The following is a 70,876-nucleotide window of genomic DNA, read 5'->3' as shown; positions in this document are numbered from 1 at the left end:
CCGTACTGCCATTCATTGGAGACTCGATTACCCAGCAGCCCCAGAAGCGAGCAAGCGTCAGTTGTTTTTATTTTCCGGTTACGTGATCCAAACGTGTGACGTGTCACAAAGTATCGGCGGAAAACCTTGTAAGTCTTAAAAGTTAAAATCGGCCAATAAAACAAATAAAACATAACTCGGGAAACTCGTGGTGGGCAGGGAACGAGGTCTATATCAATAAAGTGGGGTTCATCAGTAGACTGTTAATACCTGGTAGTGTGTTGATGAAATGTGTTTCTCACCATAAGACTGCAGTGCTCAGAAGGGTTTATCAGTAGACTGTTAATACCTGGTAGTGTGTTAATGAAATGTGTTTCTCACCATAAGACTGCAGTGCTCAGAAGGTTTATCAGTAGACTGTTAATACCTGGTAGTGCGTGTGTTAATGAAATGTGTTTCTCACCATAAGACTGCAGTGCTCAGAAGGGTTTATCAGTAGACTGTTAATACCTGGTAGTGTGTTAATGAAATGTGTTTCTCACCATAAGACTGCAGTGCTCAGAAGGGTTTATCAGTAGACTGTTAATACCTGGTAGTGCGTCTGTTAATGAAATGTGTTTCTCACCATAAGAATGCAGTGCTCAGAAGGGTTTATCAGTAGACTGTTAATACCTGGTAGTGTGTTAATGAAATGTGTTTCTCACCATAAGACTGCAGTGCTCAGAAGGGTTTATCAGTAGACTGTTAATACCTGGTAGTGCGTCTGTTAATGAAATGTGTTTCTCACCATAAGAATGCAGTGCTCAGAAGGGTTTATCAGTAGACTCTGTTAATACCTGGTAGTGTGTTGATGAAATGTGTTTCTCACCATAAGACTGCAGTGCTCAGAAGGGTTTATCAGTAGACTGTTAATACCTGGTAGTGTGTTGATATAATGTGTTTCTCACCATAAGACTGCAGTGCTCAGAAGGGTTTATCAGTAGACTGTTAATACCTCGTAGTGTGTTGATGAAATGCGTTTCTCACCATAAGACTGCAGTGCTCAGAAGGGTTTATCAGTAGACTGTTAATATACCTGGTAGTGTGTTGATATAATGTGTTTCTCACCATAAGACTGCAGTGCTCAGAAGGTTTATCAGTAGACTGTTAATACCTGGTAGTGTGTTGATGAAATGTGTTTCTCACCATAAGACTGCAGTGCTCAGAAGGGGCCACAGACTAAAGTGAGTCAGATAATCACACTAGCAGTATGACCAACCTTAAAGTTACATGTGTGGCCGATGATGGGCATGGGGCACCACATCTGACCATAGAAAAACAACAGAGTTGATATCAACTTAAATTTCCTGCGTGGTCGACTTATTTTGGTACAGACAGATGTGCGTAGGTGTGATCTCTTTTCTTTTCCAAGGCCTGCTGCAGTGCTGCATGTACCACTGGTAGTGAGGGTTTGATTGAGATAGCTGGCTATAGAGAACCAGTCAGACAACATCCAAAGTGGACATTTTAAACACTTGCTATGCATCCCATGTCTATAACGCAATATAATGTGAAAAAGGATGCTACGCACACCAATCATTGTATTAGTGCCGGTCCACTGCAGAATAATCGAAAAGTTAGTCTTAAAAAGTGACCGCACACATTTATATAGCCAAAGTGCCAAGAATTTATTATAGGACGCAAAGAATAAATAAACTCTTGGTTTCACTTTTTCTGTGACGCCAACAATATTGCCTGGCATTATTGTCTGGCTAATGATCACCTTTCCAATATTGTTAATAGCCCTAGTCTGTCTGTGATCTTATACATACAGTACATTTCATGTATTCCAAATACACAGCCATAGATCGGTCCTAATCACGCACAGTTAGCAGACTGACCACGTCAGCATGTAAACTTCTAGCACTGCGTGTGTGTACTGTGTACTCACCCAGTAAATAATTCCTAAGACTTGGAATCAGATATTGTCCTCTAGTTTCATATCCATTTGAAAGTTCTGGCAGAAAACGTGCATGTAAAAATATGAAAACTTCCTTTGGGAACAGTCGATGTTTGGGAAGCACAAAGGTATGGGGCACACCATTGACTGGATACATGACCAAAACAAACTTACAGTTAGTTCATTTTAAATGTATTTGTGTGTGCTCGTGCTCCGGACAAATGACTTTTGTGCCCGGATAAGTGAATGGGAAATGTACTAGTTAACTATGATCCTTCCAGTCTGTGAGTGGCCAATTGTCCAACAATTATGAAGTATTAGGATACTTGACCTAATAAGTCATTATAAAATGCTGTATAATGTGTAATGATTATTATCATAGCCCAATATACATTTTGAGTTCTTATAATTATACAGGACTAGAGCGGTGCCTGTGGGGCCTCTACAGCGGTGCCCGTTGGACACTGGCCTACTTGGAACGATGCAAGTTGGAAATGCATGCCCCACCCAGATGTTATGCGCTGGAGCCTCTACAGCAGTCCCCGTTGGGCACTGGCCTACTTGGAACGATGCAAGTTGTAAATGGTTATAAAATCGGCAACAGCTGTATGCCTTATATGGGTACGTACAGCAACTGACTCAAAGTATTTGACTTAAATAAAGGTCTGTGGGCGGGGCGGGACAGAGCCCTCCGATGTAAACTTTCAGTCATTTCCTGAATTGGAAATCCGGCTCAAATAAGATAGCCGGATAGAGAAGCAAAGTGAAAAAACAAACGCTGAATGAGCACCTCCGTCTCAATGTAATAATACATTTAATCGTTTTAATTACAGCAGATAATTATGTAGGGTAATTTTCTTTTTTTCCCCCACTGTAGAGATTCAGATAAAAATGTGATCCTTTGGTCAATTGTGGCGACATCAGTCACCATCATTTCCGTTTCTCTCCCCTTCCGACTACAGCAAGTCTCCAACTCTCCATCTCAACACACAGGACAAGTCGATCTCTGCAGCTCATTATAGCTTTCATCAAAGGACAGCCTCGAGATGGCCTGATAATCTGGCTCCACTTAGTGTGATGGAGGGTGGAGAATGAAATAAAAGGGAAGTTCTCCCACACTCCCGAACAAAGACACCGGAACCAAAGACACTGCATTTTGCCACAATGCTCTGCACTACAGATGAGACGCATTCCACTCGGGTGTATTAATGGGACCCATCCAGGTCAAAAAGGGGTCCCAGTGATCCAGTCCCATGGAGTTCAGGCTGAATCTGGTTCAGCCATATTGCTGCAGCGCTTCCAAGAAGCATCATCTAATCTATTTGAAGTGTCCTACACATGTTGTATAGGAGCTGCACGCTCCGTTAGACCCGTCAGCTCTCATTGGCTGATGTACAACAGAGCCACAGCACAGACAGGAAACCGTTAAACATTAATACAGAAGTAAGTCAGCTTACAGAACATGGTAAACCATCATGTAAGATTTACAGGAAAGCTAGCCTATTTAAGCCTTGTGGAACAGTCAAGGGACTTAGAAGTTCCGACTAAAATCAACCATAGATTTAGTAGACTAAAAACTCATGACATTTTAGTCGACTTAAACTAGACCAACACTAAAACATTCCGGGTGACTAAAATGTGACGAAAACTAAATGAAAACTGTTCAAGAGACTATGACTAAAACTAAAATAGAAATTTGCTGCCAAAAACACTGGTCTTTAGGTCTTTTTTATCGATATAAATGTATTGATATTTTTTTGGTTGGCGTTTCCTTCTTCAGCGTACTCCTTGTGTTTCGCGCGCTGCCGTTCACTTCTTTGTTTACGGCCCAATTAGAACGGCTCATAACCCTAAATCTATGTCTCTCCATGGTGTTGACCAAAAGGGCAATGTTCCGTCTTCAGGAAGCATCTCGTTTGGAATATAAACGCTCTGACAGAATATATATACACCGGTATTCAAAGATTTGCGCCACATTTTCACGATTTATCAAAAATAGCAGATCTACAAGCTCATAGCGTGGCACTCGGCGCGAGCTTGTAGATCTGCTATTTTTCAATAGCTTAAGTATAACATAATGCTTAAAACACCAAAAGGGGGTTCCCACCCAGAAGGCTGTATTTGGCGTGTCTTAAGTACCAGGTCTTATTCCCTAACTTGAGTAAACTAAAGACCTGGAGGCGTGATCAATGCCATTTGGCTATTCTGAGTGGCCAAAGAGCATTGATCACGCCTCCAGGTCTTTAGTTTACTCAAGTTAGGGAATAAGACCTGGTCCTTAAGACACACAAAATACAGCCCAGAATGTGTTAAACAATGAAGCCATGTTATAAAACTAGTTCAATCTGTGAGACCCTGCGTTTCTTATCTGAGGTCTTACAGGCCTGGAGCAGTTTGACAGTCACAAACTGTACGTCTGGCAGCTGACTGGTGTTTAGTGGTGTTTACATGGTGACACAGAACAATAGGGAGGAAGCACCTGTGTGTAGCCCAGCAGATCCTGGAGTGTGCATGGCTCCTCTTGGCGCTCAGCATGCTGCTTCCTCCCAGTCACCTCCCGGCCAATCATACCGTCTCTCATCTTTTTCCAGGCAATATCTTCAACCCCCTGTTGTCTCACAGTTAAACAGCTTCACTTCTCCGAGGGGCAATTATAGGCTCTATGCCTTCATCCTCTCCTTTTTGGGTCCGTTTTATATGAGCTCAGCTGGCCCTAAAATGAAGGTTCGCTTTAGCAATGTGCAGGGGGGGTCAAATGCAGAGGGCTCAGGTCAGTTATGATTTAGCACCGTCTAGACAGCTCAAACCCAGCAGCTATTGGAGACATGATGGGTAAATGAGTTGGAGACATTTACAGGAAAAATAACATTCCCATGAATGAACACATGATTATATTTGTCACTCTAAAATTGTCTTTATCCAAGTCCTGTATAATCGTGTATGGAAGTACAGAAGTCAGAGCACGTACAGAAGAGATGGACTGGACTGTTAACATACATACAGCAAAGCAGTGTTTGGCAGGAGAGACGGGTGCAGCACTATGTTCCGACACATGTTTTGGTCCGACGGTCATTAGACCGACAACCTACCTCTATCCCCAACCTAACCATAACCAACCTACCTCAACCCTAACCTAACCATAACCAACCTACCTCAACCCTAACCTAACAATAACCAACCTACCTCAACCCTAACCTAACCATAACCAACCTACCTCTATCCCTAACCTAACCATAACCATATCCTACCTCAACCCGGTATCTAACCTAACCATAACCCCAAGCACGGGAGCAGTGCATGTTCAAGCGGTAGTCCGACCGTTGTTCCCGCATGTCGGACTAATGCTCCGACGGAATTGCGTCCGGATCGCGGAGAGACAAGTGTTTCTTTCATGGCCACGTGAATGTAATTCATAGTATTGTAGGTGCAGTTGGTTCTGAACTCCTGACACTTCACTTAACCATGTCAACAGCCAAATTAAAAGCAAAAACTGTTCTCAGAACCTCCTTACAGCACATCCTCCCTTTGTTAAAGGTCAACTGCTACAAATGAATTACCAGGAGACTCGAATTGTAACGAGAAGCAACATAAAGAACACAAACAAAACGCACTAAATCTAGGATATCCACTCCACTTCCCATATACTTCAGGAATTATGTTTTTTATTGTCCCAGAGGGAGATTTGTTTTCACAGCCCGTTCAAGAAACAAATGCATTAGCCTACCCAGCAACACGTGACAACAACACATTAAATCACAGTAGATAGATACAGTCATACATATTTAGCACACACCGTCAGCGAGGCAGTTTGTTTAATGGCGAAATGGCAGAGCAGCCACAACTCCTGCTAAAGCAAGCAAATGCACAAATCATCCCACTTCCAATATTCTTACTTCACTGTGGTGAAAAATAGGCCATTACATAAAGTCACGCTACATTATGAAAGGGTTGGGCCTGGAACAGATCAAGGAAAAAAGCTCAAGTCATCTGATATGATATATGCAGAGATAGGCCATGTGTCTGTGGTCTTGTGTAATATGCCATTGTGCCAGGGAGGGCACAGTTTTCCAAAGACAATCCATTCATTCAAGCGAGGCCCTGGGCCTGGGCTGAACCAGCAGAACAAGCTACACAAGCATTTGAGTTGCAAAATGGCCACACTTTTGCACTTCTCATCATAAAAGATATAGTTTCTATCAGCCACCACAAGTGACAGAAACCACAGAATGTTCAGAGAAACATGGAAACCACATGGTTTCAAGAAATACTATAAGCCCCTTTGAAGTTAGTGGTTAGAAAACAATGAGACCTTATATAAAATATAAATTAGCTTCCACCTTCCACAGCTGCCTATAAATAGCCTAATTGACTGGAATTATGGAAGCAGGTTAGGTTGCTGTTGACAAGAAGATAATCCTAACCATTCACCAGTTTCACAGCAAAGTATGTTTCCAACACAGGTGTGGGAGACAAGGAGAGAAAGAAAAGAAAATGTTCCAGTACACAAAGCCTTTGAATAATAACAGCCATTAGGCTTTTTTAAGTATTTAGTTCTGCAAGACAAATCTTGCACAGGTGGGTCTACTTTTGTAAGTCGCTCTGGATAAAATGAATACAGTAAATTGAGTTGTATCTTTAAACCAATGGTTTTATGTGATCTGTAGTAAAATGTCAAGTTGGAAAAATAAAGCTACAACAATACCAGTTGATGATGACAGTTATATTAAGTATTTAGTATTAACATCAGGCTTTAATCAATCAGGGGAGTGAGAACATTAAGCCAGAAGCAGTAAACTGTCTTGAGTGAAGCCTTAAAATAGCTTCCCAGCATATAAGTTATATAGGTACATCATTTTTGCACTTCATGAACAGCACCCATAATGAAGAACTAAAATTGAATTGCCTCAGGTAGAGCAGAAATAAAATGACATAAAACTGTGGTAAAAGTATGTTAGAAATTGCCCATCAATTTGGTTAACTTTAAACAGAAGCCAAACATGACAGATGGAAGTATACAGTCACTTTTTGGACAGCATATTTGATCCTTATTGTTGCCAATTCTAATCACTAAGGACAGCTTTGTGTGTCTGTACTATGAGCACGGAATGAGTGGTGCAACACGTGCTTATGGAGCTATGTGTGGGTGGGTGCGTCTGAGCACTGTTTTTCACCACCTGTGCGCAACCTAACACACACACGACGCACATATTAACTGTATATATGGTGATTTCAGGTGTGCCAGACAGTACAGTGACAGTACAGTACAGTACAGTAGAGGGACCCCCACACAGTAACCGTTTCGGACGCGGCTCGCCGGGAATCGGGCCGGCACCCTGGGTTCTGTGTAACTCCCCCCCCACCACTCACTTCACACAGGGTGTGATTTATTTTTCTTCATACATTATCCCTTTTAGCATTTCCTGGGCAACATGCAACCCCTAACCCCATACCCTGAAGAAGGCAGTTGCATCTGCCGAAACGTTGGTTCCTACTCTGCGTCCTAATAAATAATCGCCACTTTGGCTATCAGTGTGTGCGGCCACTCTTTTGTCTTTTTAAGACTTATCTTTTTTTAGATGTTTCTGCCGTGTGCTGGCACCACTACTAAGACTGGGGTTGCAGTGTTCAACATGCAACCCCTACCAAAGGAAGGTGGAGGATTGTAACGGTTTGTACGGCTGAAGGGCCAAACAATAGAAACAATCAGTAGAGTCGTAAAAAGTAAAATAAAAGAAGCTGCCCCAGCTGCAGTCTTTGATCCTCCCCTCAATCTCTCCACCACTAAATTAAACACCTGCAAACGCAGACAGAAAAGGGCCTCCGCCTCACAGAGCCGGGACATACCACGCATGACCGCACATCCTTCATGTCACGGAGACGGAATGGAACCCTCACTCATTTCTATCGGTTTTAGGGGAACTGGCTCTACTCCCATCGTTTCTAAGTGCGAGCTTAATTTTTCCAATGTGCATTAAATATCCTGTCAGGGGAAATTATGAATATCAAGTCGATCTTTATTACAGTCATCACACGCAGTTAAAGCCTGCCCTTCATCATCTCAAAGTTAATGCATGCCATGATGCTGCGATGAACAAATCCCCATGATAGGCTGGCTGTAGGCCGAACGGCTGTGATTGTTTTATGTGCTTCCTTAATGAGGTGTAGATGTGGTAACGTATGGCCGTGTACCGTATGGGGCAGCAATAGCTATAGCCAGCCAGTGTATCTCATTCGTTTATACAGGGCAGGCTGTGAGTTTAGGAGCTTTTAATAACCGTAACATACAGGTAACTGCAAGCAGCACCGTCTAACCACCACTAACTGGACATACACTACAGTACATCATAAATATCATTATCATCATCATAATTACCACCATTCCTCAAATGATCACCCTCATAGCCAGGTCATAAGAGTCCTTGGCTTAAATTCACGACATCCCACATAATTCAGAAAGGCAGGCAGGCAGTACAGAATGTTTTGCTATACCTTTCCTAGAATTTTGGCCCTGGCACACTGTGTTTGACTATGCAAAGTGGGGGCTGGCCGAGAATGCTCGCGTGCATTGCTTTTTAACAGCCCACACACTTTGTTGTACAAAGTCTGACAATGTTGATGACCATATTATGGTCATCAACATTGTCAGACTTTGTACAACAAAGTGTGTGGCCCAATACCCAAAAACCAAACAAAAAAAAGAAACGGAGGTATTGTACCAGGAATTCTCTCAGCGGTTTAAAGTGACATCTCTTTGCCAACTGGCATTTCCCTACAGTGAGTTTTTAGGTATGGGTTTCAGAGTGGGGTGTCATACAGTGCATCACAAATCCACAAACAGAAAATGAGGTATGCAGACACCACGTCCACCACAGAGGTGTTGAAGGCTGATCTGTGGTTGAAACTCTGCAGTCCAGTGTCAAGTCATTGTGGTTCCCTGTTACCTTCTTAGAAAGAATACTTCAAGATGTATGCTTAAAATGGAGCCAAGTACAACAATGTTAAGCTCAAGGGTTGATGATAATCACTAAATGAATGTCAGTAGGCAAAGTCCATTGCCAAAAACACCACACTAAAACCACTGTGCTCCATCAATTGGACATTATAATACGCCAAATACGGTCTCTACAAAATTGTGAAAGGAAAAAGTTAGGTTTAAAAAAATATATACTCCTTTTTCACCATTGACAGACGTTTGTCTGAACCCATGATAAAACAGCCCCAATTCTGCAGAAGGTGCCTCCACTTTGGAAGACCTCAAACACTATCAAACAAGAAACGCAATCCAGAAGCAAGTACTGAACCATGAGCTGACAATTATCGTTACTCGCGTTATATTACTGGATAAAGACAGAAGCTTCAAATTCCTAATGTAACAGGCCAGGAGACTTCAGCAGAAGACATGCCTATAAAGTGTCCAACAAAAGGTTTGTTCACTCTGCATGTCTGAGAATATATATTGTAGTTTTGACATACCCACGGACGGTTAAAATAAACAACAATCTATTGGATTTTACAGATTTAGAATGGTTAGTTTACTGGAACTGCTTTAGTCAGTTAAATATTAAGCTTTTTTTCTAAGTAAAAAAATAAAAAACAAATTCCCACCCGTGTGCCCGACTTGTTGCAATAGGGCAAACATTACAGCGTTCTCAAGTCAACAAACGGATTCATTTCATCTCATCTCCTCTGAGATCCTGGTTCCCCATGGTCAAGAGTCAAGACCAAAAACATATTTAAAGGATGACAAGGAATGAGATTACTCATTGGTCTGCACTCTGTGATTCAGAACATAAATAACATTTTAGATCATGACCACAATGACCATGCTTTTCTATGAGCTTTCTTCAACCGCTTATCCGTAGTCGGGTCGCGCGGGGGGCAACAACTCCACCAGACTTCCCTCTCCAGAGCAACATTAGTGACTTCTTCCTGGGGGATCCCGAGACGTTCCAAGGCCAGTAAGTTGATGCGTTTCCTCCAACTGCGCCTTGGTCTGCCCCGGGGTCTCCTCCCAGTGGGACGTGCCTCGAGGACCTCCCTTGGGAGACGCCCGAGAGGCCTAAGCTGGCTCCTTTCCAGGCGAAGAAGCAGCGGCTCTACTCCGAGTCTCTCTCGTGTGACTGAACTTCTCACCCTATCTCTAAGGGAGATGCCAGCCACCCCTCGAAGAAAACTCATTTCGTCCGCCGCTTGTGCGACCTTATTCTTTCGGTCATGACCTACACTTCATGACCATAGGTGAGAGTAGGAACGAAGATTGCTCGGCAGACAGAGAGCTTTGCCTTCTGGCTCAACTCTCTTTTCGTCACAATAGTGCGGTACAGCGACTGCAATACCGCCCCTGCTGCTCCAATTCTATGGCTGATCTCCTTCTCCTTCCTCCCCGAGATACTTAAACTCCTCCACCTGGGGTAATGCCTCATTCCCTACCCGGACTGCACAATCCACTAGATTGATTTTTCTACCCAAACTCAAAACTATCAATCAATTGAATGATAAGTGTATTCACAGTTTGTAGAATGGATACATTTCAAACAGAAGCACAAGTCAATGGGGCGTTAATCTAAAAAGAATGGCTACCCTTATTTGTTAGTAGAATCCTCTGCCCCCCACCCCTCCAATCTCTGTAAATGAATGTACCATATGATGTGACTGAGTTTTATTTATTGAGTACAATGGACCACATTTCAAACAAGCCCCCAGGGGCTTTTTGTCATCCTTTCGCCACCAAAGGCAGACCAATGTATATACAATATACATTAGCTACTAGACGTGCCACGGCTCCAAGCAAAGTGATTTTTATCTACAGTAAAACCTACTGTTAATTTAACTCAGAGAAGTGTACAAATTGAACCAAATTTGTACATTCTTGATTAAACTGAGGATTTTACTGTGTACACTGAACAGTAGACTATACACACGAATGCACAAGAAAAATAATGGCTAGCTCAGCTCATTCATTTTAAGATTTCAGTACTTGCAGAATCCCACAACTGACAAATATGAGTTTAAATACTTTCCACAAACAGCAGCAGTTAGTGAACAGTCTGAAGCACTTCGATACCGGGCATTCCTCAAAGATTCCAAACACTGCTGCAAATGCCCCCAGTGCTGTTATGCACCGTTCATGTGAGCAGAAATATTTTGCCATTGCTCAGCAAAGTTAACAGGAGCATTATAGAGAAGGGAAATGAAACAAAGGAAGAACAATATGAAAATGTAAAAGTCTACTCACATGTCCCTTGTTGATGAACCCATGTTTACTGGCAATCCGGTCAGCTTCCTCTGGACCTCCGGAGATGTGGACAGCCCATGTGTTGGTGTAGACCTTCTGCCCCAGTGCTGTACCCAGGCCGGCCAGCAGCAAGACCAAAAGTGGCCCCAGCAGCAAATCTACCAGTCTGAGCCTAGGGCCCAATGAGGGAGATGGAGGGCCTAAAGCCATAGGTTCTCAGTCTCGGTGCACAGCGTCTCTCTGACAGGTTGGGGCTGCCAACAGTACATGCAGGAGCACAGAGAGACACTCGGGGGGCGGGGGGGACCGTCACAGCACACGGATCACCTGAGGAAAACAGTGGAAAAGCAAGGATAAGTGTAAGAAAGATAGATTTAATACACATCTGCAGTAAGAGTTGGAACTGAATGAAAAACACTCTTGGATTCTCACTCTTCCAAGAATCAGCCACACATTGGAACCATAAAAATAAAATAAATAATTAATTATTTTTTGGTAGAACTCAATCTTTGTCTTTAGTCGGAGTCACTGAATGGGGAAACCAATCTCAAAATCCCTTTTAGCATATTAACGTTAACGTTAACACAGTTAACATAGTAGTTTCTGTCTGTCCTTAGTGTCCTAGTTAGCCAATTCTGATGTAACAAGATCAGACGGTCAGATATTTTGGTCAAATGAAAGTGTAGGCATGAAGAGAGACATTTGTCTTGAGCCAGTCAAAATTATGTGGTGCAAAAACTAAGCACGATTAAAATGAGTACATTTGTTTAATTGTGCCATTGTTTCTGTAATTAAGTAATCTCAATAAATCAGTTAAAGTCCCAGCCCTTTCACACACACACACACACACACACACACACACAAACACACACACACACATTTAGTGGATTAAAGATGAAGGAAAGGTCAAATAACGACCTTGATAATAGGGAGAGAGCAGTATAATAGGCACCTATAATTATATACGGGTACCCTTTGAAAGGCAACATAACAGTTGACACTTGTCAACAACTGGAAAAAAACTCAAGTGAATATTACAAGACAAACAAGCTATTGTGTAAATGTGTACAGCGATGACAAGGATGGGAACAACACACCTGTGGATGACTTAACAAATATTTCACTATACAAAAGCCTTTCGGTAAGATGTGGTCAAAGCCATCTTTCAACATTGTGTCGTAACCAGCATTTGTTGTGAAAACGGCCCACAGGTCACATTGCCACAACTATTTCCAGAGCGACGCAGATGTTGGCCACGTACTCTCTTTTAATTGGCTTGTTGCTTTTGTATTAAGGACAAACATTCTAAAATCGTATTGTCTAATTCAACTCTGTAGTGCACCATTTTGGTATAATAATTTATTTATTATTATCTCTCATTAACACTCATGATTTTACAGTGTGTAGACATAATGTAAATATATCGTAACAGCACCAAGCTAGAGAAATGAGAAAGCAGACAGTATAAGTATTTTGGACATGCCATTACTAAGTCTAGTCTAACAGATCTTGACATCGTAGTACCAGCTGCAATGTTCCCTCACCTCCCAATTAGTATTTTGATATTTCATAAATACATTTGCTTAAGTTAGAACGACTAAAGACAACACACCAAGCGCTTAGAGTGCAGTGGAATACATACAAACATATGTTATATATATATATATATATGTTAAACAACTCAAATTGTTTAGCTATAACAGATTCAAACTAGCACATTGTACACAAAGCATCACCTTGTAAATGAATCAAACAAGAATGATTGCCGGTACGCTTAAAAATTTGACTGGCTCAAGACAAGGGTTGGTATCGTAAACTGGCCACTTAATCCAGCATGTATCTGCAAAAATGTGCCAATTAGCCCACACACAGTCACAGACAGTCGTGACAGCCTAAAAACAAAGACCATTTTAGGCTATATTTTTAAACCCCAGCCAGAAGACATCAATTCCCATGGTAGGTTAACCTCACTCACCTTCCTCCTGAGAAGTACTCTTTCACTAAAGGATGCAGTGCAAATGAGAAGGGAGGGCATGTAAAGCACGTAAAACTGCCCCGTAACGTCCAGAGAAAGCATGGCTCAAAGTACAGACTCCGCCTGTGACCTCATCGGGCCACTCAGCTATTCAGCAGGCTTTAACGTCAACATGCAAGTCACATACTATGGAATGACAAAAGGTCTACCCTTTAGCTGCTCCTAAGAAACAATGGCAACTATCTTTGACTTTGAGTGACAGCCAGGGACAGAAAGTCTGGACACTACATTTTAAATTCTGGCATGCATTTTTATACTTTAGTCATTTTATGTTATTTGTAAACCACACGTTTTATTATTGTTTTTATGAATGTAAAAAAAATCGATTACATATCGGTGCTCTTTAGATTTTGGTGCTCCTTCATTTTTAAATTGGTAGCACAGTAAAAAAAGTTAATTTCGAGCCCTGCAGGTCACAACAACTCACCACTAAATGTCAGTAACTTGTTAAGATTAATTATTTTTTTAATATTTTTCCAAGATAGCAATATACTCTATAGTAATACAGATAGTAATATAATATACTAAAGGAAAAAGCATTAGCTCATTTGACTTTTCCGATTAATGATGACACTTTCTCTTCTTGAGATTCCGACTCCCTTTTCAGTGGAATCTCTTGAACTCAGACTTCCTAGTAACTGACTTTGTTGACTCATAATCTTAGGTCACTGGGTCATTTAGTTCACTGCTTCTCAAGTATGGTCCATGGTCCACTAATAATATTTAAAGTGTGAAATAAAGCAACTCTGTATATTTTTCTGGATTCTGTCCTCAAGGATGCCAGGTGCAAATATTAGACACATGACTCCAATGATTAAGCTAAACAAGTCTATATTCAAACATTTTGGAGGAAAGTTACTGCATGGTTGGAAATAGCTAGCTAGGCAAATAAGTCTTTTTTTATTACACCTACTTTAACGACAACTTCGGCAACATAATATATAATGCATCAGTCCTGGAGAATGATTTACAAATACAGTTAGTAGCCTTGAACAAATATGGAATTCCCACCATAAGCTATAAAATCTGTCCGGCGTTCACAAAAGTGCATCTACAGCATCATACAAAATGATGACAAGGCTATCTGAAATTAACCTGACTCTGGACTAAATAATACACAAGAGGCCTAATGATAGCCACAGGACTATCGCTGTCAAAGCTGAAAGAGCGCCTTCAGCACCCAATGCTTTTGACTGGTGCCAAACTTTTCACTTTCAGATTTTTTTAGTTAGTCAACCTTCTGACCTACCTTCCATTACAATTCAGCACAACTGAAAATGTTGTATTTCCCCATCATTAACTCAGATCTGGACTTTGATAGTCAGTTGTATAATGTGATTGTAAAGCTAAAGACTTCACATTCTTCCACCAAAACTTTGTTTTCAAACTGAAACATTAAAGCTCATACTGTACAGGGGTTGCAAAACATAGATGTCTTTATAACATGTTTATACGTGTTATTTACATGTCTTTATAACATGTCTCTTATAACATCTCTCATACTGTATATCACATTACTAATGTAATACTGAAAAATGAATGAATACATCATTGATGTATACATATGCCTAGATAGATAGGAGTTTTATTCATTTAATATAGGCCTACAAACAAATCCTCCTGTATACTGTTTGTTAGTGTTTTTGAGCAACGGCCTATAGGAACAATTCCTTGCGGCTCTTGCTATGAAGCATATACCAATGTCAAGTACATTCATAATCCCTATTCCCCACAGCCCATCAATGCCCCATTTGCATTATAACAAGAAAAGTTTGCTTACACAGACAGCATTTCGCCTTTTAAGAGAGTTCATGGTTCCCTGGCTGTAAGGCAACATAAAATACACCTAAACAAATCCACTGCAGCAGTTGCATTTGTGTGGGTGCTAGCTAATAAACACCCAACATCAATTACATAACGCACATTCAAAGTGACATTCTGGTGAGAACTAGGCCAACAGTAGCATTACGGAGTTCTAGAGCTACGACGAAAATCCACCTAGATTTGGGGATTTAGGAATTGCATACCGGTATGCCCCATTTATCTATAGATCACTAGGATGTTCCGGGTGAAATATACAGTTATTTATCTATATCGCACACATAAAGCATCTTGGCCGCCGGTGTTACTTAACTTACAGCATAATAGCATATAGGCAACAACAAGTCAGTTTAGTTCGGAAACAAGAAAAACTTCACTCTGCAAGTGCAAAATGCAACAAGCGTCAATCAGGTTTGTCTGTATAGGGTAGTGGAGTTACTTTAAAGAACTTGACTGACCTCATGTAAACATCATTTTTGCATCAATATCTTGGCTGGACCTCTAGAGATGTTTGTGAGAAGTCCTTCCCTCTGCTTGCTACAACTGAACTGTATTCATTGTGTTGTTATATGACAGCAACAACAGGATACAACAATGTACTTCACACTCACATGTCCTCCTCACTGCTTCCTCTCACTCACTCAGTTCTGTCATTATCATCATCATCATTCCTCCAGGATCCTACCTCCGAGGATCGAACCCCCCACTTAGTTCATCATAATATTTATTTACTGACTGGCTGGTTGATGACTGACAGACAGATCATCAGGCGGGTATTTCTGCAGCAGACAGACAGACGACGTCACCACCTCACAGCATGCGTGTTGACTGGTCCATAAGGAGCCGATATATACAGTGTAACTGTAACTAAACAACAACAACATTGACTGATCACTGGATCAATACATTGGACAACACGCGCTCCTCTCTCTCGGCCAGTCCCAGCGATACCAGGGCCAGCCAGCCCAAGAAGAAGAACGGAGATCACAACAAGCTGCTAAAAGCTTATTGAGACCTAATCGTAACAGCGGTGCCGCTTGCCGAAAACAACTTAAACCTACAAGGTAAACAATAAAGCCCGTTCTTTTCGGCGAGAGACGGCCGTCGTAGGTAGGCAACTACGGAGGCGTTTACACGGCAAACGACTAGTCGCCACACACACCTTTCAAGAACTACATTACGGGGGAAACTTTAAGTCGCATTATGTTGAAACTTACCCGGGGTTCCGTTTACATGGTGTCCGTCCTCCCGGGGCTAGTTGTGTCTAGTGTCCCCCTCCTCAATGACACGGTAATAAACACAGTGGGAGTGGGACAAGATAACGTCCAATTGAACACTATAAATAGTCATGATAACCACTATACAGCTGAGTGGTCCGCGGTACCACCCCCAGGAAATACGTCACGCACGGCGGCGGCGGCGATGTGCAAACGTAACGTAGGACCGCCCATACGTCCCATAGCGCGGACGGTTGGTTGTCAAGGCAACTACTGATTCTTTGAGCAGCAGTGTGGGCGTGGTTTTCGGGTTCCACTGAAAAATGGGCCATTCATTTAAGTAATTATATATTTTTTTTAAATCACAGAATCAAAGGTTTTATGGTCATGAATCACCACCAGGCTTTATTCTATAGGCTTTATAATTAATTAATTCATATTATTGTGTATATATCTATTTTTTACAGTCTATGCCTGGTATCTTATATACAAGTGAAAAGGTGTACCCATACTCATTCTTCATGCTCTATCTCCGACCGAACCACACTTTCACCACGCATCTCTATATGCAAAATAAATTCGCCACCCTCCCCGAACTGACATAGCCTATTTTTTAGCCGTTCAAGTTTCTTAGTTACTCTGCAAATATTACTTTTATGAAAATCACGATCGAGCCAGCAGATAAACGGGTGCCACAACACGCCGAGAAACAAGGAATTTAACCACGCTACTTGCATACACTGCAACTCGCTTACAATTCGCAAACCTGGCAACACTGCCTGCCTCTTACGTCACCAGCTCTGTTCCTCCTGGCCTCCGTAGTCCGTCGCGCTCACAATCTGTCGCAGCCATCTTGCTTTTCTTTTGGATGGGCGAGTGGACATTTAATGCTAATAAATTAATTATAGGTCCAGCAAGCAAATCATGATGGTCTGATTGTGCTCAATAGGTCACAATAACATTCCGAAATTAGGTGTTGTGTTTTGTATGGCATTTTCCCCAGTAGTAGTTGCATATCTATCTCAGCTTTTGCCTGATAGCACACATGCTAACGTCAGCAGCCATAGCAACATACAGTGTGCGCAGACATAACATGAGTTGTTTACAACACAAACACACGGCCTTTTAACCACGCAATACACACAACAGCTCGGGAGTTATTAAACCGAACGTGGACGCTGTTTCAGTGTTACATTTGCTGCGCATATCGGAATAATTGTAACGGCATGCATGATAAATGTAACAACGCTAAAAAACACCATTAAACATATCGTTTTCAGCTTAAAGCTATTACATTTCATTGAAGCAACTCCTTAGCATTGTTTTCATACCATGGATGTGATAAGATAATGTATCAAACATAAGGGAAATATTAAATAGCATCGGGTGTACCAGTTTGGCCATTTCTTTTTTTTCAATGGGGCAATACATTGATTAAACAAACGTTTGATTGATTGAGTTGTACAACGTTATACAACCCTAAACTAATTTTATAATACACTACACAATACAATACAATTTTAGAACATATTTTGCACGTTCCATTTTTTTACTCAGAGATCCCTTTAGCTACACATGTCATATTTCCAGGCAACGGACCTACACATGTCAGCTACCATAAACCACTTCAAGTTATTAGGACGAAATAACTGACAGGAGTGACGGTGCTGTGCTGTGAGTAAACTAATAGGGGAGAGCCGCCAAGGATGTAACATTTTGCACGTTTCATTCTTTTACTCAGAGATCCGTTTAGCTACACATGTAATATTTTCAGGCAACGGACCTACACATGTCAGCTACCATAAACCACTTCAAGTTATTTTTTTGATAAAACAGGTCGGGAGTTATTCAACCGAACGTGGACGCTGTTTCAGTGTTACATTTGCTGCGCATATCGGATCAATTGTAACGGCATGCATGATAAATGTAACAACGCTAAAAAACACCATTAAACATATCGTTCTCAGCTTAAAGCAATTACATTTCATTGAAGCAACTCCTTAGCATTGTTTTCATACCATGGATGTGATAAGAAAATGTATCAAACATAAGGGAAATATTAAATAGTATCGGGTGTACCAGTACCAGTTTGGCCATTTCTTTTTTTTCAATGGGGCAATACATTGATTAAACAAACGTTTGATTGATTGAGTTGTACAACGTTATACAACCCTAAACTAATTTCAGAATACACTACACGATACAATACCATTTCAGAACATATAATATTGGCCAATATGTCAAATATGTAAATATTACATATAATGGCATTGAATGGAAGCGGACCATTTGTAACACATGTTACAAATGACCCGCTTTTGCAAGTTTTCTTTGCAGTTGCTTACAGACCAGAATGAACGTGAATTCCGTCTAAACACGATGCAAACTAATGAAGAACATAAGCATGAACACATCCATGTGGATTTTTATTCACCAACACCAAAGACAAAAATTGTACCACACATATACTCCAGGTGTAAAATTAGACGCATTTTGAAGGTAAACACTTCAAACTTCAAACTCCTGGCCACGTAGAGTACGTTGCTGTACACATACTGACGCGATGGCGTCATGGTGGCGTTGACCAATCAAGATATAACGTCCATGTTACAACCGTGAAGCGTTACAACCTTGGCGGCTCTCCCCTACATTTGTTACTAACATTAGGTTGTGGCGAAGTAGACACGTGGCCAGCAGATACTGTGTTTTGGACAAACAGGCTAGGTATTGGTGTTGATTTGGGTCAACTGGACAAACAGCGTGGTGTTGTTTTGTGTCTGTGTTTGTGTTGGAGCGCCTCAGTGTGGCCGTACAGGTCATGTGCAACCTCTTCCACAGAGAGATGGAGACACTAAATCTCAGCTGGACAAACATGTTTGCATGCATGCATCGCTGCCTTGCATGCTGTGTGCTACTGTTGAGTCTGTCACTTACTTTGACTGATTTATGGCATTGTCTTTCTGTTAAAATCCAACTATGTTAATTTAAGAACTCTGGGCATATAGGTCATTGTTTATTCACTGTGCACACGTGTAGCCTATTGTATGTCAGACTGTATGTCTGTCCCACAGTCACAATCCTTTAGTACTTAGGCTGTGGAAATATTCAGGACAAAACAATGGTACATTTCCAATAACCCATTCGTTACTACATGTGGAGTCAACTCCCGCCATTTATTTCTTCCCATAGTGCGTGGCAAAGTCGCTCTGGGATGAGTGCGCGCGTAGCGCGCACGAAATTCTAGTATATATATATAGCTAGCATACTACTGTGAATGTTGCTTGCTTTCATCAGCGTTATTTATTGTATTGTGACGATCATCAAATAATTGACATGTCATGTTTATTAAAAACTGCTGTCAATGGACAGTTACCACTCTATGACAGTTACCAGTGACAACAAAAACTAGCGAATCACTGCTCGCGCAACAGTCTACCTGGACTATGGGATCCATAGTCATCCATATTGTCTCCAGTTTTCAGACGTCCTAACAGCGCCATCTATTGTCACAAAATTGCCACGGTCAGATAGCGGATTTTTTACTATAAAAGGATTTTATTATAAAGATTTTCTCATTGACTATACAGTCTGTGGCCGCCTGGCCGGGTTCTTTTATTGCTTCAATAAAGCATTTAACCGGGCCCTGGCATCAGTATTCTTAGGGTGGCTTTTTTGTTAGGATTGTCAATGCATAATAATTTCTTCAGCTTTATAAGACTATCTATATTATGCTACACAAATATGCACAGCAGTTTATATCAATTTAGTTTATTGTTGCTGTGCAAAAATGCGTCAGTTTTAATCTGACGCATTTAAAAAAAATAACAAATGTATTTGGTGAGCAGTGCTGCAGTGCCCAACAAGGAGTGACTCATCACAAAACCATCACACTGACACATACGTTATGTAACACATTTCAAAAATCTTTATTTTAAGTACAAATGTGTGTCCATGCCATTTGGACATCAAAGGACAATAAATACAAATTAGTTTGTGTATTTTAAAATAGTTGCCATAAAATAAGGCACAGAGCCAATGAGCATATAGTGATGCTGTTTGTGTTCAATGCAACTGGAGCAAAGTTCCTCCCTGTGAAAGTAAATGAACAGAACATGAACACATATGGAGAGCGCTAATGGAAAATATGTCCATTCTCTGTGAATATTTTGTGCATGAAAAGTCAGCAAAAATAGCTGATCTAGCTTACAACTCATGATGCAAGCAAGTGCCAATTGTGAGCATGCAGATTTTGCTATTTTGCTCGGGGAAGAAGGGGTAGTTGTCATAAACAACTGGATGCCAGGTTGAAAGTGCCCACCTCTCGACTCGTACAGGATGTCTCCTTCGTATTGAGCTTGGGTAAGAGCGAGTCTCTTTCCCCTGTCCAGCCCTGCCCACTGCTCCTCAGTAACTGCCCAGGCCTGCTCCACACTCAGCCAAGACAACTGAGTTGCGCTGAACACCACCTGGCAAGCACATTACACAAATACTCAATAATACATGAGGCAGACATAACGTACTTTATGTATATTATTGACTCGTGCTAATCATCATGACTAGTAAAAATCAAACACACACACACACACACACACACACACACAAAAACACAGCAAAATCTTGGGGGCATCTGGGTGTTCCCAAAAGTAAAATACCACCTAGAACCAGAGAACCGGATCCAGTGACGAGCAATGGTGCCTCCGGCTTGGCCTGGCGCTCATAGTCCAGTGAACACAGCTGGCTGTGTTCCTGGCTGTGTTCACTGATGGCAAGCCGGTCAGGGATCATTGTCCTTGCTGCTCTAGTGACAGCTGCTAGTTGGTCTGTTGCTGTTCAGCAGGGAAGGGATCTGGAGGAGACCACGTGTGTTTTGCTCTCCTGCAGCTGGCAAATCCATATTGGCACATGGAGGTCCGCCCAGGCAGTGACAGGGACCAATAGTATAGGATTCAGAAACGACTTAATTGGAGAGCCGATGGGGTAGAAATGCAGGAAAAATAGGCCTACACCGCAGAATCCCATCTTTACACTCTCAGGGTTAATACAACAGTATAAGGATGTGGCTAATAATAATATTTTAACTGGGGACCCCCCCACCCTGACCAGCACTTGTAATATAGGAGTTGAGGCATTACATTTTGTTTGACTCGGTTCCACAGATAAATATTGTGAAAGTAGCAGATCAACAACGTCTCACAATTCCGAGTCTGCTGATTTGCAATTTTCAAAAATGTTTGGATTATGACAATTTGGCCAATGTTTGACCAGTGTTTATATTACATTATTCTTCATGCAGTAATGGACTTTTTTCTTTTCTTTCTTTTTTTGAGATAAAATTAAATTGTCATTTCACTGTCCTATACTAGCAATATTCACAAGAAATATGGCGCTGATCGGTCAAGCAGTTTGAAACACACCTCTTCTAGACGGCTACACTAATGCAAATCCACACCATATAAACTCACAGCCATCTTTTCTGGAGGAATCAAGGTAATAGTTCCAGGGGTGATTCCCTCAATTTGCTCTTGTACCAGAGCTGACAGAACCATGTCGTCAAGACCCACTGGAAAGACAGACAATATGATGAGTGTTGATTGCATGATACCCATGAATGTTTCTCACATCAAATCTCAAAAGAATGCACCCAGTTGCTCTAAAATACCTGCCAAGGTACCAATCTCAGTGAATACTTCTGGTCCCCAGGCACTGACTGGACCAAAGGCATCTGGGTTTGACAGACGGCTTGCCAACGCCTCCATCTGCTGTTCTGTACAGGGCAAGGCTATCTCCCGTAGGAATAGAGCTGCCATGCTGTCATTTAAATGATAGGTTCAGGATTTGTAATATTCAATAGCTTTGATCAGGCTACACATTTTGTACAATTTGTATAAATTGGATTTTAATACCACAGTCAGACCTGCCTGAGATTTAAGCAAGAGTTCTGTCTTAATGACATTCAAAAAGTATGAAATTGGCACTAGCCCCTCTTAATATGTGTTAGTATTATGAATGCAGAAGAGTGGAATAATACTGTAGCAATCATGACTTCTGCAGGCTATCAATAAAGTGAGCTATATTTGCAATAATAGTAAAGGTGTGCAATTTTGTGAACAATGCCATATCTTTGATTTGAAGAGCATAATGATCAACTCTCTACACCCAATCTCTTTGGCAAAAATAGCAGATCTACCAGCTCACAATGTGATTTTATGATTGATTGAATACTTTATTAACATGCTTATTACAGTACAGGTAGTACAGTCAAATGTTATGCTAAAAGGATAACAAAAAGGCCCAGGGGCTTGTTTCCATTGTGGTCCTTTGTATTAAATTAATCAGGAATATTATATAATATACAGACAATACAATAAAGAATAGAGAGGTCAGGGGATTCTACCATCAAGGTGTTCATTGAGTTAAACTATGTTCACTTTATATGTGTGAGCTTGTAGATCTGCTATTTTCACCAAATGTTTCCCCCAGAATAGGAATGTTGGGGTTACGTAAAAAAGAACAACAACAGAAAGCATTATGAAGAATTTGACTGACCTCAAATTGTAGGGGTTTAATCTGTTGATCTCGGAGGGATACAAACCACAGATCAGGTGGCCAAGAGTTGCTAGCTCAACTGCAGATAACTGCTCAACTTTCAGCTTTCGCCTCCGCTTCATGCCTACAACTGCTGCTCTCATCTGTAACGACACTTACAGCTTACAAATACCACAGGCAATATCAGCAATCATTTTTAAGTCATACGTTTTTAGACACTCATTGAATTCAAGTTCTATGTCGGGTTAAAAAATAATAATAATCACTTTTTTATGGCTCCATTCTGTCAGTGTCCCCAGTTGTTCCAGTACTCCAAGATCAGTGAGATCAGTGTCTTGCAGTTCCCTCTCCCCCATCTCAGTCACCACACAACCCAGAGACAGCACCTGCTCTGGGCTCAAGTGTCTCACTGGACTGTAGGCCTGGTAAGAATGAACACCCCGATCATACCTCAACCATAGTGTCTTTCTTGTGTTGATGGTTAAACATTACATGGTTTCGTTCATGCAGCTGGTCAGCTGTAATGTAATCTCTCAAGACAGATTCAAAGGAAAACTAATATTTTTTCCTTTTTTGCCGATGGGTCCCCAGATTGACTGATCTGTAACGCCGAGGCATTCATACATAAATTAAGAACAATGTACTGAAAATTAAACACGATTGAAGATCATGCAGAGAAGCGCTGCAGTGATTGATTCCCATAGCTTGTAATAGTATCTTTAGACATTGCAATTTATACAATTTGTACTTCATTGAATGATGCAAGTATGAATGGGATTTAACACCACTGACCTGTCTGATCTTTAACCATAGAGTTCTGCGCTGGTCAGAACTCAGTGAGCCGTCCTGACCGACAACTTCCACACACTGTTTCAGATCTGCCAGTGACATGCGGCTAAGCTGCAGGGACGTCCAAGCTGACGGGAATGTCCCTCGAATGTCCGCACAGCTTGGCACTGGAACTACGCAGAGGAAAAGTGAACTTGGTGCTTTGAAATAGATGGAACAATCAATTGAACAAATTTGTTTAGAAATCCATTTCGTATGCATCGCATCTCTATAGCTAAAGAGTGCTGGGTTGCACCCCGAAAATAGCTGATCTACAAGCTCTCAACGCGTTTCAGTGCGACGCGTTGTGAGCTTGTAGATCTGATATTTTCGCTGGGTTTTTTGTCCAAAAGTGCCCTCTTACGGGATTTTAGCCTCTGTCCCTCTAACACTCTCTGCACGTCCCTGCAATTGAGAAGCATCTCACCATGCTACCATTGGGTGTGACTTCATGAGTGAACAACAAGTGCCAAAACAATCACGCCAGGCTATACTAAAAGTTAATTCATGGTTATTGAATTACAGTAAATCTGGAGTGATAGTAATACTGTAGCAATAGTAATAACAACAGTATGTGTCCAAATAATTGTTTAATATAAAATGCATCAGTGGGGAGAACCTTTAGCTCTTCTGCTGCGTGCTCTGACAATCCCTCGTAGAAAGTTCTGAGTCTTCTCTCTCTGGTTCTGTTGGTCCCAATGGTCCATACACTGGGTTATGCAGACTTTGCCCACATCCGTGTCTTCCCAGTGATTCTTGCCGAACAGGACCTGTTCCACTGTGTCTTTACTCAACACTGACTAATCAGGAAGAAAAAACAAAGATTGTATGCTACAAACCATGCAATAATGTCATATAAATTAAATCTAATTAAAAATGTACTTAAAAAACTTCAACCATGCACTCACCAGTGGAATAGAGTTGATTTGCTTCGGCGAGAGACTAAACACTAGTCTACCCAAATGTTCTACATTCCCAGCATCCCATTTTGATGGCTCCCTGTCAAACATACAAACACAAGTATTAGTCTTCTAACATCAACATGCATGCAACATGCAATGACAAATCAAGCATTTAATTTTAGGGGTGCACGATTATGAAATTATGACCGATATCCGATCTCCGATTATTTGCAGGGTCAAAACTGCCGATACCGATTCTGACCGATTCCGATATTGGACCACAATGGAAACAAGCCTATAGGCTCTAGAGGCTTGGCCCAAAGCCTGTTAATTATTATTCAATCAATCAGTAAATAGCACAATACTTTTCCAAGTGTCTTTGTGTGTGTGTGTGTGTGTGTGTGTGTGTGTGTGTGTGTGTGTGTGTGTGTGTGTGTGTGTGTGTGTGTGTGTGTGTGTGTGTGTGTGTGTTTTCACAACTGAATGAGATGAGTACACAAATTAAATGTTTTTTTCTTCTTTCTGGTGAAAACAGATAAATAATCTGTATTATTATTATTATTTTGAGACCATTCCGATACCGATATGGCCAATTCCGATTATGCTACCGATGAATCGTGCATCCCTATTTAATTTCATAGTGTATAGTGAATATCGTTCCTGCCTAACATTTTCAAAGTTCATGAACAGAATGTGCTGCCTCCGATCTGACACTTTCCTTCTGGGCTTTTTCACTCATTGTTGCATTATTCAGTAACTTACTGCACAGAGGGCAGGCTATAAAACGCAAACATAGACACAAAGCAGTAGCTCGCCTATTCTTTTTGTATAAATTAGTCTCAGATATTCTTGAGCCAGGTGTGATATTACATAAATTATATTCCATAAGCACACAACAGATATATGTTTAATTTACCCCATCAAATCCCTCTTAGTAATAAGGACACCGATATCTTTCAGAGCCTTGTGAGGAAGGCAGTAGCTTCTCATGTCATCAAGGCGCAGTACCAGGGCACTTCTGTCCACCAGGGCCAAAGTATCACGCTCCAAAAAAGGGAGCAAGGGCCCGAGGAGTTCAAGAGTGGCACTGTCTATCTTCCCTTCAGCCACAGCCTGTGAAGGGCCCTATATAAGATGGGAGACACATAAGAATGCTAAACACCACTTCTGTACAAGACTTTCCAACGCGTTTCCCCAGGCTTTCACTTTTGAGACGAATGCGAACGAAAATAAAAGCCTGGGTACCGAGACTGTGTGTGTGTGTGTGTGTGTGTGTGTGTGTGTGTGTGTGTGTGTGTGTGTGTGTGTGTGTGTGTGTGTGTGTGTGTGTGTGTGTGTGTGTGTGTGTGTGTGTGTGTGTGTGTGTGTGTGTGTGTGCGTGCATGCGTACGTGCGTGAGAGAGAGATTAAATACATGCATGAGTCCCATTGTGTGATCAATATGTTAAAATGGCCAATAAAGAACATTTCGTTCCTAATTATCCTCTAAAAACATCAACTGAACTACCGGTATGTTGCAAATGCAATGTCTGTAATATAAAATAACTTGTTTATTTGTTTTACGAGAGCAGTAATGTAACAGTAATATAACATAACATGTTTATTTGTATTACGAGAGCAGTAATGTAACAGTAATATAACATAAGTTGTTTATTTGTATTACCAGAACAGTGATGGTCTTCCCTGCTAAAGTCTCCTGTCTATAACGTGGCAGTTTCAGGAAATCAGCAAAGTGTCCAAGGATGTGATCCAAAACGGCTCTGAGAGATGTATTGGATAGATTCTCTATCATCCTTGCTCTGGAACAAAATAGAAGTATTAATATATGGATTAAAACATTCACAAATAAAATATATATGCGAAAAATACGTGTCTGGTGCTTACGGTAATCTTGTGGCAAACCATGAGCTCAGACTACCAAGGTCTATATCTGGTCTGTTGCTCAGCTCTTGCACAATACATTTTCGCTAGCAACAAAGGCAAAACAAATGTTAAATTCAAACAGATGTTAATTCTCAATAAATCGATAAATTGTCGATGAATCAATTCTCTTTGGAATGACACCAAATTATTAAAACAACTTAACCACTATAAAACCTATGTACCTATTTCGGGTATGTCATTAGGCAACTACAAATTTTGTAATTGTTTTTGAACAGTTTCAAAAACAGTTTAAAGATTTCTCACCAGAGCAGGTCTCACACCTCCAGGCTGTCGACTGATAAACTGAAGCAACCCTGGGAAGTCAGATTCATTGGTCCAGAGCCGCAAATAGTCACAACTCATTCCACCAGCAATATGGCCCAAATTCCTTCAAATATATTAAACATTGTAGTTGTTGCACAGTATGACCACAAAATGAGGACTTAATCACCGGGATCAGTATTTCAACGTACTCAAGAGTTGCTCTGGTAATGTTTCTAAATCCCTGGACCTTCTTGAACAGAAGCTGAGCCTATAGTCAGACAGAAAAAAAAGTATTAGATTGTTGTTCGTTGGGGTTTTATTTTATTTTATTTTTCACTTTCTTTCCCATCCTACGTTCTCATTATTGAAACTACACTAACAATAATAAATGTTAAGCTTTTAATTATAACCTTGAATGGCAGGGGGGGGGGGGGATCTGTCTCATAATATTATTTCAAACTAGCTGGAAGAGTTTTTTCTTTCAGTGTATAGATTAATTTGGCCCAGGACGGGTGATGAAAGCAGTCTAATGCACTGCTGGCTGTGACAAAATCTCTTTAAAGTAGCCATTAATAATTCATTCATACCCCCCTTCTCTAGACTATTGTACTACATCCAAACTAATTAGCTTGATGGCAGTTTGATGCGTATGGAGTTATATCCTGAATGGCTCGTCTGAAGCATATCCAATGAGTTTCAGATTAATGGGAGCCTGCTGGGTCCAAGCTATAGCACCCTGTCTGTTGGAGTCAGATTGGTGTGTCAATCTAGCACTGCAAGTCACACAAGAGCATGTTGGAACAGTGAGTGAACCTGTTGATGAGACCAGTGCATGTTTCTATACATGCTGATGTGTCTGAGGATTGTATTTCCATCCACGTCTTCGGTTAGCTTCCTCAGGGGGACGAAAGGGAGGAGACACTGTAGCTGCAGACGGGTGTCCTTCACGTCTCTGTGAAGAAGCTGTGGATGCAAAACAGAAAGCAAACAAAATATTAATTTATACATAGACATTTCCTGCCTAAAACAGGCATCAGATCAGATGGATCAAACTTAGCATTGGATTCATTTTCAATAGTTAACCATGCCCAGAATGATCGTATCCTCTCTTTACAGGAATTGTTTTATTAATATCAGTAGTAGTAGCAGTTTAGTAAGGTCAAGCAAGGTCTTTAAGTCTTGTAATATGATCTGTATTTGCATGTGAAAGGAGCCTGACGATGTTTAAGTGGTATCCATTGCCAACCAACATCTATACCCCCTCCCCCCTTTGTCCTCCAGTAAAGACGTGGTGACAACGATAAGTGAGAGTCACTGCAAGTTATTAACAGCAGACAGTGAGAGCAGAAAGTGATCTACTGAAAGAAAGACAAGAGCCCCGTTCAACCTCCTGCAGTGCTGTGTAAAGCATCGCTCTTTGGCCAGGCCTTAGTTCAGTCAGTAGGTCCCTCCAGCACTGGCACATGGCCTTTCCACTGGTCTCAGTCCACTGGAGGTTACTCAGCACGGCGGGGGAAAGACCAGGGTGTAGCGGCTTCAGCCTGCACAGTGTTCCTATGGTAAGCTGGCAGGGAGAGAATCACCAAAGAAACACAGCCAGTTAGAAAATATTTGGCGGGGGAAAAAAGGAAAAAGATCTACTAGAGTAGGCTACTTACATTGGTTTCTTGTGAGATCTTGGATAATAATTGAAAAGCCTGGTGAAGAAGAAGAAACTAATAATAATAGAAGTTCTACTAATCTTCAAGTTCATACGAAGACAACACTGTTAATATGATCCTTTATGGCAGTGGTTCCCAAACTTTTACACGTCAAGGACCCCCAAATTGACACTAATTAGCCCAAGGACCCCCATTTGAAAAGATATGCCAGGGACCCCCCATAAGAGAATATTTTAACGGCTCTAGCAGATCCGTTTAATTTCAAGGACCCCCAGTTTGACATTGCATTAGTCTACGGACCCCCCATCTAATGGCATTTCTATCTCTGGGACTCCCAATTTATATTGTAAAATCATTGTTAATTTAACTCTGAGAGTGTACATTTGTACACTCTCTGAGTTACAGACCATAAGGGTCCATTTGGTTCCAAACTATCATTTAGCTGCATGGGGACCCCCTGGAACTCCCTCAAGGACCCCTGGGGGTCCCCGGAACCCACTTCGGGAACCACTGCTTTAGGGCTTATCACTTTATATCAGAGTTCCTGCTGACCTGTGCTGTGGAATACCTAGGCAGTCCTGGCTGTGTGAGGAGGTCCAGAAGCTGCTGTGAGGGAAGTGACAGCAGGAAGGACGCTCCTAGCTGGGGCAGCAGACCACTTAGAGAAGATAATTCTGCAGGGGAGAGGCTGCTGGCATTCAGGGTCTGAACTGCTGGTATCAACCAAGAGGACATCTGAGTACAAAACACAGTTCAAAGGGTTAGACCCTCACTTCTAAAGAAATATGTATCATTTATCATTTAACAAATGTACAACAGAAAAGCATATTTGAGCAAAAATGACATTCACGAAAATTGTACATTACGGTACCATCTAAATGTATTATTACCCTTATTATTATTATTATGTTGTAAGGAGCAAAATGTGTCAGTAAAGGTCCTTCATGCAGACTGATGCGTTTTTCAGCAATTTTGCCCCTGAGAAACGCATCAGTCGATCTGCAAGGACCTTTAGGGTCTGTGGCGCATTGTGGTCGTTACCCTGCCACTGGGACTGATGAGTCCATCAGACATGCACCGAGCCAGTTGCTGCCAGAGAGCAGAGGATACAGGTGATGCCTGGAGAAATGGCCAAAGATCCTCTGCATCGAGGTAACACAGAAGAACTCCCAACCTGCAGATGTAAATGATGTCTATTATATTAGATGAATGGGAATAAGTCTGCATGGAGTAGAGTGTCAAGTTTCAAGGACCTACCTCAGTATGCTATCGCCAGTGAGGTTCTTCTTCTTGCTATTGCTATTGAACAGGGAACGGAGCACATGGCGTCCCCTTGTGCCATCAACACTGATGTTGCCCAACAACTCCACAAGAGGACCAAGCTATGGGAGAGATACAATACAATACCCAGCGTTTGAGTGGCTTTAACAACTTGGGACACATTGTGAGCTTGTAGATTGGCTATTTTTGAAGTTTGAAGACTTCAACTACAATGCCATATCCAAAATAGGGACTCCAGGATGGAAGTGGTTTATCAACTCCTCGTTCCTGAGAAGGCAGACCTTCTGCTGATTATCTTAATGAATTGTGACTTTAACAATAGCAGAGATGCCTCTTACCTGTTGTGGTGTCAGCTGATGAAAATAACTGACTGGTAGGTATGGGAGTAGTGGGAGGATGGAACTGAGAAAGTATGGAGGCCATGTATAGACATCACCAACCATATTTGACTGGAGAAGTCTCTTTAAAAAAGCCTGTTTCTGTGGGGTCTTCATCTCCGAACTATGGTCACGAATGGCCAGCAACCTTCGAGCACAATGTAGAATGTATTAGCAACGGCATCTTCAAATCTGTCAGAAACTAATTGACATTTTAGGCACAGCAACTCACACACTATCATTGACCATGAGGGATGCTGGGAAGCTCATGATGTCAGAGACGGACATGAAGGGGATGAACTGAGATAGATCCACGAAAAGTTCTGGGGTAACACGAGGGAACTTTTGAATGAAGGCTGCTGTCATTGTTTCCATGGCTTGTAACTCTTTTTGAGATGCCTGGGAGAGAGAATAACAGAGAGGACACAAATGGAGCATTCACTACTTAACAAGAACCATATGGAAACATTGGAATACACACTGTACAACTGCACCTGCTATATTATCTAGCTAGTTACTCATTTTGTACTTTGTACTCTGCAAACTCTTAATAAATAAATAAATCAATCAATCAAACTAGTAACAGCCTACAGGTTTGTAGTTTCAACAATATTTAAAGGTTGCTGGTATGGCTGAGAAATTAAAACAATAGATATTCTTTTAATTAAATCGAATAGTCTGATTAACCACTGAAACCTGTATAATACTTTGCTGGTATCAATGGTAGCGTAAAGAAAATTGTGTCGATCGACAAACTTCTGCAACTTTTTTCTTCAATTGATTTATTTTCATTCATCAGAGTCGAGGCAAAGGTTTGAAATAATAGTGATATTGATTGGAAGTCATTTTGCCCAGCCCTAGCTAGTGGCATATGTGAATCATCTTTCAAGCAAACCTGGGTGGTTTCAACATGTAATTGGTCCCAACTTTGATGCACGTGAGATAGAAAGCGCTTCACGGCATCCTTTTCAGCAGACATCACTAGAGTGCGAATGCTCTCTCTTGGCATTTGGAGATACTCCTGTTGGGATAAAAAATAAATAAAAGATTGCTCTAAATCCAAAGGCAGGTGATATCTGTAACACATGGTGTGTGGTCAGTAATGGAGCTTTATGGTGAAATACCTGCATCAGAACTCTGAGGGCAGATGAGTTGTCTTCTTGCTGAATGAGGTCCCACAGAACAGGCTGATGGTGATAGTGGAAAGAAACATTTTATTTGCGTGCGTGCGTGCGTGCGTGCGTGCGTGCGTGCGTGCGTGCGTGCGTGCGTGCGTGCGTGCGCATCATCTGTCTTACACTGAAGCAGCTTAGTAGATCCTCTTTGATAGTGTGGTTCTGCTCCCGGCGCAGAAACATCCCCACGGTGTGAAGCACACTCAGCGGAGCTTCGGGCTGCAGGGTGCTCCAGAAGGAGCTATTGTCAAGGAGACTGGAGAGCAGTATGGCCTGGCTCAGACCTTTGTAAAGACATGGAGAGGAAATAAAATAAAAATAAAATAAAACCTTAACTCACTCTTGTCATTCTGAGTGCGACCCAATGCACTGTTGAAAATGTCAGTGGTGGAAAAAGTACCACTCAAGGTTTTTTACTTAAGTAAAAGTATCAATACTGCAATATAGAAATACTCTGTTACAAGAAAAAGTACAGAATTCAAAGTACAAAAGTGCTGGCATCAAAATGTAGTTGAAGTGCCAAAAGTAGAAAGTACTCAATATGGAGAATGTCACGTATTCAAATGTATAACATTATTTTGGAAAATAGCAGATCTACAAGCTCAAAATGTGACGCATTGTGATCTTGTAAAGCTTGTACCTATTTTCAAACGGCCGAAATGTATACAGTATAGGGCTGAAGTGGGACATAAGTCGGGACTTGATCACCCCGGCTGGGTCACCTGAGTGAGGGGTATAATGTTCACGAGACCCGAAACCCAGATGACCTTGGGATACATCACTGAGGATACGTCCCAGTTGCATCCATGCGATGTATTTTCGTTAGTTCGGAGTAGAAGTAAAAATACTGGAAATTGGAAATACCTCAAAATTGTACTATAAGTAGGCTAAATGTACTTAGTTACTCTACACCACTGGTTCCCAAAGTGGGGTCCGGGGACCCCCAGGGGTCCTTGAGGGAGTTTGTAACCAAATGGACCATTATGAGTCTGTAACTGGTTCCATTTGTACACTCTCAGAGTTACATTAACATTGATTTTACAATATAAATTGGGGGTCCCAGAGATAGAAATGACATTAAATGGGGGTCTGTAGACTAATATGCATGTCAAACTGGGAGGGTCCTTGAAATTAAACTGTTTGAGAATCACTGCTCGCTAGAGCCGTAAAGATCTTCTCTTAAGGAGGTCCCTGGCATATCTTTTCAAATGGGGTTTCCGTGGGCCAATTAGTGTCAATTTGGGGGTCCTTGACAAGAAAAAGCACTGGTAAATAAATGTTATGGCTCGAACCTAGCCTGGCCTCTCCTTCGCCCTCCTCCAGGCCCGCAGAGAGTCCCACCATGAAGTCCAGCACTCGCAGCAGGTAACCCAAGGCCGCTAGCCAGTCGCCGTTCTCAGTGTCGTCGACCTCACACGCACTGAGCCTCTCCACGGCGTCCATCAGCAGCGGGCCGGCCTCCATGCACAGCTGTGACGTGTCAAAGTCATACGGCGCCGGGAGCATGTCAAAGAGTCTCTGCAGGAAGCACTTCCTGCTCTCCAGCTCTGCTTCCAGATAAGCACAGAAGACGTAGAGGTGCGATATGGGTATTAACTGCTGGCGATAGAGTGAGACGTTGTGACAGACGTACTCTCTCAGTCCGGGCGTCTGCCTACAGCGCTCCAGGAGGGTGGCGTTGGTGAAATGCTGAAAATCCCACTTCCTGTAGTGACAGATGTCCTCAGTGGTGTTGCCATGGGAGGCGTTGTGCATCTTGGAGCAGTACTCAGCGGCCCAGCTTGAGCTTCCCTCCGGGACGATGTGGTGAGATCCAGGGGACTCCCCCCCACCGCATAGTGCCAAAATCATGGCCGAGTTGTTGGGCAGGAAGCATCGTCTGAAATCCTGGGCACTGAGGGACCTGCTGCCCAGCTGAGCCAAGCAGTTCTCATCAGGGCCTGGGCTCCCCCCTGCAGGCTCCACTGTCTCCGGTGATAGTTGGACACACAAGTCGTCTATGCTTGATTGGTTTAAATAACGATAGTCCTTCGTCAGTGCAGCCTGCGAAGATTTAAGTTAGCATTTATGGCACTGATAAAGAATCAATTGAATACTGAAAGCCAATATCAACATACAGAATATTGCATGCACTTGCTTTCACATTACATACTGTAAATATACCAATTACCAAACCTTTTAGTGAACCTTATTTGAGGTACTTGTGAATTTAGATGGTTTTGTCATGGTATAGATAGAGGGTATGCGCATGCATAAAGTGAGTGGCAAAGTCTGTTTCACGTCGTTTTAATGCAATCAGACTTTTCCGTTTGGATGTACGGGATGTCAAGGCCAGAACTTTTTTTGCCACTCAGTAGGCGTTCCTGCATACTTCCGGGTATGATGATGATGTCACGCGCATACCCTCAATTGCAAAGATATTTGATTTAAACCAAATCAAATAAATCTCACCTGGTGGGCTCTCTGCAGCCAGAAAGAGGAATTGGCACACACTGTGTTGTTGAACTCGTGGGGTAAGAACTCACTACAGACGTGAACCCACATGAAGTCCTCCTCAGCAGCGGACAGGTACCAGGCAGCATCAGAACAGGAGGCGTGTAGGTCGAGGTCCATCTGACCCAACGAAGGGGGCTCTGACCCTTTATCCACTTCAAACAGGTTACAGTACAGAAACACGGTGAAGTTGGAGACTCCCGTCAAACCTGGAATAGTGGAGTTGCACGCTGCCTCCAGGATCTCTGTCGAGGGAGAGGGTTCCACGTCTTCCAGGTGATCTGTGGTAGCCCCGCCTCCATCCTTTGTCCTTCGCTGCTTGAAACGGGAGCGGCGAGGACTGGGCCGGGGGTCCTTGGAGAATCGGTGGGATGCTGGGGCTGGACGCTGTGGTCTGGACCTCGCTCCATCGCCCCCGGTGGACGTGCAGGACAGCAGGAATGGAGGGGCGGCGGGGAGGCCCTGGGAGGTGAAGCCTAAAGCCTGGGTGTTCCATGTTACATTGTGTTTGATGCCCCTAAGTACAGTGTGGACAAATAAGACAGTAACATGAAAGATCATATGACTTTTTAATTATAATATTATATATATATATTCTGTGTGTGTGTGTGTGTGTGTGTGTGTGTGTGTGTGTGTGTGTGTGTGTGTGTGTGTGTGTGTGTGTGTGTGCGCGCGTGTGAGTGAGTGAGTATATCTTACCATAATATCAGCTGTCTGAGGTTACCTTTAAACAGACAAACGACAGAAAAATATTAACAGAAAATCACGGAGGACGAAAAGTACTGAATTGTGAACGCACCTGGATGCCCTAGCATACAGTTATGGTTGAGGCACTGTAACAGCATACCACATGGCTAACAATGCCCAGGATAGTGTTACTGGCATCAATGAATGGGTAAAGAGATTAACCGAGCCAAGGGATTCAGGATAAGACAGATCCTCTCAATGACCAACACAGACATAATGATTTTAAAGCAGTGTCAGTCACAGTATCTTTATTGTTTGAATGTTTAAGTGACCAGCAATAATCCTGCTATTTAGAATGGTTTAAAATGCTTTAATAATGACAAAATGGAGATTGTGTGATGTGTTTTGTGAAACCCCCATTGTCTTTCTTCAAGAGAGGTCTGGCCAATTAAGACAGGCAGTAACAGTTAATATAGCTTTGAATATAGTAAAAGGTTTCATTCACTCTTATAACAATCTTTAGAATACATTCTAAAGCATTCAAGTGTTGTGTTGTGCACTTGGATTGTTATGAACTCTGTCAAACTTATTGTATTCTTGGCACTTTTCCGTCATACAGTACTTGTTTGAAATGTCTGTTCCACTGTAACACGAGTGTATTAGTGTCTTTCTTAAATAACTTGTTAGATTGTATTCATGATGTAATCGTGAAAATGAATGCATGCACATAATGGCCAACATTGCTACCTTTTTCCATAGAGAAAGAGCATTTCAAGTTGAATTGTTTGTGATGTTATAATTTGAAGCCCAAGTGGACCACATACTCACCCAATGAGCACGTTCCCTGTGGGCTGGGCTGTGGCACGTCCACATAGCTGCTTGCATCATCAAGCAGTGCCATGGTAACCCGTGACACTTTCTTCCTCAGGTTACTGTAGACCGAACTACCCACCCTGTGCAGGAGACCCTTCCTCAGACCATCCAACCTTTGCATGAGTTCAGGATTCTTCTCTGCTATGTGACCCGCCCTCTCCCCGCCTGTGCGTGACAGTGCTTGCAAGAGTAAAGATTGCATGTACCCTAGATCCTCCGCTGTGCCCCATGCGTCTCCCAGAGAAGCATTTTCAGGAGACCCGCCCTCACTCATAGCCTCAGGGGGCAACCTGAAGGGCATTACTCGTCCATACACAGACGAGCCCCTGTTTGAGTCCCCCCCTTCGCCCACTGGGTGCAGACTGACCAGTGGCTTCCAGTTGCGGGTCTCTAAATACAGAAGCAGCTGCTGTAGCCAGCTGACATTGAAAGCACAGTCACTACTGCCCTTCAGTGCACAAATGAAGCCCTGAAGCCCCGCACTGGCTTGGCCATAGGTTCCACTGACCATAGCCTGGAGCATTGCCTCCAGCACAGCACTTACTGTCCTCCAGTTCTGAGATAACAAAGTCAAATAGGGATTTTGAGGCTGGCGCTCGGACAGAGAGATGAGACTCTGCAACAGCCCCAGTAGCCAGTCCCAGTGAGGGCTGCCTCTCAGGGACAAAAACCAGTCTTGGAGTCTGACGCTGGGCCTAGGCGGAATGTGACCATTGGTCCATTGGCTCAATGCAGCGCTCCCTTCAGACTGGATGAATGACTGCAGCACCTTTTCCCATAGCTGCTGATCATCAGATGAGGTCTGTCTCTCCTCTAGTTCCGCACCCATCTCTTGGAGGTACAGGGAGATGTTGTAGAGGAAGCTTGACAGCCGGTGCCTGTCCACAGGCTTGTTCAGGGAGGGCAGGCCCAAGTTCTTGGTCGACATCAAGCCCAGTGTCTCAAGACCCCCCATGATGCTCCTCAACCAAGGGTGGACATATTTGTCTTGGCCTGTATCTGGGCTCGGTGAGTCCTTCAGAGGATTCCACTCACCTCCTTGTTTCCATTTTGAAATCAACTCCTTGAAAGATGCTTCTCTCTGTTTTTTGCCTTCTGAAAATAGCACCATTATATTACAAACGCACACTTGTGTAAAACATATTGCATGTACATTTATTTAGGTTGTGCACTCACCTGTCCTCTCAGGATATGCTTGTTCCAGTAACACAAGCCAAATGATGACGCTTGTGAATCTAAGAGTTGCCATGCCTTGCCTTTTCTCTGCCATCTCTCTCTCTCTCTCTCACACCACTAAGTACAAACAGTAACACACAGTGATGTCACATCTGTATTCAAATGCGAGTTGTTGTAACATCTTCTGCGATGGTTTGGACATGGAGTACGGTGTCTCACTGCAGAGGAGATATTAAACCTTAATGACAGCTAGGCTACATCACGTTACCACTTTCTCTCAAGTGAAGTTGTTTAACCAATGTTAACCATTAAAAAATAACAATAATACAAGTTCTAGTTATATATCCATTTTATCGATATATGAACTCATCAGAATACTTTACTAAAGCTGGGGCTTATGGAAGATTAGCCGTGCCCCAGAAAACCCCTTTTAAATTTAAGACATGCATAGGTATTTCATTGCCAGGTAGATTTAACTAAACAAGTAGGCCTACACCAATTAAGGATACATCTAATGGTGTGGGTATGATTTTATATCAAATTGAAAATAAATACTAATAATAAAATAAATAAAAAATAAAAGAAAATGAAAATAAACCCATAAAACTATAGTAGTGCAATGCAGACAGATAAATATTAACTCACCAACTGTTATTCCCCATTCACTTTGTTAAATATCCTTTATAGGCTTTGTCAACATCTCTGAACTTGCCGATATCACGCGCCAGCAGTCGATCTCTCTTTCACCATCTCTCCTTTCTCCATTTCACTCTCCTTCAGTGCCCCCTCCTACCTGTGTTCTGTAACTCTCTGCGTACCTTTCTCTGTTTTGTGAACTTGCTCTCGTGTCTCTGGGGTTCATTTAGATGCATGGCTTCATATTTCATGAGTAATCTGGCATTCTTCTGGCTGGCCGGCATGTGTTGGATCACCACCTCCTGTAGTAATGCATAGAAAAGGAAAAGATAGGTGTGCAGAAAGCATGAGCTCACACAGCATTTTAACCCATTTTGACCTGAGATCAGATTCTAAAAATGTCTTCTGAAAAAGCTATGTTTCTATGTCGTTCTTCGATTTTTCAGAAATAGCAGACCTACTATTTTTCAATAGCTAAAGCATAACATAATTCTAACACCAAAAGGGGTTCCCGCCCCAAAATGGGTTAAAGGGCATAGATCAGAATATATCCCTAAATTCCTAAACTTTGTCATGCCATGCTACAGTATAAGGATTCTTCTAAAATACTTCTATATTTCTATTCTATGCAGGTCCGAAATGAAGCAATATGAAGGTCACTGCTGTCAGATAACTTGTCAAGCAAGGTGAAAACTGAAAATCTGGATCATATTAATCACTCCCCTATTCTCTACGTGTCCACTGTCTCCCACTGACAAATTCTCCATTGAGTTGTCTCTCAAGCTGGGAGTCAATTTGTGACTGTGGTTCTGCGGGGGTGTAGTCTTACCCACTGAGCTGGGGACAGCAAGACGCTGCAGGCTGTCACTGTTCAGACACATATCCTCTGGGGCACTGCAGCCGTACAATCAGGCTCTTTACAGAGGGCACAGCAGCAGGCTCCCCAGTGTCAGACCGCTGTCTGCAGGCCCTGAAACCCTAGAGGGTTGATTGAAACATGTTCCCCCCACACTCCTTTCCTTCGGCTGTGTATTGCGGTGGCCTTCAGCAGGACAATAACTTCCTCTTGTATTATTAATACTTCAGGGAACAGCAGTCACTCAGTGCAGCAGGGCTCGATTGGCTGCAGGAATATTCAATGAGAAACTGGATCCCCCCTCAGACTGCGCTCCTCTCTCTCTCTCCCTCTCTCTCTCTCTGACACAGGAGATATCAGCTGTAGAAAGCCAACACACAAAGATGCTGTTGAGATTTCAATACTGGTTTGATTGCATGTTTTGGCTCCTGTCCTACGCATATCTGGTACCTTTCATGGAGGTTTGGACGGAACACTATAGGTTAGTTTAGGTCATTATCATGACTCTCATACCCTGAAGAAGACCAATTTTACTGTGTCGAAACATTGGTAAAATATTAACGTTATTGCATCATGGCTACAAGCTGTGCGACATATCCTTTCTTTGAAATAGGTTATGACTCATAACATTTTCCATTTACACCAACAAAATAAATGTATGACTGCAAAGCAGGATATCCTGAAATGGCCCACTTTCCCCCCAGTCTGAGGAGAGAAATGTAGAATTCACAAAAAGACCTTGCCCCACTTGACCTGTAACATCATAATTTGTGCAAAACCCCACATAAATCTCTGTTCATGCAGGTTTGATCAGATAACAAAGTCATAGTCAGTATACAGTACATATTCAAAGGGATGATTTGCTCTTTGTCTGAAGCAAAATGTCCAGGAGTAATGGTTTTTAATCTACTCTGAGGAAGGCTGACTGCCAAAATGCAGTAGCATTCTCGATAAAAATGAGAAATTGCATCTGATCCAGTCTTGCATCTTTTATTTTAGAATGCTGCTTTTTCCACTTTCGTGGTTATGATTTAAGTAATGGTTTGATCCTTGGTCATTTTCACGTATCAAATACTCATAAATTATTAAAGACGGGTCGATAGTTGTAATGCTTTGAGAAAACTTACACATGAACTGTGAAAAAGAGAATAGTTCAATATTAGAGCTGGTAATAGTTTGTACATAACTCTGGTCCATAGCCTTAAGGATTTCTCCTGAAGGCTATGTTACTCTCCACTTCCTGCGCTCGCATGAAATACAAACAGCCTGTCGACTTCTGCAAGTCGAGAGGCTGTGCTGCATTTCAGGACAGGAGATTGAGGGCTGTATTTTGCGTGTCTTAAGTACCAGGTCTTATTACTTAACTTAAGACCTGGAGGCATGGTCAATGCTCTTTGGCCACTCAGAATAGCCAAATGGCATTGATCACGCATCCAGGTCTTAAGTTAAGTAATAAGACCTGGTACTTAAGACACGCAAAATACAGCCCTGAGAGTCCCATAGCCTTAAGGAGAAGTCCTTCAGAACAGTTAGTTTGTACATATACCTCATAGTTCTATAATAGTAAGGTGGTAAACATATTTTTTCATCAAATAAGAGATCAGAAGTGAGGCACCAAATTCAGTTCTATATTATGTTCACAAAACAAGACATCCACACACTGTCACTGTCTATACCAGCGTTGTTTAGGCAGCACATTTTGATTTTAGTTTTAGTCATAGGGCTGTATTTTGCATGTCTTAAGTACCAGGTCTTATTCCCTAACTTGAGTAAACCTGGAGGCGTGATCAATGCCATTTGGCTATTCTGAGTGGCCAAAGAGCATTGATCACGTCTCTTCAATAGTTTTCATTTAGTTTTAGTCATATTTTAGTCATCTGGAATGTTTTAGTGTTTAGTTTTAGTCGACTAAATATAAGATTTTAGTCAACTAAATCTAGTTGATTTTATCGACTATAATGTATTTTGATGGGCCTTGATGCCATCGTAATGACTTGCTGAAAATAGCCGATCTACAAGCTTGTGACACTTGAGCGCAACCAAGTGTAGAATGAGCCCTTTCCTAACATTTTAGTCTTTTATTTGTTGACGAAATTGTCAGTATATTTAGTGTTAGTTTTAGTCATCATAGCTTAGTTTTTATTTAGTTTCAGTGGAAAAAGGTAGTCGACGAAAACTGTGTCATTAGTCGACGAAATCAACATAGGTCTATACTTAGGTTTTTTTCATTTTTATTATAGAATACTTTAACACATTTGTTAACAGTGCATGTAGTACATTCAAAACTTATTCTAAAAGGAGAACACAAAGAGCTCCAGGGGCTTGTAACCAAAATGTTTAAAGTTCAATAATAATTGCTACACAATAGTTTTGTGCACATGGCTCAGGCTCTCCTACACACCCGTCTTCAAGGTGTGGCTAGAACCTAGTTTCATGAACATTTCAAAATGCTTGCATCATGATTCTGCAGTGTGATGTACAATAATTGAGTTACAGGCAGATCTCACCATTTGAGTACAAAAAGATATTGTTACATTAATATAAAAAACAATAATCAAAAATAAATAGTTTTTGACTATACATGTATATTATTACAAAATATTTGAGCTCTTGCTGAAAACTATATGTCCCTAGGTTCAAAGCCCAATAATTTACAACTCCATGAGTCTCTCGCTCCCAACGATGTTCGAACTACATCAAAGACAGTGGCACATCAATCCGGTGCACCATCTGCTTCAAATAACTTTACTGACATTGTCAAACAGTAGGTTGTATTGATATACTCCACCATAGACAGGTTAAAATATGTTATTCATTAAAATAAGTCCAGGATTGTCGCTTTAATCACATCAAACATCACTGACAGTGTTTTCCTTGTCACATAATATGCAGATTCAGATAGAATTATGAAATATGAAATCCCTTTTTTTAATCAACTATTAGTGCCTGTGATTTCCCCTACCATTTGGTCTTGGGAGGGTGTACTGTAGACAACCGCACATCTCCGATACACACATCACCACCACCAACCTTTTTCTCCACCTGTCAGCGAGCAGTCTCACCGGGAGGGATTATTACGTAGGGGAACATGCTATTCCTTCCAGTTCCGCTCCCCGCTAGAATTAGACAGAAAAAGCCTGTATGCAGCAGTGCATGTGACAGAGAAAACTCTTTCGCCGAGCTTCCGACACATGAACAATGCCAACCGTGTTCATTGGAGTGCCAAGCCAGCGGCACCATAAGCCGTTTCGAAGATGATCCATGTGTGCAGTCAAAACAGTGGCACAGTGGCACAATTCTTGTGCACGCTGCAAGTAGGCCAAGGAGGTAAATCACTCAACACTTTTCACATATTGTGAATATATTTCCCATTGTGTGAAGGGCCTCAGATCTTAGATCCACTGTTTAGCAAGAGTGCCATTGTCAACATGACATCATAGATGCACAGGGAAGCCACACTGGTATTAGACCCTGTCTTGTTTAAACTAATTAGCCCTTAATAACTATTTTAATAAAAAAAAGGAAAAAAATAAGAAAAATAGGGCAAGACCGACATTGTCAACATGACATCATAGATCCACAGCCACAAGACCCTGTCTTGTTTAAAAACAAATTAGCCCTTAATAAACAATAAAAATACATAATTTTTGGGGGAAAAAAATAAATGTTCTGCAGGTTTTAGTACCGGTAGTTCTTTTCAGCAAACATGATTCCAAGGTCAAAGGTTGAGGACGGGTATGTCAAAGAGGTCACAGAGACCCTCGGTCTCGTCCAGGTTATAGATGTACTCGTGTTCACCCGCGGGAGGAGAAAGACGCAGGAGTGGAGAGAAAACTGAAGAACAAGAATGGATTCATTAGGTCGAGATCATCGTATTTACACAGATTACACACCATACAAATACAGCTCCTGATATGATCAGATCGACGTGTTCCACCAACTTACCGTCAGAAGCCATAAGCTCCGCTATTAGATCTTCAGTCATAATTTCTACAAAATTAAGAAAAATGTGGTTTGAGTACTCAAGTCGTTCACATGTGAAAAAAGTAAGTAAGTAACGGTGAAAAGTTGAGAACAAAGAATCACACTCGTATGAAGTGAGGGGCGCTCTTATCATCATGCATCACATTCCATGCTCAGCCAATCAAATCACAAATGTAATTCCAGCCAATCACTTTTGGAATCTTCACTTTTCTGCCCTCACTTTTATCCTCAATATGTAACTTTGCTCAGCCAATCAAATCATCGCTATGGGGTGATCAGCCAATCATCAGTTTGTGTTCACACAAACCCTCAAAGCTGGGCATAGGAAAAAAATAATCACAGCCGTGTGAAGTGAGGGGCAATCTTATCATCATACATCATCATACAGTACATCATCTCATGCCGGCCAATCAGAATTTGCGTCCTCACCTTCGTCTTCAATGTTTGTGTTTACACAAACACTCAAAATTCATTGTCAATGGCATTTAATGTTTGTGTTAGGACAAAGTTTATGTTGCACACACACTAAAAGCTGGACATAGGAGGGGCTATAAACACAAAAAACAAGCAGTACCTTTGGTCGGGTCTAAAAAGTCTGCCAGGCCTTTGGATACATCCATCACTGTAAAACAAATAAATCCAAGCATTCAGTATTTGAAAGAAGACAACTGAATAACATGGTGTAAACAGCAGCTAACGCATTTCTGTGACAACACTGCACAATAAAAGCCTGTAATGGTATTAGTAAAGCACTGCAGATTCAGAATAAAGGCCTGTAATGGAATATTTGGATACTGTCTTGGATAGTGGACACTAGTAGTTAGTTACCTGGGTCACGCCACCTTACTGTACTACAGTATAGGTGGCAGGCACAGGAAACATTTGAACCTTTTCCTCCCTTCTCTAATTTCGGTGCAGTAATGGGGTGTTCAGATTTCATTATTTTATTAAAAGGAACAACTTGACATTTATTTCTGATCATTTGTTTTCCATTTCAAATATGTGCTCGTGCTGTTTCAGGTACAGTATAGCCAAACTATTGAACACATTTCAAGAAAAAACATATATAGTATCTTATATCTACCTATCTATCGTATCCATCCATGTTAATAACAAGGTGCCACCCCCACTAAACACAGGTGAGTCCCATTACTCCTGAGGAGCCAGAATTGTGTATACAAAATATACTTATATATACACCATTTACATAGAATACATCATATTAAAAACATTACTTAAAAACTTTTTTTTTCTTTTTGAGGGACTCAATCTGAGGTAACTGGATAAAAGTGATGAAATGTATGCATCTGTATACTGACCTGACGAAGATCTGTCAAGATCGAAACGTTGTCGATTCAATAAAGTAATTCTTTACCAAAAGAATGGTGTGCGGGCCCTACCTCCTTCCATAATTGCCTTATTGGCCCTGCACCCACTGTCGAGGTGCGTGTAAATACTCTGGAATAACAGACAAGAACAAAAATAATAACCTTCCATGAGGGGGGGCGTAATAAGCCACTCACATTCAGCCGATTCAGAGATGGACTTGGTAGCATTATAGCTGGGATTAGCCGAGGCATGGCTTAGTGCGTCGCTGTGCTCCGTTACATCTGCAGAACAGTTGGCTTTTTGCAAAAAGTCTTCAGGCGGTGGAACAGGAAGCACCATAGGAACAGAGTCAGCGTGACCTTTATTGATCAACAGCACATCAATTGATCCGGCTGTGCTTTTCAGGTGGATCTGATACTTCCTCTCACCATCTACCTGAGTAGAGATATTAAACAAGTCACACTATCTGGGGTGAAAAGTAAGGCAAACGACCAAGAGCTCTAATGTTGCAAGACTTACAGATTTGGGTATGGGGACATCTAGCTGTGTACCGAAGGGCGCACGCACTGCCAAGAGGGTATGGCCTGAGGAAGAAATAAATTCACCATATTACGGTATGTCAAATTAAAACAGTATACTGTCATCGTTTGGCGTGCTAATCCATAGGAGGAACTTTGAATAATGCTTTTGTAAGTCAGTGCATTCAGTTGCCACTGAAAGATGCCAGTGAGCTTGTGCTTTGAAGACAGAGTCCAAGTTTTTCTCATGAAATAAACGGACAAGACATTTTTTAAATGAACAAATGCTCTATCACCTCTTGCACGCCTACTCTGAAATTGCCGCCCGGCAAATACTCCAGTTTTTAGTGATCACTTATCACCGCGGTGTAGTATTTAAAGGGTTGGAAAACTACACCATTACGTCAGTCGCGGTGATGATCAGCTATCACCGCGGACACAGACCCATCTCTCTGTTTTTACTATCAGACAAGTCTTTTCACTCTGGAGCTATCACCCCATTCACTGATTGGTCTAGAAGTTGGGTAAACCACAGGGAGGCGGGGTCAATCCTTAAGGACATCACCACGAGTAGATGGCCTCAACTCTTATCACCGTTTTAGGTGATAAGCTATCACCTAAAACGGTGATAACCTATCACCAAAAACTGGAGTATGTATGAGCCTTTAGTGGTACATCACTGTGTAAAATCAAACCCACTTCAATTCCTGACAAATACAGATTGCATTACACACTGTGTTACAAGGGCCTCAAATCAAAATGTGTTATTAGTATTGTATTAGCATTTCGGGCTGCTAAGTGACCCACACACCTACATTGCACCGCCGATCCGACTGAAACGTCTGAGATATAGGTACATACTACATAGGTATCGACCATGTTTGTTAACTTTTGTCATAATGGGCGTAGGCTTAATCAGGATTTTGGCCAGGACTAGACTGAGCTGTGTACATTGCTCTCTGCCCCTATGTTTCTATGTATTTAACTGTATTTTTATTTATTTTTGTTATGTCAAATGTGTATATGTGTTGCATGCAAGGCCGCTGGGTCGCAAAACAAATTTCAGTGCAAACTGACAATAAAGTACTATATCATATCAAATAGGAAACCCCACCAAAACGTATGTGATCTGAGAGGAAAGTGAGAAAATAAAATGGTATAGTACCACTGAAGCAGCTGCAGATATCCTCATGGTTCACATAGGCAAGAGTTGAACAGAGTTAAGGTTGGATTTAGAATACTGGTAGTTCTATAATATAATATAATATAATATATAATCCTTCAGTCATTTAATTTGGTTTGTTGTAACACACGTACCAGTATCAACTCTAGAACTTCTCCTTCAAATGCTCAATTCAAAGATTCATTGAAAAATGTGAAATTATATTTAACCACTTGCATCCCTATTCTACTGTAGAGAACACTCACCAAAAAAGTGCAGATGTACAAGCTCACAATGTGGCTTGTTGAGGCGCATTGTGAACTTGTTGTAGATAGTCTATTTTAGGCAAAGACAAAAAATCTGTTTTACTAAAACTAGAGGGTTTAAGTGTTTGCTTTGGAATACAAAGGATATGGAAGGTTTTCAGAGTCTTCTGTCACATTCCTGATGCTCTGTTGGGCCCAGCCTTTCTGTTGGTCCAACGCCTTCTCCTTCCGTTCCAGGTCCTCCAGCTCTGACTTTAAGCCCATCACCCTCTGAGCGATCGCCTTCGAGTTACTTCCAAGCTCCACACCCCTTAAATCAGACAAAAAACAAGGATGACGTTAAAAGTAGTAAAATTATAAATCTCTCTACACACACACAAGCATATCCACCCATACAAATGCCAAAACTTACTTCCACTGTACACTGTTCTTTGACCTTTTATCAATCAGACCAACTCCCTCTAGTACATTGGTGATGTCGTATATGCGCCTCTTCTGTCTGACTTTTAAGACCTCGGCAGCCTGGAATTAAATAAAGCTGTTACATTATCCACAATGAGCCATATCATAGTAATCTGTCAGACGTAGTCCCACATTGCACAATACAAAACTTTTCCCCATACACCATATGTTACAACTACCATAAATCTGAACCTTTTAAAGTATAAATCTGACATTTAAGGAGTCAAACAATCAATAGTTCTGCAATTAATACAAATTGCTACACAATCAGTGGCTATAGTCACTCACTATATGGGCATAAATATTAAGAAAAATTAGGTTTGATGATAATGATGGTACAAATACATGTTTATGTTCAAATCATACTTTGCTTCAGATATCTTTTTTTATAGCCAGTTTTTACATGGAGGTGCCCACAATGTCTACGCTAATAATAGATGGATTGTTTTATATTCTGTGCAATTAGTAGTGCAAAAGTAGTTAATTTTTAGGTTACTTACTACTTTGAGATCAACCACACCATCTTTCGCATCTTGTAATAAAGTGACAAACTTGGCAGTGAGGAGTCCCAGGCTCCTTTCACATCTCAGTGAATTGACTGAATCCAGTTTGGTCTGAGACTGCAGTCCGTTTGGAGGACTCGGATCCATGTTCGTGTTGTTGTTCACTTCAAAATGAATAACTCACCGCACCGCGGTGGACGAACAGAACAGCCACCCACTACCACACTTTACACTAGCGCTGATGATTGATGAAGGTCTTAGGTCTGCAGAAAGCAGTACCGGTCTGTCTGGATTATCTAATTTGGAAGGTCGCAGTGCAAACTGTGTTTGTTTTTAAGTGTGCCGTATGGGTGAAAATGCAAATGGAGACGTTTTGTTTACCTCAATCGCTCACCAACAACAACCATACCAAGATGTGCTACAGTGCTAAATCAGGATGTGTTCTGCTCCAGATTGAATTTCGTCTTTCATATTAATCCTAACGCACAGCAGATTGAAGTGTGAAGTATTTTAGCTGCATCCAAATGAAGCAGAATTTGAAAACTCCCTCCTGAGCTCATCAATGAAGTTAGACAATTATACTTCCGTGTGACGTTTGTTCCTGTTTGGGGACTTCATAATAAAGTTGTTGTTGTTTTATTTCCCCATGTCTTTCTTTTTTTTCTCCTCCACACAATAAATGATCTGATGATTGATCATTGATTGAACACTATATTTAACAATATAGCCGGGGGAAAAATAACAGGAAACTGAAGAAAGTATTAATACAAGGTCTGCTATAGCCCAAAATTTTTGGTCTGCTAAGAGGATTTAAAACCCAAGAATGCCTGGTGGTGATGATGATTAAGTATTTAAGTGTATTTAAGAATTCCATTCAACAACAACAACTATTAGGCAGTAAAATCACTTTGAAGTTTGAAATAGATATCATTCCAAAGTGTGTCAGGTGTCTGCATGTAGGCATATGTCTTTACATTTTCTGATGAATTGAAAACGGAGGACTCTTAAACTTAACAAGTCTTAGTGCTTTTTCTGGTTTTCTCCTCGTAGCAGATTGTATATTTACCTGTATGAACTGTAACTGTAACCAGGCCATTCTGCAAACTGTTTACATGTTTCAATCATCAATCAATCAAAGTCCGGTAGTCACATGACATGACACCAGAACAGTCACGTGACCTGCATGGTTATCATTTAAAGCACAGAGCAGGCATTCTGTTATGAACTTGAAGAAGAAGCAGCATCTTGTTCTTTGATCGACCATTTTGATGCCCGGTGTCGGCGTCTCATTTCATTAGTGTCTAACTATGTTTTCAGGACGTGTTCTGTTGTGTTGTCTCGCCTTGTTCTGCGTGGCAGCGGCTCTGTATTCTCCCGACGAGGTGACCGAGGCGCTTCCTGGAATGTCGTTTAAACCAAACTATCGACAGTGGTCTGGTTACCTCAAAGCCGGTCCAGGGAAGTTTCTACATTACTGGTAGGTCTGGTTAACTCTATTTTAATTTTTTGTATTATTAATCCAACTGATTGGGGAGAGTTAGTCCGTTGTTGACACGTACTGTACATATGAGATTTCCTATTTTGTTTTTCTCCATTTGATGTCTAATTATGTGAACCTGTAAACCTCCAGGTTTGTGACCTCTCAGAGGAACCCACTTAAGGACCCCCTGGTGCTGTGGCTGAACGGTGGGCCTGGCTGCAGTTCTCTGGATGGATTCCTGTCAGAGAATGGCCCCTTTCATGTAAGTTTTATTGATTTCTCTCCATGTGTATATGGACAAGTCTAATTAAACCCCTGATCTCTTTATTGTGCTATTTTACTTATTGTATTCAAATGTGGTGGGGTTTTTATTTTTTTTATTTTTTATCTTTAATAGTTTCCTATTGAGGAGATGGGTACTTTTCACTGAATTAAAAATGATCTGCCTTGCATCAAATTAAATTACTAGCCTGCAGGTTCCAGCCTGATTGGCATACATGAGCACAGATTGAAAGTGACTGGGGTTTCTTTTCAGGTACACGATGATGGGGCTACACTGTATGAGAACAAATTCAGCTGGAACAAGATAGCCAACATTCTCTATGTGGAATCTCCTGTAGGAGTGGGCTATTCTTACTCTGATGACAAGAAGTACAAAACGGATGACGACCAGGTGAGTGCCTGTGACATACTAGTGTCATGTCCAGGGGTGTACTTTATGTACATCAAGCTGCCTGGGAGATTGGCTCCTGCCCTATGGGCATCATGGCTCGGCAAGGCTTACTTTAGATTTGACTAACTTAACATTTTCTTTATTGCATCTATCTTGTAGGTTGCTGATAGTAATTACTTGGCACTACAGAGTTTCTTTGCCAAGTTTCCCAACTTCACTCAGAACGACTTCTTTATATTTGGTGAGAGTTATGGGGGTATCTATGCCCCAACCCTGAGTCTACGTGTGGTCAATGGAACTTCCAAAATGAACTTCAAGGTGAGCAAAGTGCTGTGAAACTGTAGGATGTTGGTGATAAAATTTGCCACAGATTCAGACTTTCAGCCAGGTATTAAAGCCATCATTTGTATTTTTGTTTCCCTCCCCTTTAGGGCTTTTCAGTGGGCAACGGGCTCAGTAGCTTTGCTCTCAATGACCAATCTATGGTCTACTTTGCTTACTACCATGGACTCTTGGGAGAAGAGTAAGTAAACTCATCAGAGCCTTGATTCAGGCAAAGGAAAGCACCAATTTGCAAATGCAATGAAAATAATGTATTACAAATAAAGTTATTCCACTATATAAATGTATGCAGTAAAGAATTGTTCTCCTATTCAGTTTGTGGCGTGATCTGAACATCAATTGTTGTGAGAAGGGAAGCTGTAACTTTTACAATAACAGTGTGGCTGCTTGCCAGATACAGGTACAATAAGCATGTCTGACTGTATAATATGCCTTCCAATATACTTCCACTATTGTACTTTGCCAGTTGTATTTGTATGATTTGTGTCTGTGCTCATTCCCACTCACAGATACATTTGGCCTTCAGGATAGTTTACGAGTCTGGACTCAATGAGTATGCACTATACATGGATTGTGAAGGTGGAATAAGGGGCCATCAAGGCTATGAAATGACCATGCGCCATCTCTTTAAAAACTACAGAAAATCCTGGGAGACAAAAAAAATCCAAGTGAGTGTTCTCTTCATCAGCAATTGGCATTTTGTTTGGTTCTTAATGCATATCTGATACTAAACTAGGATGAGTGATTTGTGTTAATGTTTTGCAGGCTGCATTTGTGTCTGTGGGTGAAGTCCCACCTTGCATCAACAGTACAGCACAGATGAATTGGCTGAACAGAGGTGATGTGAGAAAGGCTTTGCACATTCCAGACACACTACCAGCGTGGGACCTTTGCAGGTAAACTAATGTGTTTAATACTTAACAAGCAACAGGGTCAGACAAGAGGTCACAAACGGTGAACTTGGTGAGGCATTGCATTGTCCTGTAATGTGTTTACATAAGTGACTTAAATTACTGGGATGGAGTGTACCAGTGACATTCATCACAAATTATTTTCAGTTTTATTTTCAACTAACTTACCCCTTCTGGAGTCGTGTTGATGGTCACAAAGTGGTTAGTCATCTTGAATAATTATTTTCTTATCTGTAGTGGTGAGGTTGGAGCGCAATACAGCACTGTCTACGCAACGATGAAGGAGACTTATCAGAAGCTGTTGTCTATGGGTGTCCGGGCACTGGTCTACAATGGAGACACTGACATGGCCTGTAACTTTCTGGGAGACCAGTGGTTTGTGGAAGATCTTGGCCAGAAGGTGGGTTTTTAGAGATGATCAGATGCACATGACTTGGATCTTATACATGTTAAGTATGTATTGTTTTTCTTCTCATAGGCAACTACCAAATACCAGAGTTGGTTTTACGATAACCAGATCGCTGGCTTTTACCAACGGTTTGGAAACGTCACATTCCTGACTATTAAGGTAAGCATTATTGGAGCATATCCAGATCTCAAAGTCATGCCATTGTCATACTAGTTAATGTGATGACGGGATTATCTGACTAATCAATTACACTCAGCATAAACATGCTGCACTCATTAAATGTGGTTTTCTGTCTTTGACCAAAAAGGCTTTGGCTATGTAATAAACAAATTGCCACAGTAATTATTGTAGCATCATTGTAAAATTGTACAATTTGCAAACTGTTAACTATTCAAACTGATCTTCTGTTCCAGGGTGCAGGACACATGGTTCCCCAGTGGGCTCCTGGCCCGGCTTTCCACATGTTCCAGTCTTTTGTAACAAATGGCCCCTACTGAGCATGTTGGAGAAACTTTGTGTGATAACATGCGTAAAGAGTGCAGTTTATTTTCTCAGGGAAGAATTCTGGAATAAAGGGTTTTCTTAATTGCGTAAACGATATTTGCTTTGAATCATCGTGCTTCATGCATCGAGCTTCATGCTCCTGAAGCAGATTTTATTAATCACTCACTGTACTATAATCAAGTGTGCCTTCTGTCCAAAGTCCATCTCAAATTGTCTTCACTGTGAATTTTGTCTGTAATAAAACTTTATATTAAACTACCATGTCATGTATTAATTCACATCTAGAATTGACTTTACAACATTGTGATTCATAACTTGTATGAAATTAGTTTTTTCTCCATTCCGGGGGGGGACGCAACATACATCGTTGCTGTCTGGATATGTCCAACCATCACTTTTCAGTAGTTAAGCCACAAGCTTGATGCGTTGTGACATGACTTAAGTTTATGCCTGACTGCAACAATATCAAATGTCTTAAATATTTCGTTGGTAGAAATGAGGGCACAATCATAGAAGTTTCATGTGATCAGTTGGTGTAGATTAGAACATGCAGCATATGCTGAGCCCAGCTATCTGTTAATATTTCAGTTGTACATGCTTACTACAGTGACGATCTTGAAATTAAGTTATCTGCCTTATGAAACAATCAAGTATTTAGTCATGGACAACTGCAATTTCAAAGAATCCCTTATGATTTTATATCCCTTCTTAGTGACATGTACTGCACATACAGGTAGTCAAAACAGAAATACACTTGTCAAGTAATTGATGTAATTTCCCAACACATGCACCATAAGGTTATATACGAGGCCATTTAACCAGGATGGCAAGACACGTTTATGGAATTGTAAAACTAATCTACAAATGTTCAAAAATGTGCCAAACATCCCAAGTATGGAGACCAGGGGGTTTAGCAGTATACATCTATATACTTTGTCACACAATATTGTGCTATACCATTGGGCTTAAGCATTGTTTTTGGTTTAACACTGCTGGCAGATGAACCCTTTGTTGCAGCAGCGCCAACAGTTATCCTCTTTGGGGAACTTTTACATTCTTGGAAGCTATACTGTAGAAGTAAACAACCTGGTTTTGATTCCTTATCTGAATCAAGATACATAATTGTGGTAACCCACAATTTCTACCTTAGGTGTGATTGTAAAGCGACAAACAAAAGAGCTTCTGTTTTGCGCCTCATTTTATAGTAAAGTAGTGCCAAAATACCATCCTATATAGTATATACCTGGTTTATGAAATCAAATCATGTTTCATTTCAGGAAGCACAGTAGTTCAGTTGTGTACATCTTCAATTACTAGTGTCAATGCCATACACAATGAGTTGAAAAGTATAATACTGTAGTATTAATATGCTGATCATTCTGTCTGGGAACATAAACAGACCAAACTGTAACAATGATTAAAATTGTTATGCCATAAATTGGAGAAGCAAGCATGATATAAAAAATAAAAAGCTTCTTTGTCAAGTCAGCTATACATCAACACTGGACTGTAAAATTAGTCTGGACCAGGTGATGAGTTGGTATTGCACATTACATTAAAAGATTTATAAAATAAAAACATTTTGGCATACAAGGACGGGCAGTTCAGTTCAGTACCCCTACTACCTGAAATAGTCGTAGAACCACAAAGCTCTACAGTAAAAGAGAACCATATTTAAAACAACATGCAACATAAAACTGGCACAAAATAAAAATGGAAAGTTGTCCTCTGTCTGAGCAGTATACCAGGCAAGTCCTCTGAGGCATTTCCTCAGCAAGGAGTGGAGAAATGACATGCAGTAGGAGTGTTCAAATCAGTGTGTCTTGAATTGCATCCTCTTCATCTCATTCTAGTTCATTCAAATAGTTCAGAATAGCAGCATAGAATTACTCACACCATTCCTTCCGGCGAAGATGCCTCTGTATCCAAAAAACTGCCTTATTGGCCGTTAATGTCTTGAATGATGGAGTTGGTGGTGGTCAGACCAAAGATGAATGCTCCAAGTATAACTGTGATTACACCATACACCACCAACACATGCCAACTGTAGGTGAGAGAAGCAACATGAACGAGTTAGAAATATTATTTCAAATGGCACCAAAGGAAAGGACCTGTTCAACTATTGAAAATGTAAAACAAAAATAATCATATTACCTCACATAACTGTTAGGGATCCAAGTAATTTAATATTAAATCTGCCAATACAGAATCCCCTCCCGATCCAAGATGAATTGTTGTTCTACATTTTACAGCCGCACATCGCACACTTCAAAAACATTTAAGTTGGTAAAGCCAATCAAATGAAGTACGATAGTGGCTGTTGGACTACTTAAAATGTCCCCTTTGATTACTTAAGCGCTATTTTATATGCTGTCGTAGAGTTTGGCTAAAATCCCCCTTTAAAATATCTCCACACTGCAGACAATTTAGCAGCTGCTGAACAATAAATATGGTTAATGGTTGGTTTCCCAACTGAAAGGAAATCAAACAATTCCCTTGAGTGACCGGTTGCCAAGTAATGATCAACACCATCTTACCTGGAAGATCTGATCTCAGTCTCTGAAAGCTTGGCTTGAATGAGACACAGACCTATTGGGGAGAGAAGAAAAAGGAATGAACGAACAGATGTTAAAGTATCACAATTGTTGCGTCATTAGAGCTTTGAACACAGTGCCAAATATCATACAATCATACCTGGGAAAACAAAGATGAAACAGGCTGCTAGTCCTCCAATTAGTGATATCACCCGGCCTATATCTGGGATGAAGAGGGCGAGGATGAGGGTGATAGAAAACCACACCAGTGTCTGCAGTATCCTGCGTCTCTGCTCACGGCGCACATCCACCTCAACCTGCTCGCCTTGGAAACGCAGCCACAGTCCTTCTATAACTGCCCTGGAAGAATGGAACAGTAATATTTATTACTACAGTGTACTACAGTCTACTGTGAGAAAATACTACGGTATATTAACACACCATTGTGAATTGCATTTTCTAATTATCACACCGAGACCAGAAGAAGATGATGAGTTACTGTAGGACATGTATTCTTTAATATTGGTCTTTGTATGGATCTTCCACACACTACTGAGTTCCCCAACACGGATTGTAAAATGAATTACCGGTAAGTGTAAAAATGCCCAAAATGTGTTGTTTTTTCTTTATTACTGTGGGTGCAATCCTTCAACCCACTAAGCAACTCAAAGCAAGGGTGAATACCAACCATTTAACATTTTTGCATTTCTTGCGCTACCACACGTTTAACTGTGTTACTCATTCCACGAATGCCCGGTTCTTACATGCTGTACCTCGTTGTAAAGGTGTCTAATCAACGATAAAAACAATATAAAAAGAACAACAATCACTAGCCACATCATTTGTGGCTACGAAGGAGAGTTCAAAGTACTGTACATGGGGATAAGGTGCTAGAGCATTATTACCCGTTTAAAACGTATATGGCGTGGAACAAATGAATTTGTGAATAGAAGAGCGTGTTATTGTTGCCTACTGTATGTGGCAGCAGTTCAAATGAGGGTTAGGGTGCCTAGTCTGGTTGTTTGACTTCTTCTTGTCTTGTCTATATCTGTATGCATTCCGTACTTGTCTGTGCCTCAGTAGCATTGCCTTACCTGCCACAGAAGTGCAAAATGGGATAGGAAGTGACAACACAGACGATGATGAAAGCTCTAGCGATGGCAACTGCAATGTCATCAGGAGGATATGACATCAGCACATCCTGGCTAACATTGGAGCCAAATGACAGGAACCCACAGACACCTGCAGGTGGACGATATTAAATTACCACTGAGTTATTGTGTCAGGTCAAAGAGATTCTATATAAAGAGAAGACAGTCCTTAAATATTTGGAATCACCACTAGATGGCGCATCACTCCAACATGGCAGCAGCACTTTCTATGCAACACCATGTAAACATGCACGGCCACGTGTGCACGCATACATGCGTGCACACATGCACCCTGACATTCTGAATTAATATGTTAATAATTTCTGCTTTGATCCATTCATAAATATGACAAATATATGATATTCGTCTGTGAAGACGAATAGCCTTCAGGACAATAAAGATTATTATTAAAATGGGTGAATAAATATATGAGAGTAGAATAGGATTAAAACAAGTTCTTGTTTTGTACAGCGTGTTAATGTTTTTTAAAGCAACCGGAAGTTACGTCATCACTCCAATATACTATGGGACTTAATGGGAGTGTCGCCTCTTCATATAGAATCTATTTGGTCGGGTATTGTACCTTATATTCAAACCACTGAGTGTATATGGGAACCCAAGTGGATGCACCCCAATGTAAAACGTTTGCAAAAAATAGTCAGAGATACATTAACATTGAACAACATACCTGTCCCTGTGTACACAAAGAGGCAGATAATCATGCTGAAAGTGACTACAATTCCCCAAGGTTTAAGCTCACTCCTTTTCATGCTCTTGAACACTGGGACCGCGCTGACATGGCACTGTGAAATAGGAGGAGAGACAAGGAGGAGTAAATACATTTTCTCTCAACATTCAACAGAAGTCCCAACAAGTCAAACACTCTTACAGTACTTACAGTAGCGATTGACCTATAGATTTGGCCTCAACAGGACATTAACCCATTAAGACCTGAGGCCGATTCTCTGAATGCCTTCTAAGTCAGTAGTTATCGCACTTTCAACAAAAAATGTTCAAAAATTGCAGGTGTACAGGCTCGCATCGCTGGTACAGTGCAATGGTAAGAAATTCAATGATAGAATTTGAATGAGTAACAATTTCGACATTTTATCTACCTTTGTTACAATGTTTTAGTTCACCTTCTTTCTCCGACAGGCGTATATAAATTAGCTTAAGTTTCACTATGTCCCTCTTTTTGTTGTTTAATGGGCAAACTAACTTCATGATCGAAAATCATACAGTACCTGGAAACCAAAACATATGGTGGGCATTGCGTTGAACACAGCAGTCCAGGACGACGCACTGTAAGAAACACACTGGTTTAGCACAATGTTGATGTTAGTGTTTGAAAGAGAGGCGAATATCATCAAATATGCTGTTTAAGCTTTGATATCATCATATCCCAGCAGGAGAAAAAGCTGTGAATTGAAGGAGGCACGATACACTCGTATTACATACCCGTACTAATATTAAGAGCTCACCTGGTAGGAATGTAGCCTGGAACTGACTCTTTATCAGGCCAGATGTACTTGATAATGACGACGATGGTAACATACCAGGTACCAATGACACTCAATGTACTATATTAAAAACACAGACGGATATCTCATGTTACATTTTATAGGAAATAATGAAATGTTAAACTGTTTAAGACTATTCTTGAGTGATAACTACCTGGCGTATTTCTGAAAGCCAATCTCTTTGGGGATGGAGAGCGGTAGAATAACCAGGACTGCAGTAACAACGATGGTGAACTTGCGGTCCGTGTACCAATTGTTACTAACCTCCCCTTCCCCTTCATGATATATTGCAGCCATCACTATATAAAAAAAGGACAAAGTAAACATTATTACACAATATTGTAATGTTAATGTATAATCCAGTGCACACTATAGAACTTGACTATTTTACTTTAAGTAGTTGTTGTCTTCAAATAATAAACATAAGTTCAATGCGTGCACAGTATATTTACAGGGTAGAGTCATGACATACTGTTTACTGTGTGTGTGTGTGTGTGTGTGTGTGTGTGTGTGTGTGTGTGTGTGTGTGTGTGTGTGTGTGTGTGCTAGATATGCAGAATTAAGAGGGAAGTGATAACAGATGGAAGCGTCACCGGTCACATTCTGCTACACTTGCAAGCAGACAGAGATAGAAGTTCTACACTACTGTCAGCACTTCAGATCATGCAATGTTGCATGGAAGGGTCATGTGATGAATAGTATGGAATAGCAGACGTAGTAGTAGTTGGCTTTTACACCCTTTGCTCTTATGTAGGAAGACAGAGGCGAATTCTGACAGCATGCAAAACAAACTGGGAAAAAAAGCACACACTCACAGCGGTCTAGCTGGTCTCCAATGACAATGAAGAATGCAATGCAGGTGCCGAAGGTGTAGACAGCAATGGCTACTTCACATAAAACGCCTGTAACCTTCCCACAAGAGGCCCTAACTACCTCTTGATAGGTGCTTTCATTACTGACCTAGTAACAACACAAGGGACAAAAAAAGAACAAAAAAAGGAATATCATGCATTATGATGGATATACAGTCAGTGAAAAAGCCTTAATTTGTATTTTGTCGTGCGACTTGTCACGTGATAACAATAACTGCAAAATGTTATTTTTGTGGGGCAACTCAGCAAAACATAAAATAAAGTACTCTAGGACTTGTGTATGAAGTTATTTTTGCTATGTATGAACACACATATTGAATTTCTGATAACAGTTTCTGATAAAGTTACGCATAGCAACAGACTATCAGCTAAGAAATTCAAGAAAACGACTCAAAGCTAAACATATGGCAGCATGTGAATACATAATTAAACACATCCCTTACAAATTAAATATACAGCATAAATAGCACATTTCAAATTACTTCTTCAATGCCAACAGGCATGACATGCCGTTTACTGGCAGGCAGAGCAAGTTAAGAGACATCAAGGTAAAATACGAAGAGTTATAGGGCTGCGAGTGATCGATCTCTTTTTTTTTTTAATGTTTTTTTGTGGCTTTCGCCTTTTATATATTTTATGGAGGGACAGACAGTAGGCTGACAGGAAATGGTGGGGGGAAGACACTGCCAGACTGGGCTACCAGCCAAGGTGCCTGGACCACTGAGCCATGGCTCAGGCGAGTGATTGATCTCTAAATCGATATATATATATATATATATATATATATATATATATATATAGACGGGTTGAAAGCATGTGAGCAAGGCAGAAAGTATTTCAGACCATCATTCATTCAGACCATCATTCATTCAGACCATCATTCAGATCAACATCAGATCAGACCACCAAGTGACATAATAAACGGTAGACCCTAGGCCTAGAGACAGACACTCACCTGGGAACAGTAGCCTAGGACCACCAATCCAGTGATAATGAAGGTCAACATGAACTGAAATAGGAAAAAAAAGTATTACATTATGTTCTTCTGTTGTGGTGGTCAATCAAAAGAGTATCCATATACAGTATGTTTTGTAGTTGACAGACAACAGTTACCTTTTTAACAAAAATCTTATCCCACGATTTTGTAACCCATTTTTTTCACCCAGTGTCAATTATCTAATGTAATCCTGGGCCCTACACTTCCTTTGCAGGTATGATGAGATCTTTAAACAAAGATGTTAATAGTTTGTTGGGAACATGTCTTCCAAGAAGTGGAGGGAATGAGCTGTATACATTTAGAACAGAACCTCTCACCGTCTGAAGCATTATTCCAGCAGTCACGCCTCCTGCCATATTAAAGGCTGCTGGGAAGTTTAGGAGCCCCGCTCCGAGTGCTGCATTCACTACGATGAAGACAGCTCCCACACATGACACCCCTTCACTCTTTCTCCTGTCTGGATCAAGGTGTGGGACAGAGTCCACACTGGGGCTCTGCAAGAGCCATGCTCTTTCTCCAGGGTCCTCACTCCCTACTCCAACCCAGTCTGCTGTGTCGCTGTTAATCGCCATGTTTAACAGTCAACTGCAAGTCCACAAGGCCACACGTCCTCCACAAAAAACAACCTAGGAGGAACAGGCAGGGTGCTCAGCCTGGGTGAAGGGACAAGAAATCACATCAGAGTGTCAATGTCCAGCCTGTTCTCTGAATCCAAGTTCAAATACCACAAATAGTCATGGGTTTCAAGTTAACTTGTTTTATGATGCAGAAATATATCTATAACGTTTTCTACGAAGCCCATATCTATTATGCATTATAAACATACTGAATCTGCTATAACACTGTATTATAGTTAAGCACTCACAACATATAATGCATATGTTTTACAACACAAATAATTGTATAACCACTTATACAGTCATGTGTAAATGCATTAAATTCTTCATATAACAATGCAAAATTACAATTATAAGTAAGTAGGGCTTTATAATAGTCGTAACACATTATAAATCCTTTTACAATTACTTTTAAGTTCAAATATCTAGTATTATATTATGATTATAATTTCTGAATGCATTATAATCACTTTCATTCATTGGGCGTTTAAACCCATTAAAAACATCTGTGTAACCAGTAAACACATTATTTTATACTTTGTCTATTCAAAAATAGTGAATGTGCGTGCAAAGTGCAGACCCTGAATATATATATTATTTTAAAGCGAACATTTCTAACTCAAATCTTCGCTCCTGGGGATCTCTGGAACATTTTTTGTTTTCTTATAGATGGGGGTCGGCAGCCAAATGCATAAAACTGTGTAGAAGATATGACCAGTGTTGTGGGAAATATGAAGACTCAAATCTATATAGTATATGGTTCCATGCTAGTCTGTCTGGTCGTGTCTGTGAGCAACGACACCTTGGCCTGAAAGCCTGTCTTAAGCCAATCAAGCTGTATGTAAAAGAACATGTCACATTGTCACACCTATTGTTTGTTATGAGACCCTGCTGGGACTGAATAGGTATCACTAGGTAGGTCCTGTCTCAGGAGGGGGGCGACACCCAAGACAGTCATTGTATTGTACCTTTGTGATGGTCATGTTTATCTGTGGGGTATAAGAGAGGACCTACGGAGAAGCTCAAGGACTGGTAAGATGGAGACCACGAGGGAGAGATGTACTGGGACTGGGAGACAAGGTTGAGTGAGAGAGGCTAAGCCTGCTAGACTGAGAGATGTTGTTTGCTTGTTGCTGTTCTTCTGAATAAACTTCTAAGATATACATTCACCCGGATGGACATACAGTATAATATATTTAAATATAAATATATAATATATATATATATATATATATATATATAAATATATTATACTGTATGTCTATTTGAATATTTAAAAATCTAAAATAAAGATTTAGAAGACATTTGTAGAATCGGCCTTAGGTCTTAATGGGGTTAAACAAACCATTACCTATGCAAGAAAGAACACAAAATGTTTCTGCATACACCTCCAGGGTTTTCAAATGTATGCCCAATTATTAATTCCTCATCAATATTAAATAAAGACTTGTAAGTTGTAAGGTTAATTAAAGAAAAATCACAAGAAACCTCAAGTCATAAAAACACTCATGACCAACCAATTCATGTATGAACTTTAGAAGAACACAGTTTATGACAGTCATAAACTCAGTTTCATTCCAGTCAGCCACACATTTGGGCATGTGATCAGTAAAGAGAACAGAATCGTTTTGTTTAATGCAATTCATGAATTCACTTTGGAATAATGAACCCTTGCTCACCGAGACCACAATATAAATAAAAGATGCACTTTAGCTAGTTTTAATGTCAAGTACAGCAGATGACTGCATACCTTTGCGCAAGCCAAGTGTGAGGTGGTATAATCATGCATTAAAATCTTGGCTCATATCCTCCACACACCACATCTCATTATCACCTCCAGGAACATGGAACAGCGACATCTACGGGTCACATGATCAACGAGCACCCACATCTAAGCTAACCTAATAGAACAGTGAATGGATAGTGTTGTTTCTCAGAACGTTTTCAAACTTTTCAATAAATTGTCAGGGCGAGTGAACACCTGAAACCCTAGTAGGAAGGAAGCCTAAAATCCAAATGTAGAAATCAGTTAAGACTTCTGTTAATGTTGACCTATTTCAATATGTTACTATAGCATTGAATAACACAGGGCAGGGGAAATAAATGCAGGTTGTAGCTGCCAACATAAGCTAAAACTGATGATTCAGGCACCTAACGTTTAATAGCCAATATGATTTAGTGAATAACTGAAGAATAAGTGCAGTCCCAAAGTTTTCAAATAAATCTGAGGTCAATAACGCTACAGCAGCTAGCTCTATGTTGACCAACCTTCACCAGACAAAAGAAAATAAATGATATCCTTATTTCACCATGTTTTTCATTTCTTCCATTTTTACAGATTATAACAATTGCAGAGGGATTTACCTTGTACGTTGCAGCCGGGCAGCCCTCCTGTCCTCCGAATGAGATAGTGATACTGTTGGTGTTGTGAACACTGGTCCACTGACTCCACTCCCCACCTAGAATAAGCAGTGGGCACGTGACCCGTGTGATAGCCTCACGTGATTGGAGCGTTTGGGAATTGTAGTCTTAGCAGTAACACGTTGCATTAGTGGTTTATTCAGTTACACAAAATCAGGTCTCAGTAAAAGATTGGTATAATACAGGGCATTGAAATTTGATTGCTTTTTAGAACACTTGTTTATCGTTTACATTAGTCTTTATTTTAAAGATAATCAGCATGAGGGGAGAAAAAAAACACACATTCTAATTTCTTCTAGAATTGATTTATTGTTCGTTCAGAGTTAAGTACATGATCACAGATCAGTGACCCATTATTCACTGACTTTTCATTGGGGGAAAACATCGTTTGGACATTTATCCCTCAATAATCTGTCAATTTCTTAATGAGGCCAATATGTTATGAGTGGTAACATCCTTAAATGAGAACCAGATGCATTTTGTTATTTCCCCCCAAAGTTCAAATACGGAAAGAAATCAAGTTGGGTGTTTGGATTTTTTAGGGCATGAAAAAAGTTGCGTCTAGAAATTGTGCAAAGGAACCATCCATCAATAAAACCTTGTTAGAAGTCTCATGACTAGTGCTCGTGTTGCAAGGGAAGGGACATTGATTGAAGAGAACTGACTTACCGCTGTCTGTCACACAAGCAACCAACTACATTGAAATGCAAAATATTCCTACAGGACAAATACTGCATATAGGGAAGACAAGATAGAGCAATGACAAGAGGATACGATAATTAAGAGACAGAGGATACGATAATTAAGAGACAGTGGCCAGTCAATAATCATGTTGGTTCTTTCCTGAAACCAGATTGATTGACTGATTGTGCTTGTTGGTTGATAAGCAAGCAAAGCTCAACACTTTAGGTTTAGGGATTGTGGTAGTATATACACACACACACTGTAGAGTGTTATTCTACTGAAAGCGACAAAATGCCATATCTCCAATAAAGTGCTATGAGATTTTAATATAATGGTGTCAGCTTCAAGGAGGAAAACATAACTCTGGCGACATACATGAAGATCACAATTGCCCACAGCAGACAAATAAAGCTATGAGAAGAACAATCTAAAATGCAACCAGAATGTGTCCAAATAATAAATAAGCACAGACAAGGTCCTCAGATATCAGCCCTGCGGTCAGTAGTGAGGCAAGTTGTTTTACAACCTTTGACATAGTTGTCTCTCCAGCAGGAAGATAGATGTGTGTTTGGAAACTAAAAAGAAACAAACTGTTTAACAATAACCCCAATGCTAGAGACTCACTGGTCAAAGTTGAACTCATGACGAAATCCAATCAATAAAATGTCAAACCCAACATCCAGATCTTTCTCTATGATGGAATGAAAGGAAAATGGAGACAAATTAGAATTGACACACGGAGCTCCTCTTATAGAATATAGTTGCTTTGATGTCGTCTCTCCTACAGTATGTGTTCCTCTACTTGGTGACTGCATGGATTCCTTGTGCCAAGTATCCCACGTTGCCCGAAGTAACACCAGCCATGGAAATCCTGCCATCCTTGGTCATGTACACAGAGAACTCCTTCGTCAGGCGCTCAACCTGCAATAGGATTTATGGTCATATGGTCAGCAGCAGCACATACAGTGTGCATACCAGTACATTACAGTCACAATGGAATGACCATACTCTGCTCAAGGCAATTGTCTTTCTGTAGATCTTAAAGGACAACTTGGGGTTTTTTTCAACCAAGGAGTGTTTTTCGTGCAAAACTAATGCTTGGAATGGATTCAGAATCATGAAAACCCCCTAGTTTGACCCCTAGTTTGGCCATAGCCCAAATGTGCTGACTTAATCACATTTGTGATGACGGCTATGGCCATTGTTTGCCCAAGGAGTGTTTTTCTGGCTCCCAAGACATGTACAGACGTCCTGGGCACTGCATGGGATAATTCCCAGGACGTCCGTGGACATCTTGGGCACAAATTGTGTTAACACAAAAGCATCAGTGTCATTTTAGCTATATAGTGTATATAGCAACATATGTTTTTCAGAAAACAGTTATATAGTAGGCATTTGTAGAATCAGGCTTGGGTTAAATTGATCTTAGGGATCAATACCTGCGTGCGTGTGTATGTGTATTTTGTCAAGACAGACAATTGATAAATGGATACCTGCGTGTGTATGTGTATTTTGTCAAGACAGACAATTGATAAATGGATGAAGGTGCCTCTCAATCTTTTTTTTTTTTATCTACCTTTGGGAAAGTCTATTGCAGGAAGCTCAAAGAGCAATATGTCCGCCATTTAAAATGCGCCCTCTGTCTCCGTCTCTTCTTCTGAAGATGCAAGTAGGCCGGGCACAGCACATGCTTGCGACCAGCAGCAATAAGTTTGGTTTGATTATGTATATGTGTTTTCAAGCCTTATGACCTGCTTACAGAACAAGATAATAACAGACTGTCCCTTCATGATTCTTCACACCAAATTCTATCTAGGATTAGCAGAAGAAAATTAGACAAATTAAAAACATACACCCTACATACTTATTTGACCGAGCTCCCCCAGAACTGTTACTTTTGCCCATCAAAATTCCAGACCAAAACTCTTCCCCCCCAAAAATAGGGACACTACTGTTCAAGTGGACACACCCTGTAAAGAATATACGCATCCATGTACCTGTTCAGGTTTAAGGCCTGTGAAGCAGAACATGCCAATCTGATCGATAACATGCTGCCAGTTGTGGCTGGAGCCCTCCTTCTTCAGGCCAGCCTCCAGCTTTTCCCTCATCACGATGATGCGATTGGCCATGTCATGAACCTCCTCCAACCTGTTTGAAAAACAAAGTAAAATGATTGTAGTAACTTACGATAATGTTATGACATAAACAAGATCTGTGCTTAGACTATATGTACATCCAAATCTCACACACACATACACAAATTCTAAAGACATACCACAGTGAACGCAGTTCTGGTGTGTTAAGGATGGTTGCTGCGATTCTGGCACCATTCATTGGTGGATTCGAGTAAATGGGTCTGATAAGAATCTTAAGTTGAGACTCAACCCTCTTGGTCTCCTCTGCATCCTTGCACACAACTGTGAACCCGCCAACACGCTCACCTGTTTATAAAAACACATAGTGTCAAACAACTTCTGATCTAAGCAAAGTATTTCTGCCGTAAATAAATCATTTAATATTATGCATTTGCCAATGTTGGCCTGTAAATGAGCCACTGTTACACAGTACACAAGATATTACATTAATACACAATTTTAACAACTTTCTTTTGGTGATTTTATCTACTTTATGACAATGTACCTTGTGAATGGTATAGTAGCACACTTTCAATTTATCATTCACACCAGTAGGTGGCAGTAAGGCTAAAGAAATAAATCTCCCCAAATCCACTGGTCAAGGTGTCATGTGTTCCATCTGATGGCATTTTAATGATGGGTAGTGGGTACATGGTGTCAAACGGAACAGAAATAAGTTTATTTTGCTATGCAGCAGTTGAGGAGAACGCAACTGTGTATTCTTATAAGCACTGAACATGCATATGATTTTTAGTCCAAACTTCTCACATACAGTTTTGAGTAGTTCAATTTGAAAGATTTTTTATAGTTTACTCTTTCCACTTCTGAACAATCCTGCATTGACTGTTGAGCAATGTCCCATGTCAACACAGAAAAAGAACAAAGGAGGTTTACCATGATAGCCATTAGTTGTGTAACAAGAATGACTTAAACCCTTTCGCTCTTTCTTCAACTACTTAAACCCCATATGGTTGAGTGGAGTCACTCAGTTCTCTATGCTTGTAACTTTTGTTTTGGTGCTACGTTAAGTTTAATATCATGATAGTGTACTGACCATAGAGACCCATATTCTTTGCAAAGGACTGAGAGAGAACGACGTTGTGACCCTGTTCAATGAAGTAACGTACAGCCCAGGCGTCTTTATCGATGTCTCCACTGGCAAAGCCTTGATAGGCCATGTCAAAGAACACCAGCAGGTCCCGTTTCTTAGAAGTGAAAAGGATGAAAGAGTGAAGAAAACAGGCAATTAACTAATGTGAAATAACTTGTTTTCACACAATGGTTAATCTTGGTTGTACTCCAAGTCCTGACTTTGACAAGGTGCACTAGTGTGTAGCAACAAAAGTTTAAGGAGAGTTAGTGCATTCTCACCTTAATCATTTCAGAGAGCTCTTTCCATTGTTCTGGCTTGGGGTCCACACCAGTAGGGTTGTGGGCACATGCATGCAGCAGGATCACACTCTTTTCTGGGATTTGCTGTGGAATAAAAATCACACAGGTCAACACCTCAATTCTACATCTTCTCAAGTCATTCTTAAACCCCTAAATACCTGTCTCTTCACATACCGAAATATCATCAAGTGCCCCTTTGAAGTCAAAGCCACAGGTGGAAGGATCGTAATATCTGTATGCTTTGAGCTGCATGCCAGCGTCCTTGAAGATGGGTGTGTGGTTACCCCAGGAAGGCTTGGGCAGGTACACATCACGAGGCCCACCATGGAAACGAGACTGGAACAAAGGAAAGGATTTAATGACTAATCCATCCAACCCTCAACCTACATTAATAAACATGTATGACTTGAAAAATAATGGGGGAAAAAAAAAGGTCCAAACCAGGAAATTGGCTCCGATGCGAAGAGATCCGGTTCCTGAGATGGTTTGGACAGTGATGCTCTGTACATGGAAGAGAATGATTACTGTAGTGGCTTTACCATATCAAGTACTTAAAATTAAGACATTATCACGCTAGTTTATTTATAATTATTCATTTGTGAAATACAGATATAGCTAATGGTATGAGAAAAAATATGTAAAAAAGTACTAAGGTACACCTTTTTGTACTCTTAGGCTAATAAAGATCTAGTGGTGGTGCAGCACACTAGCGCCCTCTATTGACGGGCCACCAGTGCCAGCCACTGATCATGAGTAAAGCAGCTAAAAACAAACAACTTACTCTGCCACTCTTCAAGACCTCATTATTATCTCCAAAAGCAAGCTGGGCACACACTTTGGTAAATTCCCCCAGACCACCAATCCCAAGGTACTCCTTATCCATCTGCTTAGCTGCAATCAGAGCCTCTGCCTATAAGGAAAATTCAAAATGCAAGATTACAGAAAGAAGCATGTTGATTCCTTTTGAATACACAATAGCTTCTTAATTCAAGTTAATTGCATTTGCTACAAGCATAAAATAACTGTACACCCTTATGGTGATTTAGTAAAGAAATTCCCCTAATTAAAAACACGTGTGCCGTAGGCCTAAGACATGTTCCACTGCTATAGCAGCCGAGGTAAGGATGACAGTGCAATAATGAACCAATGAGAAACATACAGACGTGCAACACCCCTAAACCTAAAAACATCACAAATCTTGCACTTAATCTTATACTCCATAGTGGAATATATGTGACCAAATTTGACTGACTGGACTTTTGTGTCATATGAAAGCAGGGAATCATAGCTTCAAACTGACATATTGGTTGTTCAGTTTGACCCACCAGTTTTGGAGATTTGGCTTATAGAGTAATGACTTGCCCCTTGCGGTGGGGGTTACACCTTTGGGGATAGAGAGAGAGAGATCACTTTACCTTGCGGACACAGCTGAGCACGAAGGGCTTGCCATTGTCGTCTCTGTACGCCCCGACACCCAAGTTCATCTTCTTGGGGTTGGTGTCTTTCTTGAAAGCCTCACTCACTCCCAGGATGGGATCTGGGGGGCCCATCTGCACTCCACCCCACCATGAGCTGCAAGGAAGCCCAATAAGTGAATGGTAGAAAGACACACACATTGGATAATAAGAGCGTGTGGCAGGGAGGGATCATATGAGGGTCAAGGATGGGTCATGGGTGATGAGGCAGGGTCAAGAGTCAGATGTAAATAGTGTGCACTCACTGCACTATAAATAAACTCTTAAACCAGAAACGACAGAAATAGGAAAAGCATGTGAAGGAGAAAACTAGTTTCACTCCAATTCACAGGAAATTGTATTAATAAGCAATCTATACAGCTCATCGCCAACACTGATTGCACTTAGTTTATAACACTTCTGCCGTTATTCTCTCGTACTCTGGCTTCTGTGTGCAGTCACTGCAGTGCCACCCCAGACAGTTTTAGGTTTCTTGCTTAAATATTAAATATGATCTGTCCTTAACCCTATATTAATTTGAATTTTTAATCCTATATGAGCCCAATTGCAAACACATATCCCTGCTTCAGCTTCTGATGACTGACATTGACCTCTAAGTTTATGTTTTGACCATTTTTCGATTAGTCATTTCACATGTCATGCTGTTGATTTCCATTACAAATGCACAAAGTAGCCTCAGGCAGTTTAATGTAGAAATCAAGGTTGCGCATCATTGCACAATGTTGAAATCAAGGTTGCGCATCATTGCACAACTTCTGAAGTGGGAACTGGGCATACCTGCGGAAAAGAATGTTGAAATTGTCTGAGGTTGAAGGAAACTTTGATAGTGGAAAATTCAATGACCAAAAACTATTTGAGAGAGAATATACAGAACGCTGGCAAATTTAGCAGACTGATGTGCGAGAGCAAGCCATTAACGGTATGTGAACTTGAGCTAAAAGAAAGATGGGTATTTTTTTCCAATGTTAATGTTTAACAATTAAATAACTAATGAATATAATATAAATAACTAATGAATGTCGACACATTCATTAGAAGGGCAATAGTCGTCATGAGATGCAGGGATCTTTGTTTCCAATAAGTCTGTGGAGTTTGATGCAGAAATTAGAATAGACTTAATGGTCCATTCCACGCATGCATGTTGCACATAAATATCTTAAAATCTATTTAAGTGAAATACCCCTTTAACTCGTCACCCGCCCGTCAACTTGGAGCATGCCAACCTAATTAGCCATTCTCATATCCCAGTCTGTGACCACCAACTCAAGTTCAATATGGCTTAAATGTTAGTTACTTCCAGGTAATTATTCTGGTAAATCTGCAGCACGGAGTCAATGTCTAGCTCCAACAATTACATTGCCATTTATGGACATAATTGTCACCATCCCAGATGCATTGTAATTTAAATCAATAGCAAACCTTCAATATTGAAAATGTGTGTCTTCACGTTTAAGTTATATGTCAAATCTTATAGTAAACCTCTTTCACATGACACCAGGCTAAGGCTACACACAGCTAATCAGCTAACAGTGGTCCTAGTGGATTAGAGTTAACAGGCTTGGACATTACAGGAGACAATGTGCATACATTGTTGGTAAAATACAATGTTCATAAGGTCAGTCTCAATGTCTCATTCATGTCATGGAACCATGTAATATATGTATGTATACACACACACACACACGTCACACACACACACACACGTAAAGCCCATGCATGAACTATCACGAAATATCACCCACTCAGTGTCATCACCTGTGGGCTGTTGCAGAGACATTTTTTTTATCTCACAGCTAATTGAACTGCTATAAATGCCCAATCATAAACCATTTTATTTTGTGCATATACAATGCATTTATTTTCTTCTACACGGAAACCAATAACTATGTGAAAGTCCCCTTTCCTTTCAACAGCTTTTGGTAATGAGCTAATTGTCACAATCACCTTTGCTTGATAAATGTAGACTAAATTATGTTGAATGTAAAATGACATTTCATGCACTCACTGAAGACAGCTTGGAGCTAAAATTAGACCTAAAGCTGTAAAAGTAGTGCCAGAGGCACAGACAACCAGACAGATAACAAATAAGGTTGAATGTTTATAAGTTGCATTATTATTTTTGTGAATAACTTAGCTTGAACTGCTGAACTGATTGAGAAGACAATGGCCGACTGTATTAATATAGCTTAGCCATCTATAGAGATCTGTACTCACTGTTGAGCACAGATACAGAAAACGATCACTTGTCCAAAGCTGTGTTATTGCAGGAGTGGAGTAGGAGTAGAGTGCGTGTGTGCATGCAGTGTGCACACAAAACCTTTGAACGTCTGAACTTACAAACATCAGACACTGACATCAAGGTCCCAGTGCCAGGGTTCAATGGCCCTACTTAATTAGAATGGCCTACTGTTGATTTTGGTCAAATAACTATAGGCCTTGTTTATTGTAAATTTAAATTCAGAATTTGAAAGCCAACCGCCACGCCAAGTATGTATTCCTTACATAGAATACATACTTTACAAAATGATAGACTTGATCCAGGGCCAGAGTCTGCATCGGTTGCATTCAAACTTGCATAATGTAAGTTTGAATGCAACCGATGCAGACTCTAGCCCTGGATCAAGCCCATCATCGATGCATTTTATTGAGTGTCTGACAAATGATATGATAGTCTTGATCCAAGCCAACTTAACCAAGGCAAATACGCAGAGCATTGGATTTGGACAGACACATTTTGAATGACAGGACTCACGTGTGCATATGACACGTTCTGAAATTATACATTCATACATTATTTTCCTGTAAAAACCACTGCAGTAAAAACGACCATCACTGTAAAGTATTTGCCCTCCAAAGAGAACGCGAAAGGACACACTGACGGGTGATGACAACCATGGATGACAGACCATCGTCCTCGGGTCTAGACTCGAACCAATCAACGTCCTCGGGTCTAGATTCGAACCAATCAACGACCAAAGTCAAGATCACGATAACCAATTATCTTGTGCGAAATTCCACAACTACGGGACGTCGCTTGGATCAAACAGGCGAACGCCGCGATTCATTGCGACCCTGAAGAGGAAATACTACCCACGGAAATGTTACGTAAAATAACTTTGTGACTGCACCGATTTAGCCTAAATGAAGATAAAATCAGAGGAGACAGCAGCGTGTAAAGTATCATTATTCAGATCTAGTAGCAGTCGTTCAACAATAGATGAATAAAGACAGCTGAATGTAGGCCTGTGGGTGTCCGTTTGACCGCTATCTGCATTAGCTATATTAGCTACTTGGTTAACCTAACCGAGGTGTATTAGCTACTATAGCTACTGGGTTAACAGAGGTGTAATTGTAAACCAGGAGGCTCAGCCTCAGTGAAGCTCGCTGGCCGGTCTGTCGAGTATCATAAGAGCTATACTAGCTAAACGTTAGCATAGCATACCTACAAGCTCACAGCGCATCCTAGACGCGACGCGCTGTGAGCTTGTAGGTCAGTGTTAAAACTCCTTGTAGAAGAAGCTACTAAACACAGACAAGCAGCAGCAGGAACACCTGACCCAGAGCCTTAGATTCTATTACATGGCTCTGACCTGACCGACTCCGAGCGACACATTCATGAATGAATGGTGACTGACAAACGCCCGACGAACGAAGGATGGGTTCTTTTTAAAAGGACAATGCGGGAGGCACGGTACCTGTTGCGGGTGGACAGAGCTCCCAGGGACGGGGAGATGTTCCCGACGCAGAAGATCACCTTGCTGGACTTGAGGAGGGCCATGGTTGTTGCAACACATACACAGTCAGACTGTGGAGAACGAGCGGACGGACCTGATGTAAAGGGCACGCACTAAGCAGCACGCTACGTGACGTAGGCACGTTCTGGTCACGTGGTGTTTGCGTCAAAGGCAAAACGTGCGCGAGCCTCTATCCTCTATGGCGCGAGCCCGTGTGACTACAATATGATTGATTGATTGAAACATTTATTTCCCAGTATGTAGAATGGGTACATTTCAAACGAAAGCACAAGTCAATACAAAAACTGCTACTTTTGAGGACGAAACCGAAAAGCACTAGACTTTACATCATCAGGGTCCTCCATTTTCAATTAATCAGAACATTTAAAGATGTACAAATATACACTTCTATTATGAAAACAGGAAATGATCATATAAAGAAAGTGAAAAACATGTGCAGTATGGGAAAAATAAGGGGTGGGGTGGGGATTGATTGATTGATTGATTGAATACTATCAACAGGCAGTTGTGGAAAAGTTATACACATTATTTTACTTATACAATGCGTTATGATGCGACACATGTGAGCTTGTAGAGCGGCTATCCTATTTTCAAATGACCGAAATATAACTGAAGTGGTTACTGACTTACTTAACTTACTTAAGTTTGCAAATAGTACAGTGCAGAGCAGCTAAAGTGGCACGACTTTCAATGGTTCTAAAAAGCACATCAGCACCAATTTCACAAACCACACCAAGGATGCCCAGTAGCAATCCTATGCCCATGTAGCGCACTAGCCTACACAATACATTTGATTGATTGATTGAAGTATGTATTAACAGTTTGCAGAATTACAGGTCCACCTTGTTCAATTCATCCTAACATTTAGAGACATAC

At 41.0% G+C, this 70,876-nt stretch overlaps 6 protein-coding genes across 6 annotated transcripts in view; 1 reads left to right on the top strand and 5 right to left on the bottom strand.

Annotated features, from left to right (window-relative positions):
• Positions 1–16,383, bottom strand: part of furina (furin (paired basic amino acid cleaving enzyme) a) — a 98,836-nt gene extending 82,453 nt beyond the window's left edge. The window contains exons 1-2 of the mRNA XM_080767287.1: positions 16,227–16,383; positions 11,154–11,480 (exon numbers count right to left, since the gene is read on the bottom strand). Coding sequence (XP_080623413.1) covers positions 11,154–11,363 — 210 coding nt within the window. The 5' untranslated portion in view covers positions 11,364–11,480; positions 16,227–16,383. The remainder of the gene's footprint in view (positions 1–11,153; positions 11,481–16,226) is intronic.
• Positions 16,384–20,219: 3,836 nt separating this feature from the next.
• LOC308320526 (stereocilin) lies at positions 20,220–36,182 on the bottom strand. The gene is made up of 29 exons (XM_080771022.1): positions 35,192–36,182; positions 34,376–34,400; positions 33,635–34,193; positions 32,476–33,226; positions 31,307–31,467; positions 31,133–31,195; positions 30,904–31,029; positions 30,241–30,407; positions 29,970–30,156; positions 29,608–29,732; positions 29,392–29,524; positions 28,903–29,085; positions 28,348–28,386; positions 28,077–28,253; positions 27,503–27,652; positions 26,899–26,957; positions 26,690–26,813; positions 26,387–26,469; positions 26,166–26,301; positions 25,419–25,627; positions 24,509–24,599; positions 24,220–24,400; positions 23,565–23,734; positions 23,039–23,194; positions 22,773–22,915; positions 21,886–22,034; positions 21,689–21,786; positions 20,545–20,692; positions 20,220–20,315 (listed from the first exon to the last, which is right to left on the bottom strand). The coding sequence occupies exons 1-29, from the start codon at positions 36,162–36,164 to the stop codon at positions 20,227–20,229; spliced, it is 5,655 nt and encodes a 1,884-aa protein (XP_080627148.1). The 5' UTR covers positions 36,165–36,182; the 3' UTR covers positions 20,220–20,226.
• Positions 36,183–40,191: 4,009 nt separating this feature from the next.
• Positions 40,192–46,661, bottom strand: LOC308318845 (transcription factor E2F4-like). Its single transcript, XM_080768516.1, has 9 exons — positions 46,126–46,661; positions 45,576–45,685; positions 45,313–45,473; positions 44,901–44,945; positions 43,737–43,801; positions 43,412–43,652; positions 42,463–42,510; positions 41,850–41,894; positions 40,192–41,738 (listed from the first exon to the last, which is right to left on the bottom strand). Exons 1-9 carry the CDS (start codon positions 46,273–46,275, stop codon positions 41,623–41,625), a joined length of 981 nt encoding a protein of 326 aa, XP_080624642.1. The 5' UTR covers positions 46,276–46,661; the 3' UTR covers positions 40,192–41,622.
• Positions 46,662–47,306: 645 nt separating this feature from the next.
• Positions 47,307–50,696, top strand: LOC308320686 (lysosomal protective protein). The gene is made up of 11 exons (XM_080771318.1): positions 47,307–47,605; positions 47,759–47,870; positions 48,144–48,281; positions 48,441–48,599; positions 48,713–48,804; positions 48,939–49,023; positions 49,133–49,291; positions 49,389–49,519; positions 49,772–49,934; positions 50,013–50,102; positions 50,357–50,696. The coding sequence occupies exons 1-11, from the start codon at positions 47,436–47,438 to the stop codon at positions 50,438–50,440; spliced, it is 1,383 nt and encodes a 460-aa protein (XP_080627444.1). The 5' UTR covers positions 47,307–47,435; the 3' UTR covers positions 50,441–50,696.
• Positions 50,697–51,121: 425 nt separating this feature from the next.
• On the bottom strand, positions 51,122–60,618 carry slc38a7 (solute carrier family 38 member 7). Its single transcript, XM_080763724.1, has 12 exons — positions 60,503–60,618; positions 57,839–58,174; positions 57,480–57,533; positions 56,468–56,612; positions 55,807–55,951; positions 55,614–55,712; positions 55,377–55,434; positions 54,821–54,935; positions 54,076–54,223; positions 53,142–53,341; positions 52,985–53,036; positions 51,122–52,491 (listed from the first exon to the last, which is right to left on the bottom strand). The coding sequence occupies exons 2-12, from the start codon at positions 58,091–58,093 to the stop codon at positions 52,386–52,388; spliced, it is 1,377 nt and encodes a 458-aa protein (XP_080619850.1). The 5' UTR covers positions 58,094–58,174; positions 60,503–60,618; the 3' UTR covers positions 51,122–52,385.
• Positions 60,619–60,848: 230 nt separating this feature from the next.
• On the bottom strand, positions 60,849–70,078 carry got2b (glutamic-oxaloacetic transaminase 2b, mitochondrial). The gene is made up of 10 exons (XM_080760245.1): positions 69,941–70,078; positions 66,186–66,342; positions 65,552–65,680; positions 65,212–65,271; positions 64,945–65,106; positions 64,750–64,854; positions 64,433–64,583; positions 63,519–63,684; positions 63,241–63,391; positions 60,849–62,164 (listed from the first exon to the last, which is right to left on the bottom strand). The coding sequence occupies exons 1-10, from the start codon at positions 70,021–70,023 to the stop codon at positions 62,042–62,044; spliced, it is 1,287 nt and encodes a 428-aa protein (XP_080616371.1). The 5' UTR covers positions 70,024–70,078; the 3' UTR covers positions 60,849–62,041.
• Between the last annotated feature and the right edge of the window lie 798 nt (positions 70,079–70,876).

Source organism: Protomyctophum bolini (assembly GCF_963924005.1).
Source record: "Protomyctophum bolini genome assembly, chromosome: 1".
Taxonomy (NCBI): Eukaryota; Metazoa; Chordata; class Actinopteri; order Myctophiformes; family Myctophidae; genus Protomyctophum; species Protomyctophum bolini.
The sequence above is the reverse complement of the archived record's forward strand: the minus strand, read 5'-3'. Positions and strand labels throughout refer to the sequence as shown.

What these genes read in the sequence shown, in the direction of transcription:
- got2b (XM_080760245.1), bottom strand. Translation starts at nt 70,023, where the DNA reads ATGGCCCTCCTCAAGTCCAGCAAGGTGATCTTCTGCGTCGGGAACATC. An exon ending in AGCTCTCTGAAATGATTAAG is followed by an intron (nt 64,584 to 64,749) that starts GTGAGAATGCAC and finishes TTCACTTCTAAG; the next exon opens with AAACGGGACCTGCTGGTGTT. An exon ending in AAAGAATATGGGTCTCTATG is followed by an intron (nt 63,685 to 64,432) that starts GTCAGTACACTA and finishes TTTTATAAACAG; the next exon opens with GTGAGCGTGTTGGCGGGTTC.
- LOC308320526 (XM_080771022.1), bottom strand. Translation starts at nt 36,164, where the DNA reads ATGTCGACCAAGAACTTGGGCCTGCCCTCCCTGAACAAGCCTGTGGAC. An exon ending in ACGCAGCAGAAGAGCTAAAG is followed by an intron (nt 23,735 to 24,219) that starts GTTCTCCCCACT and finishes TCCTCTGCGTAG; the next exon opens with TTCCAGTGCCAAGCTGTGCG. An exon ending in CATCCTGTACGAGTCGAGAG is followed by an intron (nt 20,316 to 20,544) that starts GTGGGCACTTTC and finishes TTACTTTCACAG; the next exon opens with GGAGGAACTTTGCTCCAGTT.
- slc38a7 (XM_080763724.1), bottom strand. Translation starts at nt 58,093, where the DNA reads ATGGCGATTAACAGCGACACAGCAGACTGGGTTGGAGTAGGGAGTGAG. An exon ending in ATTTTGCACTTCTGTGGCAG is followed by an intron (nt 53,342 to 54,075) that starts GTAAGGCAATGC and finishes CCATTCTTCCAG; the next exon opens with GGCAGTTATAGAAGGACTGT. An exon ending in ACTGAGATCAGATCTTCCAG is followed by an intron (nt 52,492 to 52,984) that starts GTAAGATGGTGT and finishes TCTCACCTACAG; the next exon opens with TTGGCATGTGTTGGTGGTGT.
- LOC308318845 (XM_080768516.1), bottom strand. Translation starts at nt 46,275, where the DNA reads ATGGATCCGAGTCCTCCAAACGGACTGCAGTCTCAGACCAAACTGGAT. An exon ending in CATCTCTGAATCGGCTGAAT is followed by an intron (nt 42,511 to 43,411) that starts GTGAGTGGCTTA and finishes TTTGTTTTACAG; the next exon opens with TGATGGATGTATCCAAAGGC. An exon ending in CTTTTTAGACCCGACCAAAG is followed by an intron (nt 41,895 to 42,462) that starts GTACTGCTTGTT and finishes TTAATTTTGTAG; the next exon opens with AAATTATGACTGAAGATCTA.
- LOC308320686 (XM_080771318.1), top strand. Translation starts at nt 47,436, where the DNA reads ATGTTTTCAGGACGTGTTCTGTTGTGTTGTCTCGCCTTGTTCTGCGTG. An exon ending in GGGAGACAAAAAAAATCCAA is followed by an intron (nt 49,292 to 49,388) that starts GTGAGTGTTCTC and finishes AATGTTTTGCAG; the next exon opens with GCTGCATTTGTGTCTGTGGG. An exon ending in TCACATTCCTGACTATTAAG is followed by an intron (nt 50,103 to 50,356) that starts GTAAGCATTATT and finishes CTTCTGTTCCAG; the next exon opens with GGTGCAGGACACATGGTTCC.